This window comes from Nicotiana tabacum, chromosome 22, assembly GCF_000715075.1.
Source record: "Nicotiana tabacum cultivar K326 chromosome 22, ASM71507v2, whole genome shotgun sequence".
NCBI classification, from domain to species: domain Eukaryota; kingdom Viridiplantae; phylum Streptophyta; class Magnoliopsida; order Solanales; family Solanaceae; genus Nicotiana; species Nicotiana tabacum.
In genome coordinates this window covers 3,782,875-3,854,963 of record NC_134101.1, presented here as the reverse complement: position 1 = coordinate 3,854,963, position 72,089 = coordinate 3,782,875, and the positions used below count along the sequence as shown (strand labels likewise).

Here is a 72,089-nt window from a genome sequence, read left to right as displayed (position 1 = left end):
AATGAGATAATTGATTATCTCAAACATGGGAAGTTTCCCAAAGACCCCAAGGCATTCCGGGTGCTGCGCGCCAAAGCAGCACGATATAGCTATAAAGGAGGCTAATTATACAGGAAGTCTTTCCATGGCTCGATGCTTGGGAGCTTCCGAAGCTAATTATGTTATGCGAGAAGTACACGTAGGGATATATGTAAATCATTCGGGCGCAAACTCCTTAGTACTAAAACTGGTAAGGGCAGGATACTCTTAGACCCGAATGGAACAAGACGCCAAAGCTTTCGTATAAAAATGGGACAATGTCAATGCTACGCACCACTAGTACATCAACCAGCAGAACCATTGCACTCAGTTTTGTCTCCATGGCCGTTCATGAAGTGGGGGATGAATATCGTCAGACCACTACTGATGGCCCCTGGTAAGGTAAGATTTCTTTTAATTTTAACTGACTATTTTTCTAAGTGGGTTGAAGCAGGTCCTTATCAGAAGATCGACGAATGTGAAGTGGTGGACTTCTTGTGGGAGAACATAATTTGTAGATTTATAATACCAAAAGAGATAGCCTGCGATAATGGGTCGTAGTTTATAGGCGCAAAGATCATGTTCCTTGAAGACTTGAAAATCAAAAGGATCACATCTTCGCCTTATCATCCGAGCGCAAATGGCCAAGCAAAGTCAACGAGCAAATTGATCATACGAAATCTCAAAAAGAGATTGGAAGCAGCCAAAGGAAAATGGCCCTAGGAACTGCCAGGAGTGCTATGGGCGTACCGAACAATGGCCAAATCGAGCACAGGAGAGACTCCTTTCTCCCTTGTGTACGGAGTAGAAGCCTTGATCCCGGTGGAAGAAGGTGAACCTACCTTGAGATATTTCTTGGCAAATAAAGAGGCAAATAACGACGCAATGTTAGTCAATTTGGAGCTACCCGATGAGTGCAGGGACTTGGCACATATGAGGATGGCAGCTCAAAAACAGAGAATAGAAAGATATTATAATCGAAGAGCCAATCTCCGTTATTTCAAAGTGGGAGACTTGGTTCTAAGGAAAGTAACTCAAAACACCTGGGAACTCAACACAGCGAAGCTAGGTCCAACATGGGAAGGCCCCTACCGCGTTTCAGCTATCACCGGGAAAGGTTCATACGAGTTGGAAAATCAAGATGGAGAAAAATTGCCAAGAAACTGGAATGTGACACACCTCAAGAGATATTATTGCTGATGAACGTCGCCTATACTGAAAGTATGTGCTGCACTCTTTTTCCCTTTGTCTAGTTTTTGTCCCAATTGGGTTTTTTTGGCAATATTTTTAATGAGACAGTAACGGAAAGCATACTACAAAGAAGGTTTCAACAACAACAATAAGTCCTTTTAATAGCAAGGCACACAAGTGAAGAGCCACTCCGAAGCGATTAGGTAATCTTTGGCTCGATAGCAAAATTCCCATCGGGAAGTTAAGTTTGCTATCAAGCAAATGTTACACACCGTTCACAAGTGCAAACCACTAAGGGATTGGCTCTATAGCATAAATTCCTAAGGGGAAGTGAAGTTTGTTACCGAACTGAAGATTATCTAGCAATTCATTAGTGGGGTCCTCGAAGGAGCAAAACTTCCAGTGTTCAAATTCACATTCTTCGCATTCGAACACTTGGGGGTAGGGGGGATGATATGAGGATACGACAACAATGACTGCCACGTCGACCGAAAACATAGTTGTATCATCGAGACCCGGGACTACGCGACCAGCCCCGTAGAAACAAATTGTATAAATTAGCCACAAAAAATGATAATGTCTTTTAGCATAACGAATGCTTATGTATTTTTTGAAAATAGAAGGAATAAAGTAAAGTCCTTTTATTTATATCTTGTTTCTTGTTTGAACGATGATTTGATTTTGTCATTTGAAAGTTAAACAAGTACTTCAAATGCTAGTACCGTAATGAACATGAGACGTCCTCTTCAAGAGCACCGTAAATGTAAGAGGACCCTCTCTTATAAAAACCCTCATGTTAAAGGGTTAATTTAGGAAGAACTTGTGCTCGACGTCTAAATGAATTTAGGGGAAAATACACCCAAAGCCTTACATAATCAGATGTAAATAGTAAAACTTGCGCAAAAGACTTAAGCAAGAAAGAACGCAAAGATTAAAACTTGCATAAATGTTCAAACAAAAGAACGTAGAAAGACTCATGTAATACTTGAGCAAATGATGTTTTTAATCACAATAATGTGCTAAAACGGCATAGGTACAAAAGTTGTTAAAAGAAAAGAAAAGCTAAATTGCTGCATCTCTGGAACCCGGAGGAAGAAAAGTATCTGCGCCCCCTGGGGAAGTGGGTAGATCCTCCGCCGACTCAATGTCTTGACCCTAATCATTTTGGCCTTCAATATCTTTGCCCTCCAGTTTCTCTTCAGTTCCCGAGGATTCGAAACCAGAACCAGAAGAACCGGAAGCATCAGGCCCTACCGGGAGACCCCTTTTAGCAGTTGACTCCAGCTCACAGGCTTTTGCAATTTCGGCATCAAAGTCAATGACACCGCTTTAGACTCTTCCAAAGTTTTTCTCCTCATGTTGTACATAACATATGTTCTTTTCAACAACGAGGGAAGACGCTCGATGCTTGAGTTCTTCTTTAAGTTGTTCAACCTCGACGTAAAGGTTTTCCCGGGCGGATATAACATATTTGAGGCTAACGTCGAGTTCGCGGATAGTAGAGCTGAAAAGTCTATTATGCTCAATGGTCTTCTTATGCTTCTCCTCCAATGGGGCATATTTCATCCCGGTAGCAGCATGCTCTTCAGTTTTGGAGTTCAAGACTGCCTTCAAATTGGTCAATCTTTTAGTGGAGGCAGCCTTGCAATCGGATGCAGCAAGAATGACACTATGGACTTCAGCCCATTTGGCCCTAGCCTCTTCAAATTGAACCCTCAGTGGGGCGATCTCTTGGCTAAGGGTCTCTACTTCTTATTCGCTTTGCTGCAAACAAGCCTCCAACACAAACAACCTCACTAGCTTTGGCTTCCAGTTCTGGGAGGCGAGCAACCGTTTGGTCTCGCTCGACCAAGAGTTGATCCCTCCCGGAGGTAAGTTCTTCTTTTTCCCAAATCAACCTCTGGAGGCCGTCGGAAGCAAGAAAATTGGCCTGCGAAACAAGAAAGGCAAAACTCAAGATATTACTAAATTAAAGACAGAAGAAATGACACATGAAATAAAGAGTGTACCGTTGCGGCGTTGTGCATAGCATTGTTCAATAAGCACTCTCCCGAGAGAGCCTGTATCTTTTCCCAATCTTTTTCTGAAGCCAAAGGCTTCAGATAGTTAGCAAGTTCCACCGATCGGGACAACAAATTGTATCCGGTAGAGACCGAGAGAGTAATGCTCCTCCACCTTTGCGGATCTTCTGAGGGGGTAGCATAATTTTGCCCTAAATTCCCATGAATTGGGGACTGAGGGAGAGAAACACCCTCTTCTCGGGCAAATGCGGCCGGTGGATATGATGTAGCAGTTGCTGCTAGAAGATTTGGTGAAGAAGGATATGAAGTTAATGGCATTGAAGGGTGAGAAGCAGTTGCAGAAAATACAGTGCTGGTTGTCTGTTACTCGTCAACCGAAGATGGCAGGGACCTGGTACTCAGCCCCACAATATCGGGCGCAATGACTGGGATCCGGAAACGAGAGTTGGCATTTTCCACCATCTCAAACTCGCCCCAGAACGCCAAGGCATCGTCCTCGGTTGGTGTAACTAACTCAACAGATTGAGCAATTTGTTGAGTTAAGGAAGGTCGTCGTCTTCTATGTAGAGAAGCCCCTTCCTCGCTGGCTTCTCCATCATCATCAATCATCACGGTATCTATGGCCAGCCCGGGTGGTGGGCTCATCACCATGACTTTCGGAGATGACTCGGGGTAGCATTCTTCGCCTTCTTATGCTTTCCCTCGGCCGCGGAGGAGTGCCTTCTTTTTTGTTGCTTGTTCTCCGGTGTGGGAACTCCGAGAAGAAGCACTCGCACCAGAAGCAGGCCCGGAGATGCCTGCCTATGAAAAAGCCTTTTGCAGCAGCATCGCCGTGTCGGTATGATTAGCCAACACGTCCTCCACGGGGACAAAAATTGAGTCCTGGGGTAGACCTATAATCAACAAGAGAAAAGAATCATACAACTTCCATATGAGAAAAGGTAAAGACAAGATGAGTTCAACTTACCATGATTTTTGGCCTTCCACCCGTATTTCAGGGATAACTCTTTCCACGTGCGGGTTTTGGGCATAGTAACGTCCAAAATTTTTTGAACCCATTGGTCCAAGCCCTAAATCCTAAGGGGAACCCACCGAGTAGCTGAGACAGGTAAAGGAAGAAAAGTCAACAATGATGAAGAATGGCCTTTAACAGAAAAAGCAGCAAACGGTATTGTAACGACCCGATCAGTCATTTTACTTTCTAGAACCCTGTTCCCCTAAATAAGACTTTCCGTACGTGCTTTTACTGTTTTATTACTTGCGGGATGATTAGTTCGGGATTTGAAAAGGTTCGGGTTGAAATCAGAATACTTGGTTCCTTAAGGTTGGCTAAAAAGGCCAAGTTTGACTTCGGTCAATATTTTGAGTAAATGACCTCGGAATCGGGATTTAACGGTTCCAATAGGTTCGTATGATACTTTTGGACTAGGGCGTATGTTCGGATCGGGTTTTTGATGAACCGGGAGCGTTTTGGCGCCTAATAGAGAAAGTTGGTTCTTTGAAGGTTTTAGAAGTTCTTTAAATTTGGTTTGGAGCGGGTTTTGATGATATCGAGGTCCTAATAGAATTTCAAGATAGGTAATAGCTCTGTAATGTCATTTAAGACTTGCGCTCAAAATTTGGTGTCATTTCGAGTAGTCTAAGTATGATTCGGCGTATTCAGAGCAATTTGGAAATCTTGAAGTTCATATTTTGATTCAATTTGGTTTTGGGGTGCGATTCTTAGTTCCGTTGTTGATTGTCGCATTTTGAGAGTTCGAGCAGGTCCGTATCATGTTTTAAGCTTGTTGGTGCCTTTGAACGGGGTCCTGAGTGGCTCGGGTGAATTTCGGACCCCTCGGAGCAAAGTTAGAAAAACCAAAAAATTCCAGTTCTGGTTTCCTTCTTCGCGAACGCGGAAGGCCTCTCGCATTCACGTAGAAGGAATTGGGGCTGGGGTATTTTATGCTATGCGTTCGCGATAGCTAGTCCGCGTTCGTGAAGGTCTGGGACCAGTGACCTTTGTGTTCGTGTGAGGTGACTCGCGTTCGCGTAGAGGAGTCTGGGCTGGGCTTGGGCCGCTGATTGTTCTTCGCGTTCGCGAAGCAGCCCTCGCGTTCGCGAAGGGTAGGCCAAGCCAGACTCCGCGTTCGTAATGCCTTGGATGCGTTCACGATGTGTTGTCTCCGGGGGCCAGAGCCGTTTGCCTTCGCGAATGCGAGGACCCTTCAGCGTTCGCGAAGAAGGAGCCAACTAGGTAGTGAAGTTTTAAGGAGGGGATTTTAGAGCTTTTAAGGAGGGGATTTCGACCTAGCCTTATAAGGTAAGTAATTCCTACCTAATGTGAGTTTAATACATAGATTATGGGTGGATTTTAACATGAAAATTTATAGAAACCATGGGTTTAGATGAAAAACCTAGGTTTTGATAAAAATGAGATTTTACCACAAAAATAGTTATAGAACTTATTTAAAATCATATATTTATGTTCCTAAGGGAATGTGTCACAACTTTCTTAAAAGATTTCCGGAATCCGGGCACGTGGGTTCGGAGGTAAATTTTAGGAATCTTGCATTTAGAGTTGGGTAATCACTTTGATAGTTGGGATCTGAACTTTTGAGCATAAATTGATTAATTTATATAATATTTGACTAGTTTCGAGTCGTTTGGCACTGAATTTCGAGGTTTGAGCACGACCTTGGACCGGAAAGTAGGCCTTGAGATGAGATAAGTCTCTTTTCTAACCTTGTAAGAGGGAATTACCCCATAGGTAAATTATAAATAATATGTGCTCCTATGTGTGGGGGCTACGTACGTACGAGGTGACGAGAGTCCGTACGTAGCTACTAATTATGCTATTGTCCGGGTAGTCTAGGACTCATACCGTTCTATACTCATACCGTTGATTTAATTGCTTAAGTCATATTGGAAGTTGATAAAAGAATTGTAAAAGGTTAAATTCACTTACTTAAAGTTGCGAATGGAACACTTGACTATAAATGAGAATTTGTGTGTTATTTGAAATGTTTTCTATTTGTGGAATGGGCCGAACGTCTCGGTAGTAGATAGATGCATCTATGGTTCGTGTCGTTCGACCCTCGACAGTGCACAGTTTAAATATTATGTTGGATCGGGCCGTACGACCTCAACATAATATGCGCATGAACATATTTGGAACTATTCATGATTTATATTGCTTAAAGTGCTTGAAATACGAGCTGTTAAATAATGAAACTAAACTTGGGATTCAATATTTGCGAAAGAAGAATTTACTATTTCCTGATATTTGAGCTTTCAATATTGTTCATGAAATCCATGCTTAGTATAAAATTTGATATATCATTGTTGGCCCATGAAATCCATTCTTCGAGGTTAGACTGGATACTTACTGGGTACATGTTGTTTATGTACTCACGCTACACTTCTATACTTGACTCTGCAGGATCTGAGGCAGGTACATCTGGTTACCAGTTCGGTGCGCACATCTGATCCCCGCTACAAGACTATACGGTGAGCTGCCCTTACGAGCCGTTCTGCAGCAGCCAGAGTCTTTCTTTTGTTTATTTGTTCTGTCTATTCCATTTCAGGCAGTAGATTATAATTCTTTTTTATATTTTACTAGTAGTCTATATACTTGTGACACCGGGTCTTGGCATACACTAGTAGACTTATGATTTTTTGGGTTGTATTTCTACGGTTATGATTTCATTTAGCTGCTTTCGTTTTGCTCACTTTAAATTTCGTTATTTGTTAATTTTTTTTAAAATTTAAGGAAAGTTAGTTGTTTGAAAAATTTATTAAAAACGGAAATCACTAAATTGTCCAATGTCGGCTTGCTTAGCAACGGTGCTGGGCGCCATCACGGCCTAAACCAGAATTGGGTTGTGACAACATGGTATCAGAGCACTAGGTTCACGTAGGTCTCACAAGTTATGGGCAGACCTAATATAGTCTTGCGGATTGGTGTAGAGACGTCCGTGCTTATCTTCGAGAGGCTATAGGGTGTTAGGAACCTACTCTTTATTCATCTCCTATCGTGCAGTTGATGGTGTACTAATTTCATTTCTCTCATTCTCTAACAAATGTTGAGAACGCGTACGACGGACGCTCCAGACTCGGGAGAAGCTGCTCTCCCCATTGCTAGAGGCCGAGGCAGGGGTCGGGGCCGGGGTCGGGGGAAGGCACCGACCCGAGGTAGGGGACGAGGACGTCCCAGAACTGCCCCGGTTGCTCCACAGTATATCCAGTAGAGGGTCCTATCATTGAGGAGCAGGGCGAGGTGCCCGTAGCAGAGCCAGCCCCGGTAGATTTCGTGTTAGCACCGGGCTTTTAGGAGGTCATGGGCCGTATGCCGCGGTTCATAGACACTATGACTCACGCTGGTTTATTTCCAGCGGACCCCGCCACCTCTCAGGTGGAGAGGGGGAGCACAGACCCCTACCACTCAGGCTCCTGGGCATGTAGCTGTTATATATCATACCCCGGGCACTCTCCCCGTGGGCGGAGCCCAGCCAGTCGCAGCAGCTGTACCTGAGCCTAGACTAGCTGCGGTCGGCAAGCCGTAGAAGCTTTTAGACAGATGGACTAGGCTTTACCCTCTGGTCTTTGGGGGTGAGCAACACGAGGATCCTCAGGACTTTATTGATAGGTGCAGGGACAGACTGCACAACATGAGGATATTGGAGTCTCACGGGGTGGATTTTATTACCTTTCAGTTGGAGGGCAGGGCACGTAGGTGGTGGCAGTCTTATCTTCTTGGTAGACCAGCAAATTCTCCTCCTATGACTTGGGACCAGTTCACACGCCTATTCTTAGACAAGTATATTCCACCCTCTCAGAGGGAAGAGTTGCGATTCCAGTTTGAGCAGCTCCAGCAGGGTCAGATGTCCGTGACCGACTATGAGGCGAGGTTCTCTGAGCTGTCTCGCCATGCACTCATGATACTCCCTACTGAGGCGGAGTGGGTGTGGAGGTTTGTTGCGGGGTTGCAATCAGGTATTCAGACTAGTATGGCTCGAGAGGTGGAGATGGGGACTTTCTACCAGCTAGTAGTTGAGATTGCTTGGAGGATCGAGGGCTATCGTCAGAGGGTAGGGAACAAATGCAGAAGGACAAAAGGGTCCATTACTCCGGGGAGTTCAGAGGTGCCCCAGCTGGGGGTAGAGGTCAGTTCAGGAGGGGTCAGCCTAGTAGGCCCCCATATCTAGCACCGCCGCCTCCACAGGGTGCTCCAGCGCGACCCTATTTTAGCACTATGCCGGAGAGTTCTTACCGACCGCCAGCGTTTTAGGGTCCTTCCATTGGGTGCTCCGGTCATCAAGGTTCTTCTAGTACTTACTTCAGTGCCATGCCAATGAGTTCATATCGCCCACCAACTATTCAGGGTTCTTCCGGTGAGTATTCAGGCTATTAGGGTCAGACATCAGGGCATCATATCACCGCACCGAGAGGTTGTTTTGAGTGCGGGGATGTTAGTCATGTGCAGAGATTTTTAGCCAGGCTTCATGGCAAGGCAGTGCAGTAGGGCAAGCAGCACATGATTAAAATTCCAGTAGCCACACCAGCCGTTATGCCGCCTAGAGGCAGAGGGTGGGTGGGTAGAGGTCGTCCCAGAGGTGGAGGTCAGGTAGGCAGAGGCCAGCCAGATGGCGCTCCAGCCAAATTTTATACTTTTCCGGCCAGGCTAGATGCAGTAGCCTTAGATTCCATGATCACATGTATTATATTTGTCTGCGGTAGGGATGCTTCAGTATTATTTAATCCAGGAACTACCTATTCGTATGTGTCATCCTTGTTTGCTCATTTTTTGGATATTCCCCGTAAGTCCTTGGGTACTCATGTTTATGTGTCCACTTCTTTGGGCAATTCTGTTGTTGTGGATCAGATTTATCGGTCATGTGTGGTTATATTTTGTAGATATGAGACTAGAGTGGATCTTCTGTTGCTTGATATGACCGACTTTGAGGTCATCCTGGGCATGGACTGGCTATCCCCATATCATGCCATACTTGATTGCCATGCCAAGACTGTTACCTTAGCGATGCCAGAGTTGCCGAGGTTGGAATGGAAGGGTTCATCTGTTAGTACATCTAGTCGGGTCATCTCTTTTCTGAAGGCTCGACATATGGTCGAGAAGGGTTGTTTGGATTATCTAGTTTATGTTTGGGATACTACAACAGAGTCTCCGGCAGTGCCAGTAGTCCGGGAGTTCTTTGACGTGTTTTCTTCTGATCTTCCAGGTATGCCACCAGATTGTGATATTGATTTATGTATTGACTTGGCTCCAGGCACTCAGCCTATATCTATCCCACCATACCGTATGGCTCCGAAAGAATTGAAGGAGTTGAAGGAACAACTTGAGGAGTTGCTAGCAAAGGGGTTCGTTAGGCCGAGTGTATCACCTTGGGGAGCACCAGTATTATTTGTGAAGAATAAAAATGGGACTATGCAGATGTGCATTGATTACCGCCAGTTGAACAAAGTCACAATTAAGAACAAGTACCCGTTGCCGCATATTGATGATTTGTTTGACCAGTTGCAGGGTGCTAGGGTGTTTTCTAAGATTGACTTGAGATCGGGGTACCATCAGTTGAAGATTCGGGACTCAGATGTTCTGAAGACTGCCTTCCGTACTAGATATGGCCATTATGAGTTTCTAGTGATGTCCTTCGGTTTGACCAATGCCCCAGCGGCATTTATGGATCTGATGAACAGGGTGTTCAGGACTTATATTGATTCCTTTGTTATTGTCTTTATTGATGACATCTTGATTTACTCACGTCGCATGGAGGAGCACGAACATCATTTGAGAGTAGTGCTTCAGACCTTGCGGGAACAGAAGCTATATGCTAAGTTCTCCAAGTGTGAGTTTTGGTTAGATTCCGTGGCATTCTTGGGGCATGTGGTATCAGCGAGGGTATCAAGGTGGATCCCAAGAAGATTGAGGCAGTTTAGAGTTGGCCTCGTCCCACTTTGGCGACTGAGATCAGGAGTTTCTTGAGATCAGCAGGTTATTATCGCCGGTTTGTGGAGGGTTTTTCATCTATTGCAACACCTTTGACTAGATTGACCCAGAAGGGTGCTCCGTTCTGTTGGTCCGAGAATTATGAGGCAAACTTTTAGAAGCTCAAGACAGCTTTGACTACAACACCGGTTCTAGTTTTGCCTTCCAGTTCGGGGATGTATACAGTTTATTGCGATGCTTCACAGGTTGTTCTGGGTTGTGTACTGATGCAGGAGGGGCGAGTTATTGCATATGCTTCACGTCAGCTGAAGATTCATGAAAGGAATTTCCCTGTGCATGACCTAGAGTTAGCCGCGATTGTTCATGCTCTTAAGATCTGGAGGCATTACCTTATGGGGTGTCCTGTGAGGTTTACACTGATCATCGCAGCTTGCAGCATCTATTCAAGCAAAGATATCTCAATTTGAGGCAACACAAATGGCTTGAGTTACTGAAGGATTATGAAATCACTATTCTTTATCATCCGGGCAAGGCGAATGTGGTCGCGGATGCCTTGAGCAGAAAGGCAGAGAGTATGGGTAGCTTGGCATTCATTTCAGCAGAGGAGAGGCCACTAGCCTTGGACATTCGGTCCTTGGCTAACAGACTCATGAGGTTGGATATTTAGGAGCCCAGCCGAGTTCTTACATGCGTCGTTGCTTATTCTTCACTATTTGAGCAGATCAAGGCTCGATAGTTTAATGATCCGCACTTGGCGGTTCTCAGAAAGATGGTACTATAGGGTGGTGCCAAGGAGGTTTCTATTGGCGAGGATGGTGTTCTGCGACTCCAGGGTTGTCTATGTGTTCCTAATGTCGATGGCTTGAGGGAGAGGATCCTAGAGGAGGCACATAGTTCCCGATATTCTATTCAACTAGGTGCTACGAAGATGTATCATGAACTGAAACAACATTATTGGTGGCGGCGGATGAAGAAGGACATAGTTGAGTATGTAGCTAGATGCTTAAATTGCCAGCAGGTTAAGTATGAGTACCAGAGGCCAGGAGGCCTACTCCAGCAGATGACTATACCCGAGTGGAAGTGGGAGCGCATCACTATGGACTTCGTAGTTGGGTTTCCATGGACTTTGCGGAGGTTTGATGCATTTTGGGTCATTGTAGACAGGTTGACCAAGTCGGTACACTTTATTCCTGTGATGACTACATATACCTCAGAGAGATTGGCCCAGATTTATATCCAGGAGATAGTTCAGCTGCATGGTGTGCCCGCTTCCATCATTTCAGACAGAGGTCCTCAGTTTACATCACATTTCTGGAGAGCAGTACAGAGTGAGTTGGGGACCCGCGTAGAGCTCAGCACAGCATTTCATCTGCAGACCAACGGTCAGTCGGAGCGGACAATTCAGATATTGGAAGACATGCTCAGAGCATGTGTGGTTGACTTTGGAGGCAGTGGGATCGATTCTTGCCTTTGGTCGAGTTTGCTTACAACAACAGCTATCAGTCCAGCATCGAGATGGATCCATGTGAGGCTTAATATGGTCGACGTTGTCGTTCTCCCATTGGGTGGTTTGAGCCCGGCGAGGCTAGGTTGTATGGGACTGATTTGGTGAAGTATGCCTTGGAAAAGGTAAAGTTGATTCAGGAGCAGCTTCGCACAGCTCAGTCCCGACAAAAGAGTTACGCGGATCAGAAGGTGTGTGATTTATCGTTTATGGTGGGCGAGAAGGTTCTCTTGAAAGTCTCGCCGATGAAAGGGGTTATGTGATTCAGAAAGAAGGGCAAGTTGAGCCTAAGGTTTATAGGCCCATTTGAGGTGTTGAGGCAAGTTGGGAAGGTTGCTTATGAGCTTGCTTTGCCTCCCAGTCTATCAGGAGTTCACACGGTTTTCCACGTGTTAATGCCCTGGAGGTATTATCCCAACTTGTCGCATGTGTTAAACTTCAGCACGATTCAATTAGATGAGAGTCTAGGGTATGAAGAGGAACCAGTTTCCATTATTGATAGGCAAGATCGCCAGTTGAGATCCAAGAGGATTTCCGCGGTAAAGGTTCAGTGGAGGGGCCAACCAGTCGAGGAGGCGACCTGGGAGTCCGAGGAAGACATACGGAGCGGATATCCACACTTATTCAGCACTCCAAGTATGAATCTAAACCCGTTCGAGGACGAACATTTGTTTAAGAGGTGGAGAATGTAACGACCCGACCAGTCGTTTTGCTTTTTACAACCTCGTTCCCCTAAATAAGACTTCCCATACGTGCTTTTACTGCTTTATGACTTACGGGATGATTAGTTTGGTATTTGAAAGGGTTCGGGTTGAAATCGGAACACCTGGTTCCTTAACGTTGACTAAAAAGGCCAAGTTTGACTTCGGTCAACATTTTAAGTAAACAACCTCAGAATCGGTACTTGACGGTTCCAATAGTTTCGTATGATAATTTCGGACTTTGGCGTATGTTTGAATCGGGTTTTTGATGACCCGGGAGCGTTTTGGCGCCTAATAGTGAAAGTTGGTTTTTGAAGGATTTAGAAGTTCTTTAAATTTGATTTGGAGCAGGTTTTGGTGATATCGACGTCCTAACGGAATTCCGAGACTGAGAATAGTTCTGTAATGTCATTTAAGACTTGTACGCAAAATTTGGTGTCATTTCGAGTAGTCTAAGTATGATTCGGCGCATTCTGAGCAATTTGGAAAACTTGAAGTTCATATTTTGATTCAATTTGGTTTTGGGGTGCGATTCTTAGTTCCATTGTTGATTTTCATGTTTTGAGAGTTCGAACATGTCCGTATCATATTTTTAGACTTGTTGGTGCCTTTGGACGGGGTCCTGAGTGGCTCGGGTGAGGTTCGGACCCCTCGGAGCAAAGTTAGAAAAATAAGAAAATTCCAGTTCTGGTTTCCTTCATTGCGAACGCGGAAAGCCTCACGCGTTCGCGTAGAAAGAATTGGGGTTGGGGGATTTTTTGCTACGCGTTTGCGAAGGTCTGGGTCCGGTGACCTTCGTGTTCGTGTGAGGCGACTCGCGTTCGCGTAGAGGAGTCTAAGCTGGGCTTAGGCCGCTGATTACTCTTCACGTTTGCGGAGCAGCCCTCGCGTTCGCGAAGGGTAGGCCAAGCCAGCCTCCGCGTTCGCAATGACTTGGACGCGTTCGCGATGTGTTGTCTACGGGGGCCAGAGCCGTTTGCCTTCACGAACGCGAGGACCCTTCCGCGTTCGCGAAGAAAGAGGCAGCCTGGCAGTGAAGTTTTAAAATGGGACTTAGGCATTTTGGGGGGTTATTTATTACACTCTTGGGCGATTTGAGAGCTTTTAAGGAGGGGATTTTGACCTATCCTTATAAGGTAAGTAATTCCTACCTAATATGAGTTTAATACATAGTTTATGGGTGGATTTTAATATGAAAATTTGTAGAAATCACGGGTTTAGATGAAAAACCTATATTTTTATAAAAATGAGATTTTACCACAAAAATGGTTATAGAACTTAGTGAAAATCATATATTTATGTTTCTAAGGGTATGGTTAACGACTTTCTTCAAATATTTCCGGAATTCGGGCACGTGGGCCCGGGGGTAAATTTTAGGAATCTTGCATTTAGAGTTGGGTAATCACTTTGATAGTTGGGATATGAACTTTTGAGCATAAATTGATTAATTTATATAATATTTGACTAGTTTCGAGTCGTTTGGCACCGAATTTCGAGGTTTGAGCATGACCTTGGACCGGAAAGTAGGCCTTGAGACGAGGTAAGTCTCTTTTCTAACCTTGTAAGAGGGACTTACCCCATAGGTAAATTATAACTAATGTGTGCTCCTACGTGTGAGGCTATGTACGTACGAGTGACGAGAGTCCATACGTAGCTACTAATTATGCTATTGTCCAGGTAATCTAGGAACCATACCGTGCTATACTTGAAATGTTTGTACCCCTACTTGTTGATTTAATTGCTTAAGTCATATTGGAAGTTGATAAAAGAATTGTAAAAGGTTAAATTCACTTACTTAAAGTTGCGAATGAAACACTTGATTATAAATGAGAATTTGTGTGTTATTTGAAATGTTTTCTATTTGTGGAGCGAGACGAACACCTCGGTAGCAGATAGATGCATCTATGGTTCGTGTCATTCGATCCTCGGTAGTGCACAATTTAAATATTATGTTGGATCGGGCCGTACGACCTCGGCATAATATGGGCATGAAAATCTTTGAAACTATTCATGATTTATATTGCTTAAAATGCCTTGAAATACGATATGTTAAATAATGAAACTAAACTTGGGATTTAATATTTGCGAAAGAAGAATTTACTATTTCCTGATATTTGAGCCTTTTGTATTGTTCATGAAATCCATGCTTAGTATAAAATTTGATATATCATTGTTAGCCCATAGTAAGTGTCAAAGTCGACCCCTCGTCACTACTTCTTCGAGGTTAGACTGGATACTTACTGGGTACATGTTGTTTATGTACTCACGCTACACTTCTGCACTTGACTGTGCAGGATTTGAGGCAGGTACATCTGGTTACCAGTTCAGCGCGCATATTTGATCCCCGCTACGAGATTATACGGTGAGCTGCCCTTCCGAGCCATTTTGCAGCAGCTGTAGTCTTTCTTTTGTTTATTTGTTCTATCTATTCCATTTCAGGCAGTAGCTTAGAAATATTTTGTATATTCTACTAGTAGCCCATATACTTGTGACACCAGGTCTTGGCATACACTAGTAGATTTATGATTTTTGGGTTGTACTTCTACGGTTATGATTTCATTTAGCTGCTTTCGTTTTGCTCACTTTTAATTCTGTTATTTGTTAAATTTTTTAAAATTTTTTAATGAAAGTTAGCTGCTCGAAAAACTTATTAAAAACGAAAATCACTAGATTGTCCACTGTCGGCTTGCTTAGCAACGGTGCTGGGTGCCATCACGACCTAAACCAGAATTGGGTCGTGACAGGTATACTTACGAGTGCGGTTCCACAATTTCGGGAAAGATGGAGCCAAGGCCGGGGTGATATCACTGGTGGCAACTAAAACGAACCGTTCCATCCACCCGCAGTCGTTATCATCATCCATGCTGGATAACAGTGCATGGTGGCCTCGCTTTCTGAAGTTAATCATTCCCCCATGGAAGATCTTGGTGGAATAAATGTTCATCATGTAGGCTAGGGATAACTCCTCCACCATTTCTTGGCACAGGCACCGAAGGCAAGCAATCGTTCTCCACACGAAGGGACTCACATATGCCAACATACCTGGTAGCGGTGGCAGAACTCCACAATGACACAGTCAAGCTCTCCACTCAAAGAAAACGTCCCCAAAGTGAAGGGACATGTATAGAAGTGCGTAAAACCCTTCTTGGGTAAGGTTACCCGCTCCGCCAGATCAGGAGCGATAATTTTGTCTAAATTCTGGCGGTTACAATCTTCCTTCACAGGAATACTGAAAGGACGGATGGAAGAAGGATATCTGCTAATGGCCCATGTACGAGGGTTAGCAAAAGGAAATTTCTCTTTGAAGTCCTTAGTTGTGGCAAGACTTCTGGGGATGATGATGCTCACTGTAGGAGGATCAGATTCATCGGCTTTGCTTTTGTTCTTTGAGGAAATGAGATTTTTTGAAGAAGAAGCCATTCTCTGTTAGAGAAGAAAGAAAAGCGTTTTTCTTACGAAGAGAATTAAAGAAAGGTTGAAGAACAGAGTACAAGTTGAATGAAGAGAGTTTGAGAGAGTTTGGAGAATTATGAGATGCGAATAAAGGAGGTTGATACGTATAAGTAAAGGTTTAGGCGGCTAAACTCGTGGCCATAATTACCTTGATAACCAGTAAACGTCATGCTGAATCGTGGGATGACGCGTGTTCGGGATATTAAATGTGGAGAGACGTGCGTCTAATCAACCGTCAGAAGATTTTCAGAGGGAGTCGGTGAAATTCTCGCAAAAAAGAATGTTTCTACCAACTTTCCGGTGACACAAAGTTATGTCACCGGAAAGCAGTGGGACTATCTGTATAGGGTAAAATCTGTTATGTTAAGTGATTGCATAGGGAAGTGACACGTGGAGCCGAAGATAGAGGATAGCTAAAACCGAAGCCAACTACTCCGTCTGTTACCGAAAATAATGGTGCTCATAGAGATGAAATAAATGCCTGCCACCTGGTAGCATTTAATGAAGAATATTCCACAGCATTTAGTACACTACCCGTTATAAAGAATTTGATATTCATGCCCGCCATTACACATTCTTCAATGGCACTCATAATTGACAGTAAATGAGGGCTTGATCCTAGGACCTTGTTCCCTATGTGAAACTACAAATAGTGAGCTCTATTATCATTGTAAAAGACACGAATTTTCTGGCAAACTTACACTATAATCTATTTCAAAGCTTAATACAATTTTATCTTCTTGCTCTTTAATTTCATCGTTGTCGTGCCCAGAGAACTTGCTCCCGGAACTATTGTTTCTACTATTTTATCTCCATCTCAAGGCTAAGTATTGCATAGATATTTAACTCTTCTATTATTTCAGGATCAAATTAATTCACTTGTCTAGACACCACGTATAAATTCAACTGTACCATTTTACGAAAAAATAATTATACTGAAATTTTTTGTTTTTACTAAATATATAATTGAAGTCCAAAAGAAAAGCGATTGTAGTTAAGGAACAATCTTTAGTAAAATGCAGCAACACTGACTAGTCCATATACTAAATTGTAGAGAGAGAAAAATCACACCTCTCTCCACTCTCTAACCAAATACCACTGACAAGGCCACATCCCCACCCCCGGCAGAGGATCCATCCTCCAAAATCCCACCGGAACCACCGGACCCCCCTACGAAAACCTCCCAACTTGAGATGGAAGAGGACACCCCTAAAAAAACTCTTTCAAAGGGATCCTAATGGAAAGGAATCTAATCTCCACCACTTCATATGAACTAACTCACTCCCCTCCCCTATTCGAATTAAATGCGGGGAATATCCACATCCCTTTGTCAAAGGAGGATAAGAACAGGTTAAACCTCCCCTGGAGATACTCCCTAATAGTGAAACTATTTGGGAGGAAAATTCCCCACCAGTTACTACGAGCAAAGCTTGCACATCTTTGGAAGCCCATTGAACCCCTAACGCTAATCGGCCTGGGTTGGGACTTCTTCATCATCAAATTCAACGTAGAAGCAAGCATGAACAAAGTCCTGGGAGAGGGACCCTGGTTTGTGACAGGCCACTTCCTATCTATACGGAAATAGGAACCAAACTTTGTCCCAGCAAAATCCAAGCTTGCTATTACAGCAATTTGGATCAGACTCCCACAACTCCCAACAGAGTTCTATGATAGGGCGATCCTCGAGCAAGTGGGCAATAGGGTTGGCAAATTACTAAAAATAGATACATGTCCTCTTCCACCCTTAGGGAGAGGTATGCTAGGATCTGTGTCCAAGTTCTATTAGACATCCCCATCACCACCGCTGTCACCATGGGTACCCACAATCAACCCATCCTATATGAGAGGGAAGGGATTCTCTGCACGGGATGTGGGAGAATTGGCCATACGCTACGCTACTGCCCATTCACCCCCAAGGCCAATGAAACTAACAGTTCAGTTAACCTAAATTCTACAACCACAAATGCTGGTACAGTCCCTGGCGAAGACTCTCTATGGCAAACAGTCATATTCAAGCGGAACAAAAAACTAACCCATAAAGGAAATCCCTTACAAAGGCCAGCCGAAGCAACATCGGAGCAACCCACGACTCAGGTAAAGTGGTATAGTGAAGCCACAGGTACATTTATTGACCTAGTTTCCACCACCACTAGCGGCAGCAGCCCTAAAGCCCACGAATATCTGAACCCAGGTGAACACTTGGGCTATATGGGGTGGGCTACGGAGAACCAACAAAACTTTAGGTCGTTGAGGCCCAACTCTGATAAAGGCCCATCTTTACAAGTGGGCCAAGTCAAAACAAGAGAAGCCCCACATGCAAAGCTGACTGGGCTAAAACGGCATTTGCCTAAGTGAGGAACAATCCCAAAAGATGCCACTTTAGGGAATATCTCCATTCCCAAAAATCCAAATACAATCTGCAAAAATGGGATTGTAGATTCCACCCCCACTTTGACTCTACTCCCCCCAAATCGGGTACTCTTACACAAAATGAGAGTATCTCCTTTTCGGAAAGGAATCTCTTGTCAGCACAATCCCATCGTAAATTGGCCCACACACTCATGAAAGGCCACTTTACCGTGCCTGCGCCCGCGCAACACACAACCCGCCCCCATCTCTTCCCCGATCTTGCCTCTTTCAGTTGAGGTAATCAAGTGTCTGTTACAAACCCAATAACCAATACTATCAATGAGGTGACACCCCATGTAAATCCCTCAAGATTAATTGCAGAAGGCAAATTGTCCCACACAAAACCCAAAGAAGGGATGAATTATAATGCTTCTCCCTCCTCTTCCTTTACCCCAAGCCACACCAACAGTCCCATTCACTCTGATCTTTCCGATGGAAAACAACAATCTCCCTTCCCAAACACAAGCCACAACACCGTTAACCATCTCCACCACCCCAATGCCTCCAGAGCTCATGCCAGAATCATAGTTGGAAATGGCACTCCAAGGATACACCCAGAACCTACAAATGATGGTAGGGTCTGCCCTGATGGAAATAACTATCCAAAATCCCAGGTACCTAGCTTGAATGGCCACACAACTCCTCCACCAGGGTCTGGCAAACTTTGGACACCAGTTATGTATGTCCACCTTACTCCAAGCCCAGTACATGGGGAACCAACAACCCCTATCTATGGAGGAACTCAACATACTCATGGGCCAGCTTTATCAGACCATGCCCTTCTTCCCCCTCATGAACCTGCAGACTCCAGTCCCATCTCCAACCTTCTAACTCTGGCCACCAATAGTCCATATTCCTCAGCAACCATCCCAACCACTCTCACCTATCGATCTACTGAGCAGGGGCACTACCATGGCATTGGACTACCTCAGGGAGTCCAATGTGGACCTGGAGAACATGTTAGAAAAACTAGGGAAGCCAAAGACAAAGGCCTTCCTCATGTAGGAACCCTTAGCATTCAGAATTCCAATGCCTACCCCTTTAGTACCTTCCTTCAAGAGCTTAAAGCCAAGCTCCAACAAGATTAATCTATCATTCATGGAGTAAAGAAGATTTCTGGAAGCTTAAATCCAGAATTAATTAGTTAAGTGAGGGAGATGCTAACACTAAATTCTTCCATATATCCACACTTAACAGAAGGAGGAACATGATCATGTCTTTAAAGATGAAGTGGGGAACAATATTCAGGATTCCAATGATATTAAAGACACAATCCTTAACTACTTCACTAAGATCTATACCACTGAACACCATAGCTCAATGCTGAACAAGAACCACATTATTGATAGTGCTAATGTCCTGACTACCAGGGAGCAGAGCACCATTGACTCCACCCTTAGGCTCTCTGAGATCAAGTGTGCCTTGTTCTCCTTCAAGGCCATGAAAGCACCTGGGCCTGATGGCCTCCACCCTTTCTTTTATCAGAAGTACTGGCACATAGTTTCTGGCAAGGTAATCCAATTCGGCCACACTATCTTTTTTACTTGTATAATACCTCCTGAACTAAACAAAACCAACCTCTGCCTCATCACAAAGTGCCACAATACTGAAAAACTTTAGGCCAATAGATTTGTGCAGCACCATGTATAAGCTAATCACTAAGATCATTGTCATTAGAATCAAACCTTTGCTTCAGAACATCATTGGCCCTACTCAAGCCAGTTTTTTAGCCAATAGAAGAGTTGCTGATAATGCCATTGTGGTCCAAGAGTACATTACCCACTTCCAAAATATGAAAGGTAATAATGTCAATATGATCCTAAAAGTGGACTTAGAGAAGGCTTTTGATAGGTTAGAATGGTCTTTTATCAGCGAATCCCTTCTCTTCTTCAACTTCTCCACTAAACTAACCACCTTAATCATGTCATATCTCACTACAAGCTATATCTCTTTCCTTGTCAATGGTATCCAGACTGATTACTTCAAGCCAGTAGAGGCATTAGGCAGGGGGATCCAATGTCACCCTATTTGTTCATCATATGCACGGAAAGACTTTCCAGAAATATTTACAATGATGTAACTGATAAGGATTGGTTCCCTATCAGCATCAGTAGGGGAAGGCCTAGAATCTCTCACATGTTCTTTGTTGATGACCTCACTATGTTTGCCAGAGCCAATAGGAGAAACTGTGAGACAATCTTATCCATCTTGGGTAATTTCAATGATGCATCTGAGCAGAAAGTCAACCTTCAGAAATCTAGAGTGATTTTTTCTTCAAATTTCCAAGAAGAGTGTGCCACAACATGCAGTGCCATCTTAGGTATCAAAGGTGCTAGAGACTTTGGGAAATACCTTGGTTTTCCCATCTTCAACAGAAGGCCTAGGAATAGTGACTTCCAATTCATCATAGATAACCTCAACAGTAGAATGGCAGGGTGGAAAACCAAGTTCCTGAACATGGCTGGTCGAACCATCTGGCCAAATCTTGCCTTAGTAGCATTCCAAACCATGTAATACAATACATCCAGTTACCCTCCCAAATTACCAACCAAATTGATAAAATCCAAAGGAATTTTATTTGGGGTACAACTCCTACAAAAAAGAAGCTACACATGGTCAAGTGGGCCGCTGCAACCAAACCAAAAAGCAGGGGAGGGTTGGGCCTCCAGCAGGCCCATCTAAAGAACAAAACATGCCATACTAGTCTTTCTTGGAGACTCTACAATAATACTACCTCCACCTGGGCTAGGCTGCTCATGGGAAAGCACTGCAGTGGAGAAGGGAACAAGGTAAAGGCTAAGACTAGGACCTGAAAAAATGTTTAGGAGGGCTGGAAGATATGCACAAATTGCACTAGATGAGTGGTTCACAAAGTGATTGAGTTAGATTCCTTACTAACATATGGCTTCCCAAGATACAGCCATAAGATAAAAATCCTTAATGGTCCATGGCACCACAGTGAAATCACTACAAAAAAATAAAATTAGTTACGAACGTCATCGCTAATCTGTCGCTAAAATATCCGTAACTAGCAGAATTTCTTGATAATCTGTCGCTAATCCGTCGCTAAATGAGATTAGCTACGGATTTTTCTGTTTAGCTACAGAACTTGTCTGTCGTTAAAACTAGATTTTTTAGTAGTGAATGAACACCAGGATAAATAAAGTGTACTCCAATGGGGTTTGGGATTTCAGCTCCATTTCCTATCCAATCCCCCGTGACATCAATATGATAATCCAAAACACTTTCATTCCCACCTCCACCTCTGTTGAGGATAAGCTAATCTGGAACCTTAACCCCAATGGCATATTTAGTACCAAATCAGTCTACTCCTTCCTTGATGCACTAATGCACAATGACACTTCCAATGAGGACCACTTCAGCTGGATTTGGAAGTTAAAGACCCCCAATAAGATTAAGTTTTTCATATGGCTCACACAGCAAAACAGGCTGCCTATAGGGAATCACTTATACCACATTGGCCTGAGAATTAATCCTAACTGCTACTTCTATGATTATGCCATAGAAGACATAAACCACATCTTTTTTGAATGTGCTAATGTCAAGGGGTTCTAGCAAAAATTACTATACCAGTGCAACCATAAGCTTAATCTTAATGTCAATCCCTTTTCTATGCCAAACTGGGAAGACACATGGCATAGGCTTTAAAATGTAGAATACAATGCTTGCATCAAATGAAAACAGCTATTGCCCTTCTGCCTCTAGGCCATCTGGCTCACTAGGAACTTTAATGTCTTTAAAAATAAAAGAAATCACATTAATGTACACCAAATAATAGCAAAGGTTGTTGAATACCACCATGTAGCAGTCACATCCAGACATGTTATAACAATAATCACCTTATACCTAAAGTGGCAACCACCAGATAAGGGCTTCTATAAGTTGAACATTGATGGGGCTGCATGCCTTAACACAGGGAAATGGGATATTAGGGAGGGGTGGATATTCAGAAACATCAGGGGCGACTGGGTCTTAGGCTTCATGAGGGGGTTCCCAAACATTGATAGTCTTAGGGCAGAGCTCCAAGCCCTATAGTTGGGGCTAAAAATAGTTCTAGATCAAGGCTTGTCACCTATTGTGATTGACACTGACTCTGAAGTGATGCTGGAAATGTTAGAGCATGGTAACTTAACTCACAATCCCATAATTTCTGAATGCAGGTATCTGATGGAACAGCTGGGGTACCCAGTCATAGGCCATAGCTACAGGGAGCAAAATCAAGTGGCGGACCTCCTCGCAAAGGAAGGAGCTAGGAAGGAAGTTTTTGACAAGACCCAATTTTTGGCAGTTCCTCCGGTGTTTGCAAATGATGCAGTGTGGGCAGACATCTTAGGAATTATTTTTTTAGGAAAACTAATGTTTGTAATAGTAATACAATGGTAGATGTTGATGACAATTAACATGGGACCTCATCCTCCCCTTATATTGATGTAATTTTGTGAATGTTTATATATATATATATATATAAGTATCCAATTAACCAAAAAAAAAATGCAACAACACTAGAGTCTTATCTTTGTTAACGTAAGATGTACTTATTTTAAATTATACTCACAGTCTGAATTTGACTTTAGACGAGGTGGAATGGCTGAATTGGATAACCAAAAGAGATAGGAGAAGCAACCTTTTTTTGCTTTAATCATTCAGCATTAGAAACCTATCTATCTAATTTATATATTCGTGCTGCATAAATTTATTAAAGGATAAATAGCTCTTTACTAAAGGTCCTTCATCATCAGAACTCGACACTAAAATATTTGAGATAATAAGAGGCCAGCATTCAAAAAGCATAGTGATTGTTGAGTAGTACTCATTGACCTATAGCAGAAACTCGAGTCCCAAGCAATTCATTTGCATGCGTATTCTGTTTAGTCTTGTTAGCTTAATGGTTTGCATGCGTATTCTGTTTAGTCTTGTTAGCTTAATGGTTTTTTCGTGAGTATGGTTTTCCTGGCACAGCGGCGAAGTTAGGATTTGAAGTAATTTTGTAGGTTCTGAATTCTAATTATTTTAAGTTACTGAATTTTGAATTAATATCTTTTACATCTTTAATGAATTTTTTATGACAAATAAAAAATTTAAATAAAAGTTATTGGATTTGGCCGAGCTCGCGTGCCTTCTACCTCCGTCCCAGTAACAAAAGGGCCTCCAGCCACATACAGTAACAAGATACAAGAGAAAATTATAATTGATGTCATAGCTGCATTATTTTCATTGCTCTTCTACTATAGGGATTGTTATTTGTCAAGCGATTACTGCTTATTCTATAAGTTGAATCAAAATGATGCGCTACTGTTCTTTGTCATCTTCGTCCTAATTTATGTAGCGGTATTTGACTAGGTACGAAATTAAGAAAGAAAGAAAAACTCTTGAAACTTATTCCAAAACAAAATGTAGAAATTTATGTGGCTATAAATCATCTATTTAGGATGAAATGCGAAATTTAAAGTTAACTTATTTATAATAACAACAATAACCCAGTAATAATATCACTAGTGAGGTCTGAAGAGGGTAAAGTGTACGCACACCTTATCCCTACCCGGAAGGATAGAGAGGCTATTTCCGGAAAAACTTATTTATAAATAAGAACAAATTAAAAAGGATAGTATATGACATATAAATTAGGACATAGGAAATAGTACCAATTAAGACAACACGTCAACACCTATAAAAATGGAACTAGTCTCGAATCTTCAAGTTCTATTCATTGACATTGTAAATTTTTTTTTACACAATTATATCATATTACTTACAAGGTAATAGTACATAAGTCTTTATAATAACTATTAATTGTAACGCAGTATAACAACTAGCCAATTATCTTACTATATCAGATTAAATTAGAGTGACAATCTAAAAGATCTCTACACTTTTGCTTCCCACTATCCAGTTTCCAATTACAAATTAAAATGAGGAAAAAACATAATTGTGCAATATTTTAAAAAAAAAAAAAATACAAAAGCTTAGAAGTATGAATTAATTAACAAATGTGACAGCTACATATTTGCATTCCGCAACATCCTAAACTTTTTCCTACTTTTTCGCCCAGCCATAACTTTTTACCCCTAGAAACTAGCTCCCATAACGTTTTTCCTAAATCTTTCTCCTAAAAATTAGATACCATAACTTTCTTCCTTTTCTATTGTATCTATCAGATATAGTGCCTGTGTATAGTCAAAACACATAAAAAAAATGATTACTTTCTTCTTAAATAGTTGAAAAGTTGCAATATACATATTTAATGCATAGTTTGATATGATGTGTATTTTTTTAATAACAAATATACAATGTTTAATAGTTATATAATAATGTATTCTAGACGTTTCAGATGTGTTTATGAAAATGATATGAAAATTTTATATATTGTATAATGGTAGTATAATAATGATATTTTGATGTTCAAATGTGTTATGTAAAGTATTTGCAAATTATATATATGGTATAACTTTGGTAAAATAATAATATATGGTATTATTCTAGTATTATAATGGAATTTGCTTTTGGATGTGTTTTTATATAAGTTAATTTCTAATGTTATACATGGGATAATAATTATATATTTATGGTGTCATGATTCATGGGTGAAGGCTACTTCATATATATATAGAGAGAGAGACACACACACACACACCAAGAAAAAATATTTCTATATATATATATATATATATACACACACACAAAGAAAAAATATTTCCCTAAACACATATTTATACCATACGTGTATAGGGTATGTGTTAGATATAAAACAATTTAGACCATATACTTCAAATATATATTTTATGTGTAACAAAAAAATTTCACAAAAACTACTTGCCATTAACATATTTATCCCATAACTATACTATAAATATGTGAATGTTATCTTTATTTAAAACATAAATATAACGATAAAGATCAACATTAATCGTAAGTATGTCATCACTTGATAATTCTTTGATTCAATCACTAAAGTAACCTGATCTATTCCCCCTTTCCTCAAATAAGAGAAGACAGAAATGATTAAAAAAAAGGTGAAAAAAACAATACAGTATAAGAGGAAAAGAAATGAAAATAGATGATTTTATTTTTTTGCTTTGAGAAGAGGAACAAGATAATAAAAGCTATCCCTAATTTTGTGGAAGAGAGATAAATGAGTTATCAGTTACGTACTATTAAAGAGAAACAGTATTTTGGTTGAATATGCTACATTTGTTATAAAATCTGCTATTATTGAAATAATTGAAAGATAATAATATTGATATAAATACTTTTTTGTTAGTGACCTACAATGCTAATTATCTACTTGTTTTAGTATATCACAATATCAAACAGCAAATTCGTCATTATCTAGCGGTTAGGATATCTGGCTTTCGCCCAAGAGACCCGTGTTCGAATCCCGGTAACGGAATGTTTCGTTTTCCAACAAAGGTCACCAATTTGCCCAATTTGCTTCTGCAGAAAAATATAAAGCTATAAAATAAGGATTCATTTTTCAAACGATATTAACTTTTACTTCTTTTTTGGGCAAGCAATGTATCGATCATATATGCATGTCTCTAGTTTCGCGAGTCGAGAGGGTGAATCCTTGACCAATGTTTGCGCTTTTTATACTGAAAAGAGTTAATTAAAATAATGAAGTAAAAAGCCAAAACGAAAGTAATAAACAAATCATATAAGAGCTATCAAGATAAGAAAGCAGAAAGAAGTCATTGCAAATGAAAAAGAGAATAATATGGTCTGGAGTAAAAGATTACTTACTCTTACACAGTGATTTTGCTGTTGCTCCGTCTACTAACTTTTAGTTTCATAGTTATAGTAAAATTATATATTGTGTCGACTGTCGAGGTATATATGCTGCTTTTGGAACCGTTGAATTATCTCAAAAGAGGAAGGACATGAGGCTGTTAGAGCATGACCTAATCATGGTCAACAATGATTCCTCTTCCTCTTTCTTTTTCTTTTTTATTGACCAATACTAGATCATGCTAACAGCTTTACTTGTTTCCCTCTAGGCTTTGAATAATAAGAAAGAAAAAGCAAGCCTACACCTTGCTTAATACATGGTAATAATGATGGAAAAAGCAAGAGGCGAATTTAGGATTTTTAGTACATGAGTGTACTACTATAAAAGAAGGAAAAAAAAATGATAGGATTAGATCTCTATACCTCTTGGTCAATATCTCAACAATCAAACAATATTATACCAATTTCAGAAAATATGTACATAAAATATTTAATTTTACAAAAAGACCATGGGTTCACGTGCCTCATACCCAAGCCTATAAATCCGCCCCTCCTACAACCAGAAGATATTGCTTAGTTGTTCTGGTTGTCCAGTCACCTATTATGCGGTTATGTATATATTTACACAAGTTTCACACATAAGTCCGTTATCGTCCAGCGGTTAGGATATCTGGCTTTCACCCAGGAGACCCGGGTTCGATTCCCGGTAACGGAAATGTTTTTTCTTGCTCGGTTTTAGTATATAGCAGCCTTAATTGGTTACAACAGAGTAATAACTTTTGCTTATGCATTCCAAAATCCCTACCTTTTTTGCTTATGTGTTGTCTGTTTATGTCTATGTGAGTGTGTAGAGTGAAATTTTGCTTCTAGTAAGGAAAGGGGGAGGGAGGTAATTCTCCAAAGCTCTTGATTTTGGTGACCATTCATAATATCAAAGTGATCAACACTCAAATTCATATCACATTGCAGTTTTACCTTCAAGTATTTCCATTAAAAGTTCTTTTCCCATAAGGGCAGGGGATACACCTTCGAAAAATCCTCCATATGACTAGAACAGAAAAAATTATTTGGGAAAAGCAAATACGAACATGCCACTTAGCAGGACACTTCTATTTTCAAGTTAGTAGTAAGTCATTGGTCAACCTTCTTTGCAACTTGCAAAGAATACTTGAATGTAGAAAAGAGTTCATGTCTGTTCTTTGTGTTCAAGTGAAGGTGGATCTTGTCTCATTGGAATCACAACAACAGACAAGTTATCACTGCTACCTTTACTAAATGCATTTTGGACAATGCAGTCGGCTAAAGAGGATGATGATGGACAGAAGGATGAGTCAATGGATGTCTCGTTCTCTTTAGCATGTCCTCCATGTAAAATATCACAGACATCCTGGGGATTCATTCTCTCAAATATGCCATCAGATCCTATCACCAAATAGCAGTCTTCAGTCGTCATATGTCTCCAATCCGTGAGTTCTGGTTTAGCAATAACTCCATACCTAGAAATACCAAAAGAAAATAGATCAGCTGAAACGCTCTACTCGCTGCTTTGTGTTCATGGCATAACACAAGGACTGCTGAGCGTGCAGTTTGAGTCAAAAAGGACAACTAATGACAAAGGGTTAAGGATGGACCTTTTCAAACGAATATCTCCTATAGACCGTGAGACAGCCAATATACCATTGACACGAGGTACGCCAATAACAAGGACAACCCCACCAGCTGCTTCAATTCTAGCCTTTTCATCATCCCTATCAGGATGGTGATCCTTTGTTAGTTCCTCAGCTTGAAGTTTAGTCACTAAATCAACTTGAGAGGTTCAAGCAGAACAGACAGAGTAAAAGGATAGTAAGGAAAACGGAGAGCTAACGAAATAATCGGCTTTTTAGGCAGGGGCAACAATGTGCTAACCAACATACAGTTTTAGTGAACAATAGTTGGAAGATTTTAAACCTTCACTGTCCTGATCAAAATGAGTTCTCCTTGAGCATAAGAGTGCTTTCGAGTCCCCCAGATTACCAACTAATATCTGCCCATTCATCCAAAGAACAACTGTTGCAGTTGATCCAGATATGTAGTCATTGTTCAAAGCTTCCTGCAGAGAGAATTGACTTGAAAATCCGTAGGGCTGCTTAAGAAAACGACAAACATAAGGAGAACAGTATGTGCCTGTGAAAATTCTGAATCTATATCTTGGATTGTTCTCAAGAGGGCTTTCTCTAGGATGCCATGTGTCAATTCCTCATCAACTACACATAATGCTCCATTAGAACTGTATAAACATCAAGGCATCAATACTTGCGCAGTAGAGAGTACATTTATAGGTATGAAATACTTTCTCTAATGGTTTGACATGCAGAAAAAGAGTATATTCACATGCTTTCCGTTTAACGGACAATTACTAACTCGTATCAGCTGATGAAAGATGAAGTTGAGAAACATTGATGATACAACCACAATACACATGATGGCATGATCATTAAAAGGATAAAAATCCTTATATTTAAGCTGCAGCGGATTACAAGGAAAACCATCAGAGTGCAAAAAGTATTCCTGAAGATATAAGGGCATAGGCATCTCCATTTAGGAAGTTATAACATGTTAGACGTGTTTCATATCATTTATATGGCAACAGATTGGGGGGTTTGGCAAAATATTGATGCAGAAAATAACCAGTGACAATATCCAGTTCTAAATTTTCATAGGACAGGTTACAAACCTTTCAATTTCAAGCTATAATGACCTGCTTCTTCATGCTCATTACTGTGTGAAAAGAGCTTCTTGTATGTATTGAAAACAACATGCAGTAAAAAGTAATCTAAAAACTTTTGAGAAGCCATTTCACTTGCTTCCTTGCCTCCATGTCCATCAAAAACTGCCGCTATACCCACACCAGCTTCGTTAGGATCATCTTCACCTAGTGATATTAAGAAAAAGATGAGCAGCTGTAACCAGGAACTTTGCACATTTTACAGATATACTGCTAAACTACAGGATTTGTTTTGATATCTTCAGCATCTTTTAAAATAAAGAGATTGGTCATCAATATCTTCAACATTTGGATTTAGTCTAAGGGGTTCCCAACTCTCATATAATATGGTAATAGTGGTACCCTCGTTTTGGGTCTTCAAAGGAAGAAGGGCCCCAAAAAGGTGCTACCTTTGCAGTTGAGACAGATATATTGCTAACAAGTCCCATTAACTAAAAGAAAGAGAGAGGCAATAGAGCTGCTCTTTTATAACAATGAGAAATCTGAATATGGAAAGCGGGTAGAGTTTGAAACTACCTAAAACGGGAACAGTAACATGAGGATAGCAAATAATACGGTCTTCTTGGTATTTCCTACGCCCCCGATGCGTAGCTACAGGGCAGTTATCTGTTCCATTTTGAATAGCAGCAGAAAATTCCCACATAGGACATTCGGGTGAGTCAAAAACTGCTGAAGCACCACCCTCATCATAAGCTATCATACAGGACACTGAGACCTCATAAGCGTAACTCGAGCAAAGAAATGCTCCAAAGAGAAGTGCAAGCTTTCCTCCTTCCATTGAAAACTCAGCCATTAGAACCTAGCCATAATTTCATGACACAATATTTCATGCAGATCAAGAATTTTTGAGTCCACTACCTATCCAACTGCCTGGAGACAAAATATTTGAGAGTTAGTTTTGCTTAAGTAAAACATACAGTGTCTGGTTGGTCAGCAAATATATGCACAATCAGCTCATTTAACAATCAACCGCCGCACAATCTTATCAAAGTACTCTCTTTAACCAATCTTGATTGTATAGTAACCTGGCCAAAAGGGTGACTAACCTGTGGAAGCCAGTCAAGTAAAAATATTTTACTCCGTATATTGTTAGTGGAAAAAATCTAAATTCACCTGAGTGTAGTACACATCGCAAATAAAAAAAGTAAGGAGATCAATAGTGTAGTAAACATAGTCAGATATTATGGCCGCGATGGTATAAAATTCTGGAGACTTGTATATAGCTTCCAAAACAGGAAAAGAAGATTAAAAAAAAGCAGTGAACCACAGCATTTATTGAGCTGAGGGCACTCGCATTACACACTGATGCATCTAAAACTTTACGCGGATTCATAAGCACAAAAGGAATTGCTATTAAAAGATCTTATAATTGCACATCCAAAATCTTTTAATTGCACATCCATCCAATGCTGCTCCCATATTGCGCTGCTTACTTTTGTTATGGTGGAAACTTTTTTCCTGCAAAGTATTTTCCTAGCTGAAATCATTTTAATGTTGTATTTTACCCCAATAAATAAAGCTCTTTATTCGTTGGACCTGGGTAGGTTATTTTATTGATACCAAAACTATATGAATACAGAAGTATAGCAGGGCATTAGACCATAGAACACTGATCTTAGCATAGGAGAAAAATACTCCCCTTTTACATATATCTCGAATTGGAACTGGAAATAATATGAAATCCTAAGACCATGAATGCATTTTAGATTACTCTCCATTGATCTAACATGAAAGCACTAAGAAGAAAACACTAAAGTTTCTCTGCCTAATATGGTTTGTCATCATACCAGGAATTAGGAGTACAAAGGGACTTTGTTCAATTGTGGGCATAAGTCATTTTCCTAAAGACTTCACTAATATACAAACTCTTGCTTTATATCACTTGTTTCAATCAATGCTTACATATTGTTTTCAGTCATTAATGCTAAAAATATTTCCACAATACTACCATCATATTCTATTTTCCATCTTACATGATAGCCACATACTTTTATACTCAAACCAAACACTGGAAAGTGATCCAATAAAATGATCCAGAAATGATTCTGAGATAAAATGCCAAACACACACTCTTAATTCTTTGTTTTGTCCAAAAATTGTTGATTACCCAAAAAAAGCAGGAATTATCAGTCTTCGAAGTCCACAAATGAAAAACGCAAGCTTTAGCTCAATCTGCTAGGCGGATCCAGGATGGGTTCAAACCTAGCATTCTACTATTTATTGTAATGTTAATAAATTTATACTTCGCAATGAAAGTACTGGTTCAGTTGAACCCGGTACTAAAGGGCTGGATCCGCCCCTAAGAAGTAGTTAACTTCGGATCAAATTTGAAGTAAAATTTAGCAGATAAAATAAAACTGCAATTAACCGCATATATATGTACAAGGTAGAAGATATAGCAAACTTCAATCCGAGCATATTACCATAAATGAAGATGCCAATCTTGCATTGCCTGTGCTTTTATGGAAGAAGCGACAATATTCCAGAAATGGAAGAAGTTGCAATTTACAATCTCAGCTGGAGGGGGCCGGGTAGTAAATTGCTTGGACCGTAAGTCGGCCCAATACCTGAAGCACTCTTTTATTTCGGAAATTACTTACTTTGTTTTTTGGTTAAACCAATGAAGGATTTATATAATTTTTTATCAATTAAGTCATAACATATTTTCACTTTAATTTGTGAATCTTATGGTCTAATTGCCTGGCTGGTACAAAGACCATCGAGTAAGTATTTTTTTCTTTTATAATTCCTTAATTATTATTTTTTCGAGTGCAACGCTTTGAATTGCTGGAAACAAAGCAAAACTAAATTTTAACGTTATTTTAAAATAAAAATTTAAAACTAATCTTATAATCTCAGAAAAAATAAACCTTTATAAGTCTACATTTCTTAAGATTAGTACTTTGACCTCCTTTCTTCCTCCTCTATATGATGACGGATCCAAGGGTTTATGTTTAGTCTATGCGGTACTCTACGCCACTATAATATGGATATTTGATAATGAAATTCATCAACTACACTATCATATATTTGCGAGATGATCTCATCCAAAGATAAATCCTAGATTTGAACTTCATGAATTCGGTTTCAAATTTTAACACTGCCATTTATTGGGTTTGAAATCTATTATTTGTACTTATTTTGTGAATTTTTAAACATATATAAGATGTAAGCCCAAGTTACTAAATTCCAATGAACCCTAACTTGTACGTTTAGTCCTTCCCTGCTCTCACTGTGGTCTTTCCTTTGTCACTGTCTAACCATTTGCTGTATTTGACTGGTCTATTCTCCTCCTCTGTATTCAAACTTTACTCCATATTGTAATCAGTAGATGATTAATAAATGTCATTGTCCTTCGAACTTTAAAGTTTATATGAGACAGGCATCATATAGCACCAGCAATGCAGATACATAGAGACATTTCTTTCCCAAAATCCTGTTGTGTTGTCTCAGTCAACGAATAGCTGAATTAATAAACTTTGAGGCTTGACCAATAACAGGAGAATGCCTTGGTAATTCAAATTAGAAAGTTATATGGGCAGTCAATAAAATTGGACATATAATCCAAAATTAGCAAGATCATTTAGAAGGGATTCCAGCAACAAAGAAATGATACTGCCTATCATCAATATTGAAGATGCAGACTAGCTCTTACAAGATTTTGAAAGCAAAAACACTGCATGGTGGATAACTATTTCTCACTAGTTTTCTCTTCATTTACATGAGTACAGACAACAATCTAAATTGAGATGGCATTTTTTACATATATTGTCAATTTTTGAAGAAAAAAAGGCTACCAGCATCCACTTCATTCAACTATCTAGACACTAGAACATGCTTGTCCTCCACAAAATTACAGATGAACACAAAATAGAAATCTGGTGTGCGTCCCTGACCTTATCCAACATTCATTCTTTAACATCTGAAAAGCAACAAAACGTATCAAACACTTGACGATTTAAATGTTTCATATATTTCATTTTTTATGGTGAAACGGCTGGGTGGAGATGAAAGTTGGCATAGTTGTGAGACTGTTATAAAGAGACCTCAAGCAAAAAAATGACTAGTATAGTAAATACTCAATATTTGTCGTTGCAATGGCATCTAGCAAAGAACAAATGAGATATGTTACAGGAGATCCCAAGCGAACAAGGATGAATGCACTCAATGCAGCTATTCGCTCCTGTATTCACTATTTAATTACTTGCAATACATCACCAAATTAACGAACCATGGCACCTTATGAATGTGTCTAAGGTCCCAAGGGAAGATAGTTGGTTCAATAAGGCAATAGCTTTCTTTCAACAGGCAGTAACACAGGAATCGGATACTATCTTGCAATTCAGTTGGCCAACAAGAATCATTGAGGAGCTTACAAAGAACAGATTCAGAGGTTAAAATGCAACTTTTGTGATTAACAACCTGGTTACCTAATGAAAGCTATGCGTATCTTATTGTTTTGAAGTAATATTCACTTATTTCCTAGATGTTGGGAAAGTTCAGTCAATAACAAATACCCATGGCCCCATATCATGCACAGACTAATTAAAGAAGCAACAAAAAAAAACGTTATTATAGAACATTTGAAAGTACTATGACCACTAGAATAGTCAGGTTCTTCGAAGGATAAACAACATCACCTGTCATTGGGACCACTAGAAAAAGGGGCATTCATCTGAATATTTTCTTCTAGGGGACCGCTTGGTGTGGGTGCTGTAGATAGTCTAATGTGGGGCGCAAAGCAAAGATCAGTCCTACTTGAGTGTTCACTTGGGGTAAGAGATCCCATTCGACCGTTTAAATAGATGTCCAAGCTAGCTGATGAAGTTATTTCTACCTTTCTCTTGCACTTGAACCTTCACCTAACAGAGATGTGAGAGACAGACAGAAACAGAAAACAATTGCGAATATTTTCTTATATTATTTCACTTTATCATATCGAGCAGCTCAGTTATTGCAATACCTGTCTTTTCGCTTCTCAAGATATCTTTGTACTGATGCTTTCCTGCTTGAGGGGCTCTCTACTGCTTCTGGGGAACATAAAATAAATGCGAAAGAAAATTACGCAGAAATTGAATATAGTGTTCATATTGTTTTCAGCACAAGGTACTTTACTGTAGTTCATTCCACAGACAAGGAAACAGCACTAGACCAACATTTTTCACCCAAGTAAACCTTTTGCTTACAGAAAACACAGTCGTCCACCAACACTCAGGCTACATTTGTGGGTTTCAGAACTGATTATATTCCTTAAAAGATAAGCTTAGCAGGGAAAGGAAGTTTTTCTTTTTACTTCTAATATTTCCCCTTTTTTTCTATAAGATTGCTTACTTCTATCTAGTGGATCTTCAAATGTATTTCATATTATAAATCTCTACTAGAACAAAGTACCTTAATATTCGCAAATGTAGTAGTGTCCAATGAGCAATTTTATGGAAAAGAGAAAAGAATGAAAACATAACGAAAAACTACCAGGATTGTCATCATATAAGCCGTTTCTTTCTTCTACATGCATTCGAGAAACCTCACTCAATTTTACTGTAAAAGATCAAACAAAAATGTTTTGGCACAGGACAATAAACATCTTCCCTGATGATCCCAGGAAAAGGACTCCTCACTCACAGGAGTCATAATGTACAGTGATATTTTCTCCCCCAATATATGACATTTAGGATCATAAAGTTGTTGCATTTTCTTCATATTGACTTCTTATGGTTGCTTTATTTTTGCAGTAACCTTTCAGTTCTCCTCACTAAAATTCTCAGAAACAAACACTACCTAATTCACATTCTCAACTCACCCATTCTAAGCAAGTACAAAAAGATAGAAGAGTTATGCACCATAATGCAACTAATGACCTGTTTGAATAGTCGGCAGAAGTGCCATATCAGGATCTGGGCGTAGTTTAGTATTTGCAGCCCCTAAGCAGCATGTTGAATGCCGAGCTGCTGCAGTAGCATTTGATGAAGTTTCTGAAGGCACACAAAGGGGGCTTGAAGCAAGACGCATGATTATTTGTGCCTAAAAATATCCGAGTTGGTCGTATCAGGAAAAAAGTGAAACTACACTGATTTTCTGAAGTTCCCAATTTTCAGCAAGCTTAAATACCTTGTCAGCAGGCACATCATCATAAACATTCACCTTGCCACTGTAGAAGATTGTCATTTGTTCTACTGGTGTATCTACTGAATCTAATATTCTGGAAGCACCAATAGAAAAGCTATCAGTTTTTGAAGCTGGATAGAATGCAATTTTCATTTGAAGGAAATGCTAGTCAAATGAGGCCCGTGCACCTATGCATATACAGAATCACAAGTTACCTTATGATGCCATTCTGAATAGAGTAGCTTCCAACAAACTTTAGGTTACATTGGGATATGCAAACACAAGAGGTGAAGGTGAAGGTGAATATATTTGGACCTGATGATTTGTTAACAATAGACAAAGGATCTTACTTAAGTGCTAAATGATGAATTTGCCACAATAACAATCTATGGAAATGAAACTATTAACTTAACAAGAGATCACCAGAGGAGCTTGTGGAGCCATTGATGTCTAATAGGAGAAAAGACATGAGGGACTTTAAGAACTCCCACAACTAATTTAGTATTACTTGTTGTATTCTAAGCCAAGTAGAAAGCTTTGGTTTCTGCTGAGGCAGTTGCTGCCTAGAAGCACATATGCAATTACTATTCAATGATTTATGGTCGTAGTCTACTTAGTCCATGGACTTCAACATCCTTCAACTACGCACATTGTGGTCACCCTAAAAAGTTATTTAGGGGCAAAATTTCTGGCATAATGACACTCTAGGTATTACTTGTGGTGTTAGAACATGGGACACAACAAATGAAGTATTAACAATGGTGTCAACAACTGGTAGTATAAGAAACCAAATGCATATCATTGGCAAGTACGTTTATCTCTTAATTACATGAAAACTGCACTCAAATTAGTGCACTAAATGATTGAAGTTCATCATAAAGACTGAATATTTATATGCATCTCTAACATTCATTCACATTACTCGGACACTTTAACCACAATTCTTAAAGCACATAAATAATGGAAATATTGCCGGTAAGCCACTTACTGTACTGAGAATTCAAGTAAGAGATACACAAGGAGGCCAGGGTTTGAGAGAGAGGGACAGAGAGACTGATTTGACAGGCACGAACTAGCCGCTATTTCGACATGAAACTCAAAGTATTCAGAAGAACAATTTTCAAACTCAAGCACCTTTTTTCTTTAATAACAATAAGAAGCTATGGCACAATAATCCAAATTAATATCAATCAATCAATTAATTATGTCTCAATTCCAAACTTATTAGGATTGAATATAGCTCTATATCCATTCTGTTCTATTCAGGTCTTTCGCTCCCATACTAAATTTCAAGCTATAATTCTAGAAGGTTTATTGACTCCGAAAAGCAATCAAGAAGACCATGTCTCACCTTGAAGGAGCTGACTTCTCAATAGCAGCAACCAGAGTGGGAGTTGCATCGCCGGAAAGATCAGTTTCTTCCTGTTGTTTTCTTCCATCAGGCACTGTCTCTTCAGCCAGTTCAATAAATTCTTCATCAGTATTTTTGCCTCTCTGGACCTACATTAGTTTTTAGAACTATTTAATACTAGTATTAACACATAAACGTGCGCTGGTACATTTACAGTATCGACATAAGAGCCAAACATCATACGGTACTAACTACCAGCGGACTATAACAAAAAATAGGTCAAATATTGCTACAAGATAGATAGAGAAAACGAACACGGTGTACACTAGTGTCGGAGCGAGGAATGTAAAGTTTCTTCCGAAAGCCGGCGTCGGAATCTGACGCCGTTTCAAGGAGAGCCTTTAGTGATATCACTTGCTGAATCGCCTGTGATTTATTCCATGACGGCCTTCTCATCCCTGTACGGAACACATTACAGCAGCAGAGGCACAATTTCAAAAAAAAAAAATCGCATTTTTTCACTAATAAGTTCTATGTATGTAATGAATGCAGACGAAGAGGAGTGAGTACCTTTAAGTTTGAGGTAACGGCGGCAATCTTCGCGAGTGAGCTGAGAAATGTCATCTTCAGTGAGTTGCTGAAGCGGCTTGTCGAGAAGTGAATTCAAGACTGATTCTTCCGGCGGCATGCTGTCAAGTTCCGGCGTTTAATTCGCCGGGAATCGGTATAACTCGTCGGATAATGGGAAACAAAATTATGCAAAAACTTTTGGGCGGGGCTGTTTCAATTTTTTCTCTTTCTATATTTTATTTTACCATTAAAATTGTTAGGAGTCGCAAAGCCTGCAAGCCCACATAAACCTGCAGTCATTATCATTAACTTAAAGTAATCATTATCCTTATCAGTCCCCGCCCCCTCTTCCAAATATATTTTTCATTTTTCCTTGAAAATGTTTTCTATATTTGATTGGTGAATGAGAAAATTTTATTTAGAAAAATATATACTATTAAAGATCATACTCTAATAACATCATTAAATTGGAGATTGCTTTGATGATATATATAGAAAGAGAGAAATAAATAATATAAACTTATAAGTTAAGAAAGTATTTTATGAAAAATGACTTTCGTCGATAACAGCTTGTTTTGGATGATTGTTATATATCATTTTATAATGTATCGTATCGTATTGTATTGAAATTGCATTGTATTGTATGGTACAATATTAAGTTTACGTTATTACAAAAAGAGGTAAAGTACATGTAGAGTTATTATAAAAAGGGTAAAATATAATTATTAAATACTAATAATTAAGGATAAAATGAGAAAAAAATAATTATGTAATGATGCAATCACACCAAATTAATCGTTACATAAAGTGAAACTTTTAATCGTTACATAATAAATAATTTAACAATACAATATAATTTAAATAATAATTAAAATTAATATTGTATCTAAATTAATAATATGATGCAATACTATAGGTAACAACCATCCAAACAAGTAAATGACATAAAGTCATTTTCTTAAACGCACTCCATAAATATACAATACACTCTTAAAGTTAATGGGTTTGGCCTTTAAATTTTTTAGCACTTATCTCATTGAACTTTTTAAATTTATGGTTTAATATCTATTACATATTTATTAAATTTTTAGTGGATTTCACATAAATTAATTCTATAAACAATTAATTAATCGAGATAAATTAATTAGTTATGATTAAGTAACAAATTTTACCAAAAAGAAATACATTTGAAATCATTTATTTAGCTTACAAGTTATAAGTTATATGATTATGAGTAGTTAAATTACACTATCGATGTTAAAAATTAGTATCATACCCTTATAATTTTGATAACATTCATAAAATATTCTCAATTCGTACTGTTCACTTCTGTGCTGAATGTAAATAGGCTCATCCTCATAAATTCCCCTTTGAATGTTGTCAGGCGAATCCCTGTTTCTTTAAAAACAAATTTGATAGAAATCTAAATTATAAGAATTTCAGATACTTTAATGCACATTTATTGGTTGATTGACCAAATCTCACATGTTGTTTCATTCATTTCCACGAGCCTAACGAAAAAAATATCTTTGCCTTCTCGCCTTTATTTTCCTCATTCATAATTGCAATAAAAATAAAATAGAAAAGAAAGATCAATTTGTCAATATGTGACACCTTTTCCATTAGGTTGCTATCAAGGGCGAAGTTAGGGGAGGAAGGGGCAGCTGGAAAATCACATTCTATATATATTCGATTCACTATCTACGTTGTAAAAGGGATTAGCCGCATTGTAAAAACAAAAAAGTAGAGTCATTACCATTTTGTAGCTAATTTTGTGATAACCTTATTTTCAGTACATAAACCTTGTGCTATGTGATATTTGACCAAATTGATATCTGAATATTGAAGTGTATAAATTGAAGTCTGACTGTAGAACTTCATATCACCTAGTAATAATTTGTGTTTTATAACTTTAAATTAAAAGAAAAAAAAAAGAAAAAAAATCTTACATCAACAATTGTAGATTACAGAAAAAAATTACTTATTCGCATGCGATGTATACTAAACTCATAAGTGTGCGACATGTATTTATTACATAAGTTTTATCGATTAACTATGATATAGGTTTCAATTTAGGCTATCATTTTGGTGAATCAACCGACTAACTTAAAAAAATGGTGGAGTACCACCGAGAGATATAGGGGAGTGAGAAAAATTTCTGAGTTTTTAACCTTAAATTGAAGAATTACACCTCTTGTCACTTCACCCAAAAGCACAACCTAAAATGGCCTAGGTTTGAAGTTCTTACCCGATTTGGTTATATAAAATTTAAAAGAAACTTTTCAGCCTTTAGCCCATTATTAAAGACACACTTCTAAGATTTTTTTTCTTTTCTTCCTTCTTTTTTCCAAGAATAATCAATCTCTCTCCACTCGCATCTCTCTTCTTTCTCCCTAAAAATTACAAAATTATTTTGTACATACACGTGTTTATTGCTTTTGAGCACAAGGGCTCTTTAATCCTCACATTCTATGTCAATAAAGTTTCGAATTTTGAGTTAATTGATGAAAACGGGTTAAGGAACCACAATAAATGTGGCCTATCAGTCCAAAAACTATTAGATCTGGCCTAAAACTATCAGATTTTGCCTAAAAGAGCATCTCCAACGACCTCGTCTCGTATTTTTATTTTTTTTCTCAATTTTTGTGTCATCCTTTGCTACTGGTGAAGCCCAGATTTGAATGCCAAAACCTCGCCGGAAAAATTTAACACCAGCAACCACCCAAAGCTGCAATGTAGTGATGGACAGAAGGTGTTTTCTAGTGTAAATGTTGTATGGGTAATGTTTATACATACTTATACAATATTGTATAAATATGTATAAGCGTGTATATCTGCGTACGATGTTGTATAAATTATCTATATTTTTAATGTATAAGTGTGTATATACATTGTACGTGTATAATAGGCATCCATGGAAGTTTAGCAATTTCTTCTCTTTTTCTTCTTTGTCTTATTTTTGTGGTATACATTATTAGAGATTGTATATACAAGTTTATACAAAGTTATACATAATTATACATGTAATGCACATGTGTAGTTAAATCTAAAATTAAAATTTTCATATGTTCAATTTTTATTTTTTTCGAACAATCTATGTATAAATCGACTTTCCTTGTTGATTTATCTCCCAAATCATGTGCAACAATTTTTTCAATTTTTTTTATTTCTGCTATTTGGAACTTGGAAAAGAAGAAAATTTAAGGTTCTCGAGTTGCCTTATATATTAATTTGCTTTTTTTGTAGAGAGAATAGGAATATATACAAACTTGAGGAAGAAGAATAAAAAATCACCCAATTTTCGTGCTTGAAGATCTGTTGAATAAAAAATAATAAGAAGAAAAATGCTCATTTTTCGAACTTTGACCTATTCTTAATGGGCTACATATTTGCAAAGCTATAACTGGGTTATTCTACTGCAATTTATGTGGGTTGCCTGTATTTTTGTGTAATTCTCCTTTTTTAAATTTGAGCCTTGAAAATGTAATCCTCTTTGGTAATAAGAGGTAGAACTCTTCACTAATTTATTTTTTATAATATAAATTTAAATTAGTCGGATCAATATGTTCTGTCAAGACCCAAAATCCCACCACAGATATCGTGATGGCACTTAGTCTCTAAGATTAAGTAAGCCGATTTTAATAACTTTAAGCCATTTATATATATATATATATATATATATATATATATATATATATATATATATATACACAAAAAAAAAATTGGTAATACTGAGTCACGAACTCTAACTGAATACATGGAATGATCTTAAAGATTGAATACTCAATATTGTTCGAATAATAATTAACAATACAATAAAATGGAAAGACTCCAAGGGATTGCGACGACCAAGCAGCTCTACCTTGAATCCTTGAGATCACACTTTAACTCTGTCCGAGTCCGATATCTCCAACACCTGGCACTGCACAAAAATATGCAGAAGTATAGTATGGGTACACCACAGTCGGTACCCAATAAGTATCAAGACTAACCTCAGTGGAGTAGTGACGAGGTACAGTCAAAGACACCCACTAGTCTAATAACTTGTATAATATATCATACAAAAATAATAGGAAACAAATAACAATGATGGCAATAATAATCAACCAGTGATATAAACAGCAGGGCGGCAAGAGCACCATAAATATTGCTCAACAAATAATGAATACAAGTGCAACCAATTAATCAAGTCCTTCAAATATAATTCTTTCACCTATAAATCTTTCAAATAATAATCTGCAAGATATAATACTTTCCAATAATTTTATTTCGAATATACTTCCTTCAGATAAATATCTTTCAAATATAATTCTTTCAAATAAAATTTTGAAATATAATTCCTTCAAATAAAAGTCACCTGGTGACACCTCATTTCATATTCATAAAAATATGGGTTTCAACCCACTTTCATATTTTCACGGCACCTCGTGCTCATATTTCTATCACAACTGCACGGACAACTCACGTGCCAAAAATATCAATATATAAAAAATTTTGCACGATCAATTTACTTTAGAAATAGTTTGAGTGAAGAAAATAATATTTGCACTTAAATTAAAGCATCAGATAAACTACTGATTTGGATGTAATACTTATTAATTGAAAACATAATAGAAAATTTTCTTTTATTTAAAACAATTCAGTCATACAAAATCAGTAAAAATCAGAAATATAAATTTTCAGAGTCTCGTACTAAAAAGCCAAAGCCAACACAATACAACAAAGAGCACAAAACACATAATAATAAAGTCAACTAGTACATCACTGAAGAGGACAAGAATTTACATATCACGGAAAAATAAAATAACCAAAGGCAAGTGCATCCATAGAAAAGTATCAACAAAAGGGCACTCCCGAGGTACCGCATCGTAGTCCCAAAAGTAAATATGCAAGACAGAGAGATCTCCCGGAATACCGTTCCATAGCCCTAAAAAAAATATGCAGGACAGGGGGATCTCATAGAATGTAACAGCTTAGTACACAGAAACACAACAGGGGATCTCCCGAGATACCGTCTCGTAGTCCCAAACGTAAATGTGCAGGGGGATCTCCCGGAATACCGTTCCGTAGTCCCAAAGTAAATATGCAGGGGGATCTCCCGGAATACCGTTCCGTAGTCCCAAAGTAAATATGATTTCAACAACTGCACATCAAGTGCTCACATATCACAAATGGCTCATCAAGTGCTCAAATATTACAACATATCACAAATTTCAACAATATATTATTTTTTTCTATAATAAGAAGCCCACGGCTCGGCCATAATGAGCACAACATCTTAACAAAATGTTCGGGAGTGAACAACTCAACCGAATAATATTTTACAATTTGGCACTTTGCCTTAATATGATTCACGGCCTTTACAATTCAAATTCTTGATAATTATATAACGCCCCAGTTTAAACTTATATCTTTAATTATTTGCAGATGAAAAATCCATAATAAAATTAAATTCCAAGAAATATCAAATCATCAAACTCATGGAATTCACATAAATATACAAGTAATAATCACATCAAATTGTCATATAAAAATAAATTCAACAAACGCGAATTAAGGCATGGCAAATAGATGATTTAATAAATGCCAACGGTTATCCAATTTACTACACAATATGCCTAAGACTTTAACCCAATATATTTTACACATATAAGCCCGAGTACGTACTCGTCACATCGCGTACACGGCTTCCAATCACACAATTTTCACATAATACTCAATGCCTAAAGGGTAATTCCCCCACTCAAGGTTAGGCAATATACTTACCTTTTTGAAGTCAAGTCGATATTCTAAAATAGCCTTCTTTCTTGAATTGACCTCCGGACAACTCAAATCTATCAAAATTAATTGTACAACCTCATTAAAATTCATCAGAAATAATTCAGGATAATAATAAGTCGACTCAAAAATTTATTCCAAAAAGTCAACAAAAGTCAAAGTGGGGCCCACCTCTCGGAACCCGATATAATTTTTATGAAATTCGAACACCCATTCCGATACGAGTTCAACCATACCAATTTTATCAAATTCCGATAACAACTCGACCTCCAAATCTTAAATTTTTCGTTTTTGAAAGATTTTGCCAAAAATCTTGATTTATTCCATTAAAATCCGAATTAAACGATGAATATAATCATAGATTCATGAAATATAAACACTTTAGGATATAGAACACTTACCCGAATCTATATGGTAAAAATCGCCTCAAATATCGCTTCAATCCGAGCTCCATAGCTCATAATATATTAAAAATGGCTGAAACCTCAAAATATAGCTACAACCAGGTATTTACTCTTCGCGATCGCGAAGCACAACTTTTCTAAGCCCAAAATTTGCCTTTCGCGCTCGCGGAAAATTCTTCGCGATCGCGAAGAACAAGTGCCCAGCTCTTCGAGACAGCCTCTAGTATAATGGTCATAACTTTTTGTACAAACCTCCGAATTGTAAATGATTTACTTTTCTGAAAACTAGACAGCAAATGGCAATAACTTTCATTTGTTGATCATTTCCCAATTCCTTATAGATTCCTACATATAAGCTTCCAAAATCAGCCATGTGCAACAGAGATTTTCAAACTCTTCTCAGACAGCCTATAGTTTATCTACCATGATGTTTTGTACACAACTCCAAATGATAAATGGTTTATATTTCTGAAAACTAGACACATTGGTCTACAACTTTCATTTTTGAATCATCTCCAAATTCCTTATAGATTGTGAGATATAAGCTTCCAAAATCGGGTTAGTGCAGCAGGATTTTTCTCTACGCGATCGCGAAAAGGCTTCCGCGATCGCGATTCACAGCGTCCAAACAGCAAAATTGCTCTTCGCGATCATGACCGTTTGTCTGTGATAGCGATGCATACCTCTGTGGCTAAAAACCAGCAACTAAAAATGGCCTAGAAATGGTCCGAAACCACCCCAAAATTCACCCGAGCCACTCGGAACCCCGTCCGAACATACCAACAAGTCTCAAAACATATTACGGACTTACTCGAGGCCTCAAATCATATCAAATAACATCAAAACGACGAATCACACTTCAAATCAAAATCTATGAACTTTGAACTTTTAAATTCTATATCTTGTCCGAAACATATCAAACTAATCCGGAATGACTTCAAATTTTGCACACAAGTCATAAATGATATAACAAAGCTATTCAAATTTTCGAAATCGAAATCCGACCTCGTTATCAAAAATTCAACCTTCGGTCGGGCTTTTCAAAAATCTTCTATTTTTCAATTTTCGCCAAAATGCGTCGAATTATCCTACGGACTTCCAAATCCAAATTCGAATATACGCCTAAGTCCGAAATCATCATACGAAGCTTTTGACATCATCGAAATTCCATTTCGGGGTCGTTTGCTCAAAAGTCAACTCTCCGGTCAACTCTTTCCATTTAAACTTCTAAATAAGAATTGTTCTTTTAATTTAATTCTGAATCTTTCGAAAATCAAACTCGACCATACCCTCGGGTCATAATACATATTGCGAAACTTCTCGAGACCTTACGTCATTGAGCGGGGTGTTAATTCTTAAAACGACAAGTCGGATCGTTACATTCTCCCCCTCTTAAACATACGTTCGTCCTCGAACGTGCCAAGAATTATTCTGATGACATTAAATTACTAAGTGCATTATTTCACACATACTCACGGGTGATTCTACGTCACCGTAAATTTAACAGGGTTCCGACAACATCATCTCAATGGAGATTATTGCTTTTATTCACACTTGTAAGCTTTAAAGCCAATTTTCTTACACTCCAATAAATTTTAAATTCCTCACATCAACACATGGTATTAGTCCCAACCGGCTGTAGCAATTCGTGCCTATGCACATATCACACACATGTCCATAACCACATCTCTCGTCATAATAGTTGTTTATAATTAATTTCAGCATCCTCAATTAATCTCATATTCACCAAAATTTCATTTCAACTTCTCGTAACACTGACAGCAACACGCGAGGCATGAATACCTTATAATTATTTACCCGAATTAACAAGTCACATTTAACGCCACCCGGGCACTCACCTCGTAGGTTAAAACTCAATAATTACAGCACAATTATGGCTAAATATGCACAGAAAGATATACAAAAATTATCAAATAAGCCTATCAGGCATGAATCCCTATTAATACTATAGTACAAATTTAAATTTTGCATAGGGAGACTCTAAACTCATAAAAAATTTCACCACAAGGACCTCGTCCTTATACAACTTCCACAATGGCTTGTAGCCCGATTTAAATATTTCACATCACATAAAAATGCGAATATCTCGTCCTCAACTCCGAATCACAAGTATTTGGCACATTGTGCCAACTGAAATTTTCAATTTCCTTTCTTTCTTCTTTTCGATATATTTCGTAAATAATTTTTATAACACATAATGAACCCTCATCCCGGTAGGGCATATAATTCATAAAATTGAAATCGATTATTTTGAAATCCCATCAAAAACCACTGCAGTGAATAATAAAATTACTTTTGGACTTATAGCCCTCAATGGTGCACAAAATAAAAATGATAGACACATGCTAACATCATCAAATCTCCCCAACAAGGATAACATATAAGTGGGACACAAAGTTACGAAGCCCATCCATAAGTGGAGCATAATAGGAGGGCTCGCCTCAAAATTCAGAACTGAATCAAATTAAGGAATATATCCTTTTTATAACAGATCGGGATCATACCTGTAGCGACACCACCTGGTGTAGTGGCCTTAGCCACACCATAACAATTATATCAACGGGCTGGGCCTCCACCTCTAGGGCTCCCTCTACCTGTTTGTCCTCCACCCTAACTGGTTGTGCACGTGGAGTAGTAACTGCATTGGGGACCATAGCCTGAGTGTTCTGATGAAATCCGCCTCTCCCAAGTCTGGGACAATCTCTCATGATGTGCCTAGTATCACCACACTGATAACAAACCCTCTGCAGGTTCGGCTGCTCATACTGAGTCTATGCCAGATAATTGGAATAACCATTATAGGAACCCTGTGTCGGTGGTGCATAAAAAAACTTATTGGAGCACTCCAAGTATTATGAAATTATTTTTGTGACCCCTCTGGTACTAAAATGTAGCATTGTTAAGGACGCGGGAATACCGCAAGTCCCAGCATCATCCCATACAAATCTCACCTCTTAATCATATACAAGTTCCGGAGAACCTTTTAATACAACATAAATACATATCAGGCCAAAACTTATGTAACACATGACCCCGCAATATGATCGTTGATAGGAGACTCCCCTCACTTGGCGCGAATTTCATAGGACACATTCTGATGATTCACAATACTAACCTTTATCGCTCGTACGACACCGGTCATAAGACACCTCAAGCCATTTATTTGGCGCATGTCATCCTTGTGACAGTTAAACTCGCTTCCTCCAGTGCCTTGGCTGCTAGTATGTACCTTTCGCTAAATAGAAATCCCATACGAACTACATAATCTCTAATACCACTAACTATTTCAGATCTACATCCACCTCGTGACCCTACCATGATTATGACGATTAGGCAATTAATTAAACCTTATTAAGATCATACTTATCAACCAGATGTCAGAACCTGCTGCACCCTAATTTGCACAACTGAATGATCTCTCAATACTTCCGCATCCTCGATCTGGACGACACGTTGTAACAATGGATGAGCAACCCTGGCTCCCTTATAATCCCTCTGTAGTATCATGAACCGTTGGCGCAATTTCATACACGAGTGGATGCAAAAGAACATAAGATATATGTTTCAAGCTAAATAAATGTCGCACGATAAGGAATGAAGGAAGTGGAGATTTTTCTACTAGTTCTGTAGCCTCTCGAAGATAAGTACAGACGTCTCCGTACCGATCCACAAGACTCTACTAAATTCGTTCGTGACTCATAGAACCTATGAACCTAGAGCTCTGATACCAACTTGTCAGGACCCAAAATCCCACCATAGGCGTCGTGATGACACTTAGTCTCTTAGACTAAGTAAGCCGATTTTAATTACAATTCAAGCCATTTATATATATATATATATATATATATCAACAGCGGAAATAATTACAAATATAACAACCTCCCAAAACTGGTAATACTAAGTCACGAACTCTAACTGAATACATGAAATGATCTCAAGGATTGAATACTCAATACTGTTCGAATAATAATTAACAGTACAATAAAATGGAAAGACTCCAAGGGATTGCGACAACCAAGCAGCTCTACCTTGAATCCTTGCGATCCCACTTTAACTCTGTCCGAGTCCGATATCTCCAACACCTGGCACTGCACAAAAATATGCAGAAGTGTAGTATGAGTACACCACAGTCGGTACCCAGTAAGTATCAAGACTAACCTCAGTAGAGTAGTGACGAGGTACAGTCAAGACACCCACTAGTCTAATAACTTGTATAATATAGCATACAAAAATAATAGGAAACAAATAACAATGATGGCAATAATAATCAACCAGTGATATAAACAACAGGGCGGCAAGAACACCATAAATATTGCTCAATAAATAATGAATACAAGTACAACCAATTAATAAAGTCCTTCAAATATAATTCTTTCACCTATAAATCTTTCAAATAATAATCTGCAGGATATAATACTTTTCAATAATTTTATTTCGAATATACTTCCTTCAAATAAATATCTTTCAAATAAAATTTTGGAATATAATTCCTTTAAATAAAAGTCACTTGGTGACACCTCATTTCATATTCATAAAAATATGGGTCTCAGCCCACTTTCATATTTTCACGGCACCTCGTGCCTATATTTCTATCACAACTGCACGGACAATTCACGTGCCAAAAATATCAATATATAAAAAAATCTGCACGATCAATTTACTTTAGAAATAGTTTGAGTAAAGAAAATGACATCTGCACTTAAATTAAAGCATAAGATAAACTACTGATTTGGATGTAATACTTATTAATTTAAAATATAATAAAAAAATTTCTTTTATTTAAAACAATTTAGTCATCAAAAATCAGTAAAAACCAGAAATATAAATCTTTAGAGTCTCGTACTAAAAAGTCAAAGCCAACACAATACAACAAGGAGACAAAACACATAATAATAAAGTTAACTAGTACATCACCAAAGAAGACAAGAATTTACATATCCAGGAAAAACAAAATAACCAAAGGCAAGTGCATCCATAGAAATATATCAACAAAAGGGCACTCCCGAGGTACCGCCTCGTAGTCCCAAAAGTAAATATGCAAGACAGGGAGATCTCTCGGAATACCGTTCCGTAGCCCTAAAGAAAATATGAAGGACATGAGGATCTCCCGGAATACTATTCCGTAGTCCCAAAGTAAATATGCAGGGCAGGGGGATCTCCCGGAATACCGTTCTGTAGTCCCAAAGTAAATATGCAGGGCATGGGGATCTCTCGGAATACCATTCCATAGTCCCAAAGTAAATATGCAGGGCAGGGGGATCTCCCGGAATATTGTTTTATAGTCCCAAAGTAAATATGATTGCAACAACTGCACATCAAGTGCTCACATATCATAAATGGCTCATCAAGTGCTCAAATATTACAACATATCAAAATTTTCAATAATATATTATCTTTTTCCACAATAAGAAGCCCACGGCTCGGCCATAATGAGCAAAACATCTTAACAAAATATTCGGGAGTGAACAGCTCAACCGAATAATATTTCACAATTTGGCACTTTGCCTTAATATGATTCACGGCCTTCACAATTCAAATTCTTGATAATTATATAACGCCTCAGTTTAAACTTATTTCATTAATTATTTGCAGATGAAAAATTCATAATAAAATTAAATTCCAAGAAATATCAAATCATCAAACTCACGGAATTCACATAAATATACAAGTAATAATCACATCAAATTGTCATATAAAAACAAATTCAACAAACGCGAATTGAGGCATGGCAAATAGATGATTTAATAAATGCCAACGGTTATCTAATTTACTACACAATATGCCTAAGACTTTAACCCAATATATTTTATACATATAAGCCCGAGTACGTACTCGTCACCTCGCGTACACGGCTTCCAATCACACAATTTTCACATAATACTCAATGCCTAAAGGGTAATTCTCCACTCAAGGTTAGGCAAGATACTTACCCTTTTGAATTTAGGTCGATATTCTAAAATAGCCTTCTTTCTTGAATTGACCTCCGGACTGCTCAAATCTATCCAAATTAATTGTACAACCTCATTAAAATTTATCAGAAACAATTCAGGATAATAATACGTCGACTTAAAAATTTATTCTAAAAAGTCAACAAAAGTCAAAGTGGGCCCCACCTCTCGGAACCCGATATAATATTCATGAAATCCGAACACCGATTCCGATACGAGTTCAACCATACCAATTTTATCAAATTCCGATAACAACTCGACCTCCAAGTCTTAAATTTTTTATTTTTGGAAGATTTTGCCAAAAATCTTGATTTCTTCCATTAAAATCCGAATTAAACAATGAATATAATCATAGATTCATGAAATATAAATAATTTAGGATATATAACACTTACCCCAATCTATATGGTGAAAATCGTCTCAAATATCGCTTCAATCCGAGCTCCATAGCTCATAATATGTTAAAAATGGCTGAAACCTCAAAATATAGCTACAACCAAGTATTTACTCTTCGCGATCGCGGAAAATGCTTTGCGATCGCGAAGCACAACTTTTCTAAGCCCAAAATTTGCCTTTCGCACTCGCGGAAAATGCTTCGCCATCGCGAAGAACAAGTGCCCAGCTTTTCGAGACAACCTCTAGTATAATGGTCATAACCTTTTGTACAAACCTCCGAATTGCAAATGGTTTACCTTTATGAAAACTAGACAACAAATGGCTATAACTTTCATTTGTTGATCATTTTTCAATTCCTTATAGATTATTACATATAAGCTTCCAAAGTCAGCCATGTGCAACATAGATTTTCAAACTCTTCTCAGACAACCTATAGTTTATCTACCATAACGTTTTGTACATAATTTCAAATGATAAATGGTTTATCTTTCTGAAAACTAGACACATTGGTCTACGACTTTCATTTTGGGATTATCTCTAAATTCCTTATAGATTGTGAGATATAAGCTTCCAAAATTGGGTTAGTGTAGCAGGATTTTTCTCTACGCGATCGCGAAAAGGCTTCCGCGATCGCGATTCTCAGTGTCCAAACAGCAAAATTGTTCTTCGCGATCGCGACCATTTGTCCGCGATAGCGATGTATACCTCTGTGGCTAAAAACCAGCAGCTAAAAATGGCCTAGAAATGGTCCGAAATCACCCCAAAATTCACCCGAGCCACTCGGAACCCCATCCGAACATACCAACAAGTCTCAAAACATATTACGGACTTACTCGAGGCCTCAAATCACATCAAATAACATCAAAACGATGAATCGCATCTCAAATCAAAATCTATGAACTTTGAACTTTTAAATTCTATATCTTGTGCCGAAACATATCAAATCAATTCGGAATGACTTCAAATTTTGCACACAAGTCATAAATAATATAACGAAGCTATTCAAATTTTCGGAATCGAAATCCGACCTCGTTATCAAAAATTTAACCTTCGGTCGGACTTTTCAAAAATCTTCTATTTTTCAAATTTCGCCAAAATGCGTCGAATTATCATACGGACTTCCAAATCCAAATTCGAATATACGCCTAAGTCCGAAATCATCATACGAAGCTATTGACATCATCGAAATTCCATTCCGGGGTCGTTTGCTCAAAAGTCAACTCTTTCCATTTAAGCTTCTAAATAAGAATTATTCTTTTAATTTAATTCTGAATCTTTCGAAAATCAAACTCGACCACACCCGCGGGTCATAATACATATTGCAAAACTTCTCGAGACCTTAAGTCACTGAGCGGGACGTTAATTCTTAAAACGACAAGTCAAGTCGTTACAAGTTCCGAACATTGAATAATTTTAAAAGAAATCGATAAAGAATGAAGGTTGGGTTAAAGGTAACACTACGGCAAATATACTCCCCCTTCCGCCCCCTATTTCCACTCATTGATTAGCCAGTTGCAGGTCACGAAGATGAATATTTCAAGTTAATAACAAAAATAATCTTGTAATTTATTGATTGGATAATTTTAAAAGAAATCGAGAAAAAATGAAAGTTGGGTTAAAGGTAACAATGCGGCAAATAGACTCCCCCTTCCACCCCCTATTTCCACTCACTGATTAGTCAGTTGCAGATCACGAAGATGAATATTTCAGGTTAATAACAAAAATAATCTTGAAATGAGATGATCTTGAACTTTTGACCTTTGCGAAATGTTAACTGATTAATGAGTGCCCATTGATCAAGTGACTTGCCCCAAAGGTTAAAAGTTCAAGAGCGCCTTTTATTGTGTCTAATTTCTGCCATTTTTCTAGAATATTTCATAAGCAAATGATGGGCCCACCATGAGCCAATGACTAGATGGGCATAAATATTGCTCCATAATTCGACACGTCTGCGATTTGGTCTATAATTCAAGATTAGAAAGAGCTTATCAATCACTTTCAAAAACTCTCCTTCTAAAAAGTTGTTAAATCTCTTTATTTATTTTATTGGAAAAATGACATTATATAGACGTTGTAAAAATAATAGCCGAAAAATGTTAAAATTTGTATATCTTTTGTATATACATTTTGTATGTTATATATAAAAATTATACAAATTTTATATACTTTTTCGGCTATGAAATATAAATAGTTTTTAACGCGGGCTAAAAGTGATAATACCCTAGATTTGCATATATGCATTGTTATTTATTTCCATTTTTGCCTTCCGTTTTAAGTTAAGGCCAACTTATCCTGTAAAGTATATTTAAAATTGGATCGAACTGTTTGTTTGTTAGGCCCAACCTCTCACAAGGCTTTCCTACCTTTTCTTTTTATAAACTTGTGATGCTGTCTCCTGGTTTTTGGACAGTTACGCACAAATTTGGGCGAAGTGCATTATTAGCCACTTTTAAGCTCATTGTTCAAAATATATTCATAATTTATAATATATTTAAAGATTAGCCAATTTACCCAAACTTCAGGACTAAATATCCTGGATTTAGAATTCAGGACTTAGTGTCCTGAATTTTTGAGCTACTAATTTAAAATTCAAGTCACTCTATCCTGAATTTCTGAACTGCTAATTTAAAATTCAGGACATAAGATTCGAACTTCTGGACACAATTTTCAAACATTAAGATACGATGTCCTGAAGTTTGAACTTTGAGGTTTAAACTTCAGGACGTTGTGTCTTGAAATTCGAATGAATTGGTTATTTTTAAATATATTTTAAACTTTGGATATATTTTAAATAGTAAGCTTAAAAGTGGCTACCTGATGTTATTTCCACCACAAATTTGTACCACACTACAAACCTAATACAATGGAAAACCTTATAAAATTAAAATTAGAAACAAATGGCTGAGTAAAGGGGATTTTTTTTACCTTGAGAATTGATATGTTTGGAGTTTGGACCCGAGATATTTCATTTGGGCATAAATAATAATTCGGTTTTTGCAACTTGATTGACATGAATAATTGTAAATACATCACTTAATATTTGAACATCAAGTGATTTATAAGATACTTGTTTAAATGTGTTTGTTAAGTGAAGAATTGGTTTTTATTCACAAATATTTAACTTTTCTCAAGTGTAGTTATGTTGTTTCTTAAAGTGAAGTTTATGTTCAAAAGCAAGACTTCCACAAACTTGTTTACAACTTCAAATATTATTTTTTTAATTTTCAACTTCAACTCAAATAATGTAGTCTAAAAGCCTATGAAGCTGTCTACTTAGATCTGCCATTCAATAAAACTGGCCCATGAAAAGACCTAGTATGCCTTGGGTAATCTTTTTCGATTCCGCGAGAGAATATAGATCTTTACACAAATAGCGATCATATTTATTATTATTATTTTTAATTATATACATAGATTATACATCGATTATAGATAATTATACACATATAATTCATAAATTATACATATATTATACCTCCATCGGCTATTTTTAGTTTAAACAGTTAGATGGGCGGTTATTCAGGGTTAATTCTTCTAGAATATACCAGCTTTACCTGTAATTAAATTTTAAGTGATTTCATTGTTTAAAGTTTATTTATAAAAATTGAATGATTACAAAAAATGCAAACGAAGATACAACTTCAGCGCATTTATTTGAACTTGAATGAATTTCCAAAAAAATAAAGGGCTTGGACGAATTTGCCGTAATGGAAAATCAATAACAAATATTTTTTTGATATACGCAAATGGAAGGGGAGGGTGGGGGGTGGGGGTGGGGGGGATCGCTCCAGTAGAAAGAATTAAACTAGAGACTTGCATTTGATAGCGTGCTGGTTTTTCATTCTTCTCTCAAATTGAACGAATGAAATATGATGAAAATCAGCCATCAGTCAAGTTAATTTTCTTTAAAGCATGACAATACTGACCTAAAGAATAAAATACAGTTAAATATTTCTATAATATATTTTGGCTACTAGAATAGAGTATTGTTATGATACATATATAATTATAATATAATATAAAAAATTAGTTTCAGAAAAAACTGTTATAAAATATGAATGGTATAGAGAGGGCTAGAAACAAATGCAAACTACGAATTCCCAACTCCATTTTTCACGTGTCAATTGATTATATTTCACTTTTGTCATTGCTCTCATATTCATGCACTTGACTAAAGAGAGAAAAGGGTATATATATATATATATATATATATATATATGCATGTGACATTATCTCAAACCTAACACTTGATATTTGTCCAAATAAGAGAGCTATTATTATAAAGAAGTTGTTTGTGGGTAACGGTGCACATAGGTCGGGTTGGTTCGAATTTTGCAATTATCAAACCAAATCAATTGTGTCGGGTTATTAAATCTAAAAAACAAACCAAACCAAATCAATAAAACTCAAGTTTTTCATTCTCGGTTTTTCTCGGGTTTTCGGATTTTTCGGGTTTTTTCGGGATTTTTTCCGGTAAAATCTTCGTAGCACAAAACATATAACTTGTGCTCAAAATATTTCTTTAATCCTAGTAAGATACAACTATATAAGGTATTTTCCAAGAAAATAATACCAAATATGAGATGTGTCATAGCATTATCCTAAAATACTTAACAATACAGACAATACAATTATGTAATATAAATATTGCTAATTAAAAAGCCATAATAAAAATAAACATAATTTGAAAGTACTAAGTCATGCTAAAATAAGTAGACTAATAAGGGAGTATTAATTACATGACTAAAAGCTAAAGAAAAAATAAAAGATGTTATGCATTTTTATCTACAACAACAACAACAACAACCCAGTATAATCTCACTAATGAGGTCTGGGAAGGGTAGTGTGTACCCCTACCCTAGGGTAGAGAGGCTGTTTCCGATAGACCCTCGGCTCCCTCCCTCCAAGAACTCTCCACCTTGCTCTTGGGATGACTCGAACTCACAACCTCTTGGTTGGAAGTAGAGGGTGCTTACCACTAGAGCAACCCAATTTTATCTAAATTATTGCAAAACAAAAAATAGATATTCAATACATTGTCGTTCGTAGTATAGAATTGAATGTCTTTTGTTAGCATTAGTATTGATTTGATTTTGGTTTGAGCTTTTGTTAGCATTATTTAATTTACTAATATTAATGGCTATAAAACTTATTGGAACATTTAAAAGTTCTAAGTCCAACCTTGAAATAATACCTTAAAAGATAAAATTATGAAAAAGTTTAAGAAATATTTATAAATTACATCACAATAAGTATATTTATATATTAAATATATCTAAAATTTCTATATATGTAATGTCAGGTTGGTTTAGTTTCGGTTTGACTTTCTTTAGTTAAAACCAAACCAAACCAATTATGGTCGGGTTTTTTTCTCCAACACCAAACCAAATCAAACCAAACTATAGTCGAATTTTTTTTCTCGGTTTGACTCGGATTATCGGATTGGTACGGTTTGTCGATTTCCTTTGTACACCCCTAGTTGTGGAACAAAAATTGAGTTCATCCATTTGTTCGAGCTAGATGTCAAATGTTTTTCCGAATTCAAATTATTTTGCTCTAATATTGTTTGAAATTTGCTTAATTTTTTAATATTATTTGCAAACAAAAAAATACATTATCCTTTTCATATTCCACATATGAAATTACACTGAATTTGTTATCGTATTCATGAGAAAAAAATACATCTTGAAGTGAGGCTCCATCTATTTTATTTTATATCATAACTTTTTCGTTTTAGTCTGTCCCATAAAAATATATTTAAAAATTACTTTCCTTTAATATCTCAATTTTAGCATGAATGAATTACTCATAATAACATGATATCTTTAAGATTATAAGATACCCAAATATAACAACAATAACAACAACAATAATAACAACAACTCAGTAATTAAAATCTCACAAGTGAAGTATGGGGAGGGTAGTGTGTACGCGAACCTTATTCCTACCTCGAAGGAGTAAAAATAAAGACCATCAATTCAAGAAGACGGACATAAGATACTCAAATAGTTTGTGTTATATACATCTCATTATTGTTAGGCTTACATTGTACTATTGGAGTAAGAGCTGCTAAAAACACGTTCGCTTCCCCTAGTTTTGGCTTTTTCTTAATTTTGTACTAACAGAACTTGACGTTCTTGTCAATTTTTTTTAATTATTTTTGAAACATTTTTCGACTTCTCGCATTACGCAATCAATTCAAGTCCGAAAAATCATCATTATAATGATGAAGCTGTGAACGAGCATTTTCCGTGTAGCTTCATGAATTGAAGAAAGTCACGTACCAGTTTAGTCACGTTTTTTATTTTATAGGTTCTAAATATTATTTTTTTATTATATTTAGTTTTTTTGAAGGACAATATATTTACCATAATTGATTTTTCCTTTTATGAAAAAAAAATATAATTCTTTTATATTGGCTAGTCCTTTTTCTTGAAGGTGCGAGCACGTAATTTTGAAATCACAAAAATTACTCCTACAAAATCCATAAAAATAAACTTTTTCTAATTATTTTTTAACTTTTATAAATTTTTTAGGAATTTCTTTTAATTATTTGCATTTAGTCGCATTTTTGGGCATATTTAATATTTTTAAATCATAAAAAAACACAAAAAAATATCCAAAATCTTCGTTGCATAGCATTTTAGGTTTATTTGCATGTAGGATTTAATTACGTTAATTAATTGCATTAATAAATAAAAAATTACAAAAATACCCTAGTCATTTTTACATTTTAGCTTCTAGCTTAAATTAATGGTTTTTCTTTTTAATTCAAATTATTAAACTAATTAACTAATTAGTTGATAGATAAAGTGGTAAGGTGTTAATTTTGTAATTTTTAGTTTACATATCATGTTAGTTTAATTAATGACTGAAAATGAAATTAAAAGAAAGGAAAGAAAGTTTGGTTTGGTTTTATTTTGAATTGGGCCCGAATAATTTCAGTGGCCCAATTTTCCCTTCATCTGCCCCAAGCCCAGCTCTATTCAAAAACATGTCCAGCCCCTAATACCCAAACGATCTCGTTTCACCCAAAAACAATCCCATCCGTTGATCCCTTATTGATCCTACGGTCCTGAACTCCTTTTTTTCACCCCTTAAAACTGTCCGAACACCCCAAACCTTAGAGATCATCTCCCTCATTCCCTCTCATCCTCATCTGTCTTCAACCTCACCCAAATTCGCCGCTGGAAATCGCACTATGGCGGCGGACAACCTTCAAACTCGCCCAAAACATCACCATAGAGTCCTCACTTGACCCTCTTTCATAATCTATCACCAATTTCCTCCAATAATTGCTCATCTCCGCAATTAGAAGATCTATGAAATAAAAATTCAAGCCTTTGTCCTCTTTCCGATTTCTTCCTAATCCGGCCTCTATTGGTATGAAACCTACATGAATCGACTACTTTTGATGAGAGAAGCCGATTGGCATTGGTTCCGACCTATTTTACGGTGGCCAGATTCTGATCGACTCGCCACTGACCAGCCAGAACACTCACGAGCCCCATTCTTCTCCTTCATCATGGTCAAAACTTCAAACTCTCAAAGGTTTCTAACCAATGAAGTATTTATTCGACTTAACAGTTGAACGAGTGCTCATTTGTTATAAATTCTTGATCAATTTTGAAGTGATGGATTCTGCGAGCCCAGTTTCTCTCCATTAATTATAATTTCGGTGCCGGTAGTTTGATCTTTCTCATCTTCATGTTCTAATTAATTATTTAGTTAAGTGATTTTTGAGTTTAATATTGCATGTTTAGGTTAATTCATGATTAATTGTTAAAATTATTTCGTTCTTGATTACTTCCTGTTTTGGTGTTGATTTTATTTGATTCGAACTCTCTTTTTCTGATGTCTTGGACCTGCTTTGGTCAAGTTCAGATTCTGTGGGTTATGGGCTAAGAAGCCCAAACACACATTGATTACTAAGGGTAAATATAGGGGTCTTGCAGGGTAGTTTAGAAATTGAATTTGAGGGAATTTTAGATAGGCATATAGGAAGCTTCTAGATAATGGACAGTTGTCCAAAGTTGTTAAGAAAAAGATGCTGAAAATTTGATTAAAACATCTGAATAGGACAGTTGTCCATTTTTCTGTTAAAAAAGAAGCTCATTCCCTATTTTTTAGCTGACAGATTCTTGGCTGATTATTCCTTGATTTTGTTTGCATATAAGAGACACCTTCTTTTCTAAAAAACAGTCAGTCGATACACACAGAAAAAAAAATCCTCTGCATTTTCAGAATTTTTCCTTCATTTTTGACACTGATCTTTGCATTTAAAAAGAAAACACACCGTATTTTCTACAATTTACATTCCCTCACATAGATTCAGAAGTTCTGGTTTCCTTCAACCTTTGGTCTTCTCATGTTGGTTTTGAGCTGAAGTTGAAGTTTAGTCTGGAGCTCTTCTTGGTTGTTGTCTGTTTGCTTGTTGTTCTTTCTTGAGTTTGCTGAGCTTATTCCCAGTTTTCAGCCTTTATTTGGCTATTTGTTGGATGTCTTTCGTAAATAGGTATGTGAGACTCCTTCTTGTGACTCTTGTGAATGTGAAAATACATAATTGACATGTTGATACCTTATCTATACCTATTTCTATGTATTTCTTATGTTGGTATGCTTAGATTTGATTCATCTGTGTTTCTCTTGATAGATATCTGATTCTATTAGTTCATTTTAAATTGAATATATAAGCTATGTTGACTCATTAACTGGGCTGGTTTGCTACTGATCGTTTACTCATCTGGGTGTAAAGTCACTGTTAGTCAAGTATTAATGTGAGCCCATGAGTCATGAATTAAATATGTCGATTGTCGCTGTTTTTGTACACACATGAGGGTGTAGCAGTGAATCATGGGTTTCAATTTGAAGTCAAAACGTGCAGTGATTATGAGTTAATGGTTCAAGAATTATATGTTGTAGTATTATTCAAGTCAAGAAGAAAAATAGAAGGCATTTAGTTTATAGAATTGTCTGTTAGTATGGGTGAGGATTTAAACTAGTTCCCTCTATTCTTTTAGTACGTAGTGATTTTAGTTCGAGTATTCATGTATTTGTGTTTCAGAAAGTCTGTAATTAATGTTGTTATTTTTGATTTTTTGCAAATTATATTGAGAAGCAATATTGATTAACTAAGCTGGGTAGTTGGTCCAAATGGGATTATTTAGCTAATTAAAAAGGGGGTTTGAAATTATGCATGTATTTGGGCTCAACATGGAGCCCATTTAGAGATTTGGCACCATCGCATGAGCAGGCCAAGGTGGGGAACGCCTCAGGCCTTATTCTAGCCAATGTGTACCTCACATTTTGGGCATGTTTGAAATCTTAGAATATGACTCTAATTATGCAACCCATAGCGTTATTATTTGAATATTAGCCAACTAATATAACTGATCCGCTAATTGAATTCCTTAAAATTAAAGCCCAACCAGCTGCTTCACCTTACTTTTCGAATTCATTAATTTCATTTTTTTTTCCATTTCTTGAATCAAATATCACATGCTTTCCTTTACGAATTGCCCCGGTCAAGTCTTAACTATGTGTTATCATTCAATAGCATTTATATGGGCAGGTTTATGATTTAAACATTTGTCAATCAATACCATAAGGATAGATTCCTTTCACTTAATCATAGAACTTTAGATAATAATTCTTTGAATATTCGTAGAAATGCTTTTAGGCGCGCATTTAATCAAATTATCGTGATTATGTACACGTTCGCATAACACGATTGTGATTTCCCAAATGAATATTTATAGTTGCTTTAGGAATGCGTTAATCTATTATCGTGATTGTGTACACGTTCGCGTGACATGATTATGATTTCCACAAATAAATCAAAGTACGCGTTCGCGTGACTTTGGCCAAAATAATCTCAAATAATAAAGCGTGATTGCTTGTGTACATGTACGCGTGACATGATTTTAACGCCCCAAATAAAGCGGATTTACACACATGTGATCCGTTTCAAAGAAAAAATTCATAAACGCCACAATTAAAAGCGGTAAAAAGTACAATACACATATGTTATAAAAATACGTAATTAAACAAATCAATTAAGCCAGGTATGATTAAAGCGACCGTGCTAAAATTACGAAATTCGGGAATGCCTAACACCTTCTCCCGGGTTAACAGAATTTCTTACCTGGTCTTCTGGTTTTCGCAGACTTTAAACAGAGTCAAATTTCCTCGATTTGGGATTTTAAAATAAACCGGTGACTTGGGACACCATAAATTATTCCTAGTGGTGACTCTGAATTAAATTAATAATCCCACTTCGAACAATGTCACTTTAATTAAAAAAAACTCCCTATCCCATATCCCCTCGGAAAAAGGAGGTGTGACAACTCTCTCGACTCTGCTGGGGAACAGAACCCAGAATCTCTGGTTCAAGGTTCAGAATTCGAGCTTGTTAATGTAATATATACTTGGCTTTATTGTTTGTTGATATTACAGTTTTTGTGGTCCTAATATGCTAATTGCAGCTCTATTACCCCTTTGATATTATTTGAATTGTATTAAAACTGTCTTCTTACGCCTCCCTTATGAGTCTTCTAAAAATATGGTGCACACGTACACGTGGCCCACTTTTCTGTTAGAGGTCGTACCAAATAGAACGAGAATGGATAAGCAACTAGGCCGGGTAGACTTTCGTGCTCCCGGTTAGGGCTGTGCATTTAGATCAGATATCCGAAATCCGAATCGATCTGCTCAATTTCGGATTTCGGATATTTGGATCGGATTTCTGATTATGTTTATTAAAATTTTAGATATCCGGATCAGATTCTGATTGGTATAAATATAACCCGATCCGATCCGAAATCCGAAATTATAAGGGCATGTATAAATAACAAGATTCAATTTTAGGGTTAGGTCTTTATTTCATTTTCACTTGAAGTATGCCTCTGCCTAACAGAGTTCACTTCAGAGAGACTACTGCTCTCTTTCTCTGTCTGTTCCCTCCGCCTCTCTTCTCTGTGTTCCGATTATCGACGGCGACCGGACACTCCTCTCTCTCTTTCTCCCCCAATGGAATTATGCAGGAACGATGATTGGCATTTTCTTGCTGGAAAGAATTCTTTTTGTTTACTAGTTTAAAGGGACTCACTTTGTTCTCCTTGCTAATCTTTTCAATGGCTAAGAGGAATATTTATGTATTCCACATTCGGTTAGGTCCAGTAGGGCATATCTAATTATCTATTACTATTGAAATGTATCTTTTTACAAAAGAAGTATCTCTTTCGGCCTTTTCTTCCTTATTGCAAGTGTGAAATTAATCATTTAGTTGCTGTCTTAAGAGTTAAGAGTACTAATCCTCGCGTTTTTGTCAAATGCAGTGTTGCTGAACTTGAAAGAGAGCCGCAATTGAGTGGGATGGTCATAGAACTTGGAACTTGGAATTTCAGTAAATTGGGATTTCAGTTAATTATATTTTGCTATGAAGATTGTGTTTTGTTTATGTAATGGATTCTACCACACGAATTGGCCAGATGAATTTGCCAGTTAGATTAGCAATAGCCTTAATAATATGTACAATCCGATCCGAAATATTTATCCGATTCGAACTTTAAAATCCAATCCTATCCGATATTAATTCGGATCGAATTTGGATTGCATTTTATAGAATCCGAAATCTGAAATCCGAATCCAAAATATGCTAAATTCGATCCGATCTGATCCATGCACAACCCTACTCCCGGTACATTGCCCCCACCTCGGCTCAAGCTGTCCGCTTGGGTAAGCCATGTCTAGAACATACCCACAGATTTAAACCTAGATTAACATAGCCTCATGCCGGATCCCTAGTAGGAACGTTTGTTTGCATCATGTGCATTTGACTTTGGGGACTCAACACAGGAGTTGGGTCCGTCTAGGACAGGTGTACCCGAAATAAAAGACCATCCTGATACATCTTACGTGTTATGTGCGCATTTATTTGTTTTAGTTTGCTTGTTGACCGACTAAGGAAAGGAAATCAACAGAAAAACCAAGAGTGAGGTAGGATAGAAAATTCACCCGGTTCTGAAAACCCCGGTATTTGGAAATGCCCCGAAACTCTGCCAAATTTTTTCAAAAAACAAAAGAGAGAGAAAATAAATTTCAAAATAAGTCAATATCATGTTTTCCCGGTTATGTCAAAACTGACCAAACTACGCGGGTTTGATTCTCACCGGATGTGAGATACGTAGGCAAACCTCGTCGGTTCCGACCTAATTTTCAAAAAGAAAAAAAATAATAAAAATGCGTCCGTTTGTATGGATCAAAAGAGTAAGCTGATCCAGCTTCGGTTGCGTCTTCACCGTTTTATTTGCTGGAATAGCCTTAGAATATCTTTAAATTGTCAAAGGGCTATTCTCGCAAAGAACAGGCATGTCTGTCAATGTGGCATCACTTTTCCCATGAAGTGCCTTTCCCCGGCCTCAAAACTTTATTCGAAAGTGGAAGGGGGCATTATTTCAAAGATGGCCATCTTTGGCTAATATTGCATAAATAGCCACTCTCATGTGATTTCTCCTTGAAAAATTGACAACTTGTTTTGCAAAAGAGTCCACTAGTCTGTCTTTCGAACTAGAGTCAACCCTAACCCTAACCATTCAGAGGTACAAAATGAACATTGTCCAGAACCCGCCATTAAATGTTGCAGAGCAGGCTCCACTGCAGCTTCAAATGTGGTGGTATGACTTGGATAAAGATGGTCAACACTGGGTAGTAAAATATTTAGGTGCTCTCACAGATATTATGAAAGTCAAGCCCCGGGATGATCTGATCAAGGCTTTAGTAACTTTCTAGGATCCCGTTTACAATGTCTTCCGCTTCTCAGATTTTGAGCTCACTCCCATTTTGGAGGAAATAGTTGGATATACTGGTTTCGTCCGAGACTTGAGAAATCAGCAACTTATATTCCCAAGGCCTCCCTCTGTGCATCGATTCTTTAATATCCTGAATATCAGTAAACAAATAAGGAAGAATAATGTAAACAATGGATGCTGCTCCTTCTACTTCCTGTATTCCAGATATGGGCACTCAAATGGGTCTGAAGCACATGAAAAGGGCTTGACAAACAAGCAAAACAAGGACACCTGGAAAATTCATTGTCGCTTTGCGTTCATAGTGGCATTTCTGGGCATTATGGTCTTCCCAAATAAAAACAGACAATTGATATCCGCATGGCCAGAATTGCGCAAGTCTTAACTACCAAAGAAGATCACACACTTGCTTCGCTTATATTATCAGACATCTACCGAGCATTGACACTGTGTAAGTCTGGGGCGACATTTTTTGAAGGGTGCAATATTCTTTTGCAAATGTGACTAATTGAACATCTCCGCCATCACCCAAAATTCATGAGTTACGGCCCAAGCAAGAGCAACTTCATCGAGAGTTATGTGGAAAAGGTAAAAGATTACAACTCTCCAGAAGGGGTTGAAGCTTGGATCTCCCACCTAAGAACTCTAAAGACGAATCAGATTGAATGGACTTTGGGATGGCTCCCGGTAAGGGAAGTCATACACATGACGACCATAAAGAGTTATTTGTTGTTGATGGGCTTGAGAAGTGTCCAGCCGTATGCACCGCAAAGAGTTCTAAGACAGTTGGGAAGATACCAAGTGGTGCCCGAGGATGAAGATTTGAGTGTCCAAGTCATTGAGCAACACCCTGAAGCCCCATCCCCGAGGCTTTAATCCAGCAAACTTAGACTGGTTGCCGATACTTGAAAGAGGATACCCAGGCACCAGATCTTGCAAGAGGTGAGGTAGATCCAGGTTATTCCACATGGTTCGAGAGAAGGTATTGCGTTAATGATGAACCAGAGCCCGAGCCCGAGCCCAAAAGGCCCGCCAAAAGACCTCATATTTAGGCTTTTGATGACAAAGTCCGAGAATGGTTGGCCTGGGGAGAAAAGGAAAAGAAATATCAAGGCACCATCCATGCCTTAAAGGAAAAGTTGAGAAGCCTCACATTTGACGATGACTTACAGGCGTAAGAGGCCGAAGGTGAAAAGAGAAGATTGACCCAAGAGAACGAGGCACTCCGAGCCCAAATCCGGGACATGAGGATAGCTGCTGAAATTCCTGTGAGGAGCGAAAGAGATGAAAAACTCATCAGCAAATTAAGGTTGAAGGTGCATGACTATGCAACTGACTTGACAAAGGCCGAAAGAGACTTGCTAAATGCTCAAGAAAAGTTGGCCAAAGGTGCGGAAGAACAGGCTAGATTAGCCCACTAGTTGAAGCAGAAATACGACAGAGAAGTAACAATTTTAAAGAAAAAGTTATTCGCCCTTGAGAATGAAATTGTCCAGCAAACAAATGATTTCAAGGCAGAAAGAGTGCATTGCTACACATTGATTTACCGATTAGAAGAAAGCATGCAACAGTTACAAGACCAAAATAACATAGTTACACAGGTGTTGGAAGCTCGTGCACAGCAAATTGGACGTTTGCTTCAAGAAAAAGGGTATCATCATAATGAGAATTAAAGAGATATCTGATTATGTTGTAATGAAATGCCATGAATGTGAAGACATAACCAGGTCTATGTTTTTTGCTTCTGTGATGACTTTCGTTCGCCAGGTGATGGTTGACCTAGACCACCTTCAAGAAGATATTGCACGTAGGCCCGCACAGAGACCGGCTGATGTCCCGCAGGACCCCGGAGTACCAGCGGAGGCTCTTATGTATTTTTGATTTCTTGGTTTTTGAGTATGTATTTTACTTTTTCTCGAGTTTTGTTCGTCTTTGTCAAGGCTGTTTTGTTGTTTTATTTCGAGTATGTATGTTTTCTTTTGTAGTCGTCAGTACTTTTAAGTCCTTGTAATAGAAAACCCCAAAAAGATGTCTTTATTAATGAAATATTGAAAAAATCCAAAAAAAAAAATTTCTTTTCTTTTATTTCGCATTTATTTCCTAAATTACGCAATGATATGATTCATGCGGCGTCATGATACGTAGGCAATCCCTATAAGATTCGATCATAGCCATAAAATAAAATAAAAAAGAGAAAAAGAGAAAAGAAAGTGAGGGAAAAAGAAAGAAAAATGGTAAAAACAAAAGGAAAGGAAAGAGCGGAAAATAGTAGGAAAAGAAATCAAAGGTTGAAATTTGAGAAAGAGATAGCAAAAGCCGAGATGAACACACAACCGTTGCAAAAACATTTAGAAACGTTTAACTGTTCAGGTGCATTGCATCCCCAATGTGCGATTCCCTATCTGTTAAATGCTTCAAAACTGACAAGGTTGTTGTGCGTGCAAAATGAGACGAGTCTTGTTTTAGGTGGATAGTTTTGACGGTATCCTGGTTTCCCACCCTTCCTTTACAAGATCAAAAGGAAGCATCCCAATGTCTTCAGAAAGCAGTCTCCGCGTCATCGATCCTGAGGATAATGCCACACCGGTTATGACCCAGCCTGAATCGGCAACTACCGAAGAGAATAGAAGGCTGCGTGTCGGCATGTTAGAGATGTGGGACGACTGGTCCAACGGTAGATAACTACCAAGTTTAATCCCTGGATATCCTGAGATGATCCCCAAGACGGGTGGAACCACCAACATCCCCATTCCCGTGACTAATCCATTTGTCCCGCTCGGGTACCCTACTATGTCAGCCAACTTTACCGGTATGCCTTCTGAGGTTCGCCCCCAGGCACCATTTACAGGGGTACCCCCAACATTGCTCACTGCACCACCAATCTTTACCATGGCACAACCGACCACGCCCAGGCCATGTTTTGAGCCTTCAACATTCACCTTTCAGGGCCCGCAATTTCACCCAGATACAACTCATGTTACTCCAGACTCATACCCTCAGCATCCGCAATATGAGTCCCCAATGGAACAAGAAAGAACAATGAGGAACCCCGAGAAGGAAGAAATGGCTCGGAAGATGAGAAGCCTAGAGCAAAGCCTAAAAAATATGCAGGGCCTGAGTAGCAAGAAGAGTGTCTCCTACTCCGATTTGTGCATGTTTCCACATGTTCATCTGCCAGTTGGCTTCAAAATGCCAAAGTTTGAAAAATATGACGGGCATGAAGATCCGATCGCTCATTTGAAATGATACTGCAACCAGTTGAGGGGTGCTGGTGGAAAAGAAGAGTTATTGATGTCTTATTTCGAGGAAAGCCTGACTAGAATCGCTTCAGAATGGTACATGGACGAGGAAATATCCCACTGACACATATGGGATGATTTGGCCCGCAATTTCGTCAGACAATTTTAGTACAACTTGAAGAAGAGAACCAGTAGGAACTCCCTGTCTAACTTAAAGAAGAGAACCACTGAGAGCTTCCGTGAATATGCTATTAAATGGAGCAAGCAGGCTGCCAGAGTAAAGCCGCCCATGGACGAGGCCGAAATAGTTATGATTTTCTTGCATGCCTAAGATGCCGATTATTTTCAGAATATGATGTCTGCCATGGGCAAACCATTCGCAGAGGCAATAAAAATCGGAGAAATGGTAGAAAATGGTTTGCACAGAGGCCGCATATTAAGCCAATCTGCTTTGAGAGCTACCTCCCAAGCCATCCAGAACGGCTCGGGAGGTTTGACCAATCGAAAGAAGAGGGTGGAAGGAGCCATGATGACTTCAGGTTCAAGAAGTCCCCGTCGATCACGTGATCACTCTTTCATGATGCCCAGAACCCCACAACACTGCTATCCCCACCAAGATGCAACCTATGATATGGCACCGTCTCCCTGTGCGGTGATGAATGCCCAACCCTGCACACGGCCACAACAACACTACAACCAAGCTCGAGCTCCACCTCCCAAAAATAACCATCATTTCCAAGCTCCATATAATCCTCTTCCACCACAATACAACCACCAACATAATCCACACCCTCGTGAGCTACCTAGGAGAATAAATTGCACCCCTATTGGTGAATCCTACTCTAGCTTGCTTCAGAAGTTGATCCAGTTGGGTCTGTTGTAGCCTGTGCCCCATAATCGACAAAATCCTAAATCCCCATCATACCGGGTAGGTGTAAAGTGTGCTTACTATTCGGGGCTTGAGGGTAATGATACGGAGGATTGTTGGACCTTAAAAAGGGCGGTTGAGAATCTGATAGAACAAAAACAAATTGTGCTGAGGGACTAGGAAGTCCTTAATGGGATTAATAACCCACTACCGGCTCATAACAATGGGCCGCTCATTGGAATGATCTGTGAGGATAAGGAATTCAATCCAGCTTTGAAAGCTATCAACGCCATTGCCGATTCAGAAACAAGACCCAAAGCTGCGGTAAAACAAGAACTAAGAAGAAAATCACTCCAATTCCTCAAGTGGAAGAAAAAGTTGTAGAAACAAAAACTGGGGCAACATCTTCTAAGAACACAATTCTCTATATTCCTACAGCCCCAAGGAAAGAACAGCTCACTTTGAATACTCCCAAGAGATTCGAGCCAAGAAAGGTCACATTGAATGTGCCGAAGCTGTATGTGCCAAAGGGGACTTACGTGGCGCGGGAGCGAATAATTTCACCCAGGCTGACTGAGCCCATGGTTATCAACTGCGCACCACAAAACCCCATGAGAGACCCCACCACAGTTCCCTGGAATTACAACAAAATAGTGGTCACTTACAAGGGCAAAGAAGTCATGGGAGAGGTAAACGAAATGAATCAACCTGGGAAGTACCACAACCCAGAAGAGTTAAAGCTGAAAAAGGATAAACGGTTTCCACCTAAAAAGCATGTGAGCGTCGAGGAGGCAGAAGAGTTTTTTCGAAAAATGAAAACTTCGAACTATGCAATAGTTGACAAGCTATGGAAGACTCCTTCCTAGGTATCGCTCCTATCTCTATTGTTGAGATCAAATGAACATCAGACAGTACTCTTAAAGACATTGAATTAGTCATACGTCCCAGTTGAAATTTATGTTGAGAAACTAGTGAGAATGGCTGAATGATTCTTCGAGGTCAACATGATTTCTTTCAGCCACGACGATTTGCCCCCAGAGGGAGCTGCCCACAACAAAGCCTTTCACTTAACTATCAAATATGAGGGCTGCTATGTGAAGAGAGTCATGCTAGATGGTGGTTCAGGGGTCGATATTTGTCCTCTTTCAACACTCCAGAGAATGGAGATTGGAACGGAAGGAATCCGACCTAGTAATGTTTGTGTGCGAGCTTTTGATGGCGTCAAGAGAGATACAATAGGGGAAATCAATCTAATTTTGACCATTAGCCATGTGGACTTCAAAGTGACTTTTCAGATTCTAGACATGGACACCTCATACAATTTTCTTTTGGGAAAACCATAGATTCATGCTGCTGGAGTTGTTCCCTCCACTCTCCACCAGATGGTCAAATTTGAGTACGAGAATCATGAAATTATTGTTCATGGGAAGGACGAGCAGTCCATCTACAGGGATCCTTTAGTCCCGTGCCTTGAAGCCAGGGAAGGCAGTGAGCATATTATATACCAGGCTTTTGAGATTATGGTTGCTGATCAATATGAAGAAGGACCCCCGTTCCCTCAACCTTGCTTATCTAATGCCTCAGTCATGGTCGCCACTGAAATGATTAAACATGGGTACAAGCCCGGAAAGGGGCTTGGGTATCTCTACAAGGCATTACAGAGCCCGTCACTTCGATCGCCAACGAGAAGTTTTTCGGCGTGGGTTTCCAAGCTACCAAAGCTGATAGAAAATGGGCGGATGAGCGCAAAAAAGAAGGTTGGGTCCTACCCCAGCCTATACCACATCTAGCCCAATCATTTGTCAAGCCCAAGTATGTGGAAGAAGAAGAAGAGGCCTTCACGGCCGAGGTGCAGTATATGGGGAAAGCATGAGCACTGCCGAGGTGCAGTATATGGGGCCAGATGCCAAGCTTTAGAATTGGAAGGCTACTCTATTCCATGTCAGACGGGAGTCCCGGTAGTCCGGTCTTGCCATTTCTTCTGCATTACGAGTTATTTTGAGGGTGTAACTTGAATACTTTTATTTTTATTGTCAATTTCGATGTAAACCCTCCTATCTTCAATTCAATGAAATGAAATAAGTATTTCATCGTTTATAGATGTCTCTTCTCTTTTATTCTGATTTTGCTATTTTTGTTTCCTTTTCAGTTCTAATAATGCGGACTTAAATAACATGACATGCTTGTGGACTTCATGCCCGGATCCTAAAATGCTGTCTAACTGTGAAATAATGAATCAAGAACCAGAATATGATGAAGAGGAGGCTTTTAGGGAAATAAACCGAGAATTGGAACAATTTGAGAATAAGCCTAAGCCAAACTTAAATGAAATCGAGCCAGTTAATTTGGGAAGTTCAGAAGAGATCAGAGAAACCATGATAAGTATTCACGCTGATGAAAGAACTAGAGATGCATTAATCCAACTTTTGTTTGAATTCAAAGACGTGTTTTCATGGTCCTATGATGATATGCCAGGACTGAGCGCCGATTTAGTGGTACATAAATTGCCGACCTATCCCGGCTATCCACCTGTACAACAGAAGCAGAGAAAGTTCAAGACAAACATCAGTGATAAGATCAAAGAAGAAGCCACCAAACAACTGAAAGCTGGTGTGATCCAAGTGGTCCGATACACCACGTGGTTGGCTAATGTGGTTCTAGTGCCGAAGAAAGATGGGAAAACCCGAGTGTGTGTTGATTATCGAGATTTGAACAAAGCAAGTCCCAAGGACAATTTTCCATTGCCAAACATCCACATTCTTGTTGACAATTGTGCCAAGCATGAGATATAGTCTTTTGTGGATTGTTACGCTGGATATCACTAGGTTCTGATGGATGAAGAAGACGCAGAAAAGATAGCTTTCACCACACCGTGGGGCACTTACTGTTATAGGGTCATGCCATTCGGTCGAAAAACGCCGGGGGCAACCTACATGAGAGCTATGACTGCCATCTTCCATGATATGATGCACCAGGAAATTGAGGTGTATGTGGATGATGTGATCATTAAATCCAGAACGCAAGAAGACCATGTGCGAGATCTGAGGAAGTTCTTTGAGCGGCTGCATATGTATGATTTGAAACTGAACCCAACTAAATGTGTATTCGGAGTTCCATCTGGGAAACTTCTGGGGTTTATAGTCAGTCGAAGAGGTATTGAACTAGATTGACCCTCTGGAAATCCACAATGAGTTAGCTGATGCACTAGCTACCTTGGCCTCAATGCTGCCGTACCTGGGAAATGTTCCTATTGACCCTCTGAAAATCCAAATTCGAGAAAGGCATGGTTATTGTAATGCAATTGAAATGGAACTAGATGCTCAACCATGGTATCATGATATCAAAAGGTTTTTGAAAACAAAGGAATATCCCGAGCAGGCCAATGGAGTTCAAAAGAGAACTATCAGAAGGCTTGCCAGCAGTTTCTTTTTGAGCGGAGAAGTTCTGTACAAGAGAACTTCGGATCTGAATCTTTTGAGGTGCGTAGACACCCGAGAAGCTGAAACGATCATGAATGAAGTGCATTCTGGAGTATGTAGGCCTCACATGAATGGATATGTCTTGGCAAAGAAAATTTTTCGGACAGGTTATTAATGGATGACCATGGAAAATGATTGTTTCATGCACCGTCTTCAGAGTTACATCCTATGTCGGTGCCCTGTCCGTTCGTTGCTTGGGGCATGGATGTTATTGGGCCAATCGAGCCGAAAGCTTCAAATGGGCACAAATTCATCCTAGTTGCCATTGAATATTTCACAAAGTGGGTTGAGGCGGTCATTTTCAAAGCCGTCACTAAGAAAGCAGTGGTAGACTTCGTGCATTCCAACATTATTTGTCGTTTTTGTATTCCTAAAACTATCATTACCGACAATGCTGCAAATCTGAACAGTCACTTGATAAGGGAGGTATGCGAACAGTTTAAAATTATGCATCGCAATTCTACCCCTTACCGACCCAAAGCCAATGGCGCCGTTGAAGCGGCAAACAAGAACATCAAGAAGATTCTCAGGAAGATGATTCAAAGCTCCAGGCAATGGCATGAAAAACTGCCTTTTGCACTATTGGGATACCGCACAACCGTGCGAACATCAGTTGGGGCTACTCTTTACTTATTGGTCTATGGCACTGAAGTTGTAATACCACAGAAGTTGAGATTCACTCTCTTCGGATCATTGTTGATGCCGAGATCGAGGACGAGGAATGGGTCAAAACCCGATTGGAACAGTTGACTATGATTGATGAAAAACGGATGGCCGTAATTTGCCACGGGCAGTTGTACCAACAAAGAATGGCCCGTGCCTACAACAAGAAAGTGCGGCCCAGGAAATTCGAAGTGGGTCAACTCGTCCTGAGACGTATTCTCCCACATCATGAAGAAGCAAACGGAAAATTTGCTCCAAACTGGAAAGGTCCGTACATTATAAGAAGAGTGTTGCCAAAAGGAGCGCTATATTTGGTAGACATTGAAGGAAATGACCCCGAGACAGTTGTCAATGCAGATGCGGTTAAGAGGTATTACGTTTGACCCCTTTGTCACAGCTTTAACATGCTCTGATTGGGATGACGAAGGCTTCATTCTCGCTACCCAAACACTACCTATCCTTACAACCCTTTTGAGTCAGTTCCCTCTTCTTTGGTTACTTTGGAACACGAAATTTGTTACTAAAAAAAAATGATGAAAAATAAATAATAATAAAAAAATATTCCTTGAACTACGTTTGACTTGATTCGGAACGGATACGTTGGCAGCCTCTCTCTAGGGTTCAGTCACACCAAAATAAAAATCCACATTCCCCCAAAAGTTGAAACTGGGGTAGATAATTCGACGATGATTTCGCCTGAAAGGTTCCAAAGTTGTATTTCAATCCGATTTCTTTTCACCCAAATCCTTTCCACCTTCCGATCAATCGGCAGGAATGTTCAAGAATTGGAGGATACAACCACTTGGATCTGATGCAATCAACTGAGAGAAATAAAATGAGAGAGTCTTATCAGTGAAAACTCTCACGGGCACCGTAAGACGATGGTAAGCAGAGAAATTAAAAATGAGAGAGTCTTGTTAGTGAAAACTCGCAAAGAGAACTATGAGGCAATAGTGAGAAGAGAAATGAGAGAGGTTAGCTGGTGAAAACCCGCAAAGGGTGCCACTGATCGAAAAGAGGATTCTCACAGCCATCGGCATCGACAAAGTCCTGGCGAGGTTTCCCGATTTTGAGGCATAAATTGTGATGAATTTCATAGAGTTGGACGGTTTACACAGATCGGGCATCCAGTCCAAGAGTCATGTCATGTTCATTGAAGTCCGCATGCACTCCAGATAAGTCCTTCTTTCTTTTCCCCGAAAGGGATAACTCTCGTCTAAATTCATTTGTCCATTCCATTAGTTATTTTTCTTTGAATCTCTTTTGGTTTAATTCTATTTCGAAACTGAGGCAAAGAAGGGATGTCAAAGACTGATTTACAGGATTATCGCTTGATACAAGCTAATACACAAGAAGACACCTAGCCTCGGCAAGGACATCAAGTCGACTTCGACTGGCCATGGTGGTTGATGTTTTGAAATTGAAAACTCTCAAAAGAAGAAAATCAAATCGAAGTGCCTACAAGGGAAAAAATGAAGTTGAAAAGGTTGAGTCCCATGTGACTAAACGTCTTGGCAAAGTTTGAAAAGCCAAGGTACCCCAATTGCTCTAAAATTAAAATTGGAAGAAAGATTTTAAAAATGAAAGGCCTACGAAGGCAAAGTAAAGTCGAAAAGGTTGAATCCTACGCGACCAACCATCATGGCAAAGTCTGGAAAAGCCAGAGGTTCTCCGGGGCCAGAAATGCAATTGGTATCCAAGAAACAACCAG

The 72,089-nt window shown here is 38.4% G+C and overlaps 2 protein-coding genes and 1 non-coding gene across 11 annotated transcripts; 1 reads left to right on the top strand and 2 right to left on the bottom strand.

Moving 5' to 3' along the window:
- Positions 1 to 26,626: 26,626 nt before the first annotated feature.
- Positions 26,627 to 26,698, top strand: TRNAE-UUC (transfer RNA glutamic acid (anticodon UUC)). Its single transcript has one exon. It is a non-coding gene; the product is annotated as a tRNA-Glu (tRNA).
- Positions 26,699 to 26,941: 243 nt separating this feature from the next.
- Positions 26,942 to 31,312, bottom strand: LOC107830746 (putative protein phosphatase 2C 51). 6 transcript variants are annotated; one of them, XM_075244633.1, is made up of 7 exons: positions 31,174 to 31,312; positions 29,267 to 29,620; positions 28,700 to 28,897; positions 28,150 to 28,229; positions 27,900 to 28,075; positions 27,615 to 27,731; positions 26,942 to 27,479 (listed from the first exon to the last, which is right to left on the bottom strand). In XM_075244633.1, exons 2-7 carry the CDS (start codon positions 29,541 to 29,543, stop codon positions 27,170 to 27,172), a joined length of 1,158 nt encoding a protein of 385 aa, XP_075100734.1. In that variant the 5' UTR covers positions 29,544 to 29,620; positions 31,174 to 31,312; the 3' UTR covers positions 26,942 to 27,169. The 6 variants fall into 6 exon arrangements, with proteins under 6 accessions (XP_075100734.1, XP_075100732.1, XP_075100737.1 ...); XM_075244631.1 differs by having other exon boundaries at positions 29,267 to 30,208; positions 31,174 to 31,310; XM_075244636.1 differs by having other exon boundaries at positions 29,267 to 29,521; positions 31,174 to 31,306.
- A 997-nt stretch (positions 31,313 to 32,309) lies between these two features.
- On the bottom strand, positions 32,310 to 37,055 carry LOC107830745 (protein TIFY 4B). Of its 4 annotated transcripts, none has more exons than XM_016658376.2 (8): positions 36,777 to 37,053; positions 36,522 to 36,664; positions 36,207 to 36,355; positions 34,859 to 34,949; positions 34,609 to 34,771; positions 33,714 to 33,774; positions 33,391 to 33,606; positions 32,310 to 32,672 (listed from the first exon to the last, which is right to left on the bottom strand). In XM_016658376.2, the coding sequence occupies exons 1-8, from the start codon at positions 36,892 to 36,894 to the stop codon at positions 32,666 to 32,668; spliced, it is 948 nt and encodes a 315-aa protein (XP_016513862.1). In that variant the 5' UTR covers positions 36,895 to 37,053; the 3' UTR covers positions 32,310 to 32,665. The 4 variants fall into 4 exon arrangements, with proteins under 4 accessions (XP_016513862.1, XP_016513860.1, XP_016513863.1 ...); XM_016658374.2 differs by having other exon boundaries at positions 33,714 to 33,780; positions 36,777 to 37,052; XM_016658377.2 differs by lacking the exon at positions 32,310 to 32,672 and having other exon boundaries at positions 33,391 to 33,612; positions 33,714 to 33,780.
- Between the last annotated feature and the right edge of the window lie 35,034 nt (positions 37,056 to 72,089).

What these genes read in the sequence shown, in the direction of transcription:
- LOC107830745 (XM_016658374.2), bottom strand. Translation starts at nt 36,894, where the DNA reads ATGCCGCCGGAAGAATCAGTCTTGAATTCACTTCTCGACAAGCCGCTT. An exon ending in ATGATGTGCCTGCTGACAAG is followed by an intron (nt 34,772 to 34,858) that starts GTATTTAAGCTT and finishes GGATATTTTTAG; the next exon opens with GCACAAATAATCATGCGTCT. An exon ending in TCTGCCGACTATTCAAACAG is followed by an intron (nt 33,781 to 34,608) that starts GTCATTAGTTGC and finishes TATGTTCCCCAG; the next exon opens with AAGCAGTAGAGAGCCCCTCA.
- LOC107830746 (XM_075244633.1), bottom strand. Translation starts at nt 29,543, where the DNA reads ATGGCTGAGTTTTCAATGGAAGGAGGAAAGCTTGCACTTCTCTTTGGA. An exon ending in TTATAGCTTGAAATTGAAAG is followed by an intron (nt 28,230 to 28,699) that starts GTTTGTAACCTG and finishes CATTATGTGTAG; the next exon opens with TTGATGAGGAATTGACACAT. An exon ending in GGAGATATTCGTTTGAAAAG is followed by an intron (nt 27,480 to 27,614) that starts GTCCATCCTTAA and finishes TGGTATTTCTAG; the next exon opens with GTATGGAGTTATTGCTAAAC.